Below are 72,089 nucleotides of genomic sequence, written 5' to 3'. Positions count from 1 at the left end.
ATATCGGCAGAGAGGAGACTGGTGGTGAAGGAGTTTTACAAGCTCATTGATGAAGGTCTACAGCTTGAGTTGTCTGGTACAGGTGCTTTGATAGCCCAGTTGAGAGTGACACCTGTGTTTCTGGAGCAGGTGGCTCAGAAACAGCACGAGGACCCAGAGTTAGTGAAGATTGCCAGGACTGTTCAGTCAGGCAAAGATAGTAAATTCAGATTTGACAGCAAGGGGATCCTCCGCTATGGGAGCAGATTATGTGTACCAGATGACATCAGTCTAAAGGGAGACATTATGAGAGAGGCTCATAATGCAAGATACAACGTTCACCCTGGAGCCACCAAGATGTATCAAGATTTGAAGAAAGTTTATTGGTGGCTAGCTATGAAGAGGGAAGTGGCACAGTTCGTGTCAGCCTGCGAAGTATGTCAGAGGGTGAAGCTGGAACATCAGAAGCCGGCTGGAATGCTTAACCCACTACCTATTCCAGAGTGGAAATGGGAAAATATAGCTATGGACTTCGTGGTGGGGTTATCGGCAGCATCCAATAGAGTAGACTCCATATGGGTGATTGTGGACAGACTCACCAAATCTGCTCACTTCATCCCTGTCAGGAGCAACTACTCTGTGGACAAATTAGCGCAGGTGTATGTTGATGAAGTGGTAAGGCTGCATGGGGTTCCTGTTTCGATAGTGTCTGATAGAGGGCCCCAGTTCACCTCCAGGTTTTGGCGGAGTCTGCAGAATGCCATGGGTACCAGGTTGGATTTTAGCACTGCTTTCCATCCACAGACGGATGGACAATCAGAAAGGACCATCCAGACAATAGAGGATATGCTCAGAATGTGTGTGCTGGACTTTGGCGGTTCTTGGAGGCAGCATCTACCTTTGGTGGAGATTGCCTACAATAACAGCCATCATGCCAGCATCGGGATGGCTCCATATGAAGCTTTGTATGGGAGGAAGTGCAGATCACCTGTTTGCTGGGAAGAGGTTGGAGAAAAGGCCTTGGCAGGGCCTGAGCTAGTAGAGATCACCAGCAGGGTGGTGCCCATAATCAGAGAAAGGATCAAGACTGCTGCAAGCAGATAGAAGAGTTATGCAGATATCCGCAGAAGGCAAGTAGAGTTTCAGGAGGGGGATTTGGTATTGCTCAAGGTGTCTCCAATGAAAGGGGTGATTCGGTTCGGGAAGAAAGGTAAGCTGGCTCCACGGTACATCGGACCCTTTGAAGTCTTGCAAAAGATTGGGAATGTATCGTACATGTAATACCCGGCTCGTTCAGACATCGGAATTCTTACCGTCCGGTGGAATTCGAGGTTGTCGGAGCCTTCCCTAAGGGTAAAACAAAGGTTTGAAGATGGTTTTAAGATGGTTTTAAAAGGTTTTATGTTAGAAAGGCTATGAGTTTTGAAGAGAAAAGACTAAGGAGGCAAAATGCAGGTTCGGCCGCCGAAGGTAATGTTCGGCCGCCGAAAGTGCCTTAGGTTTGGCTTCCGAACTCCAAGTTAGGCCGCCGAACGTTGCATGGTTTCGCATGCAGGTTAGGCTGCCGAAGGAGGGGCGGTTGACCACCTATAAAGGGCTCCTTGCTCTGGAAAAAGAGGAGGTTTCTCTCTCTTTTTGGGCTAAGGTGAGTTCATGCTTTCCTTGGGTTGATTTCATGGTTTCTCTTCAAATCTTTTAAGGTTTTCATGAGTTTTCTCCTTGAATTCAAGAGTGGTGAGCTTGGAGCAAGGAGGTGGAGCTTGGAGACTTTTGGAGCTTGGATCTCCATATCTTCAAGTTTGGGATCACACCAGCCTTTGTTCTTCAAGAGGTATGTGTTGATCCTTATGTTTTATGATGTTTTAAGCAAGTTTTATGGAGGGAGAAGGGAGTTATGCATGAGTTTTTGCATGAGTTGTGCATGTGAGGGTTTAGGGACCCTTTGTGCCTTTGTATGTTGTTTGAGTTGTTTTTGGGGTTATAGGCTAGTTTTGGACCCCTTTGTGCATATCTTTGAGTATATGCTTGATATGTGTGTTGAGATGCATGTTGAGTGAGTTTTGGGGGAAGTTGAGTATGAGGTGAGCGAGGTTCTGCCTAACTGGAGAACCCAGCTTCGGCCGCCGAAAGAGGGTTCGGCCGCCGAACGTGATGAGGAGGTGGTTTCGGCTGCCTAATCCTGCCCCCGAAGGATTGGACTTTCGTCTCTGGAGGGGAGGTTCGGCCGCCGAAGGTGCCGCCGAAGGTAGGAGACTTTCGTCTCTGGAGTGTGGTTTGGCCCCCGAACCATGCCCCCGAAAGGGTTCGGCCGCCGAAAGAGGAGATTCGGCCGCCGAAAGTATGTGAGTTTCGGCTCTGTTCAGGACATTCGGCCGCCGAACCTGCCGCCGAAAGTGTCCTGTCCAGCCTTCTTTTGCATGCTTTATGTGATGGTTTTCAGAGGTTCAGAGGGGTTTATAGGGGATTGTTTAAGAGTGATTCTGAGTATGTTTGACACCTCATTCGAGTCCATTTGATTTAGGATTGGACCCGAGAGAGCGAGGAGGTCATCAGTGTTAGAGGTTTCAGAGTCAGTACAGTTCTGCCAGAGGAGCAGAGGTGAGTAGAACTAAACTTAATTTTAGTAAAAGATACAGACTGTATGAGCATAGTTCATGCATCATGGATGCTATGATTTATATTAGGGTGATTTGCATTAGAATCACGAAGTTGTTGCATTGCATATTATGTGATCAGAGATTAGGTGGACCCAGGCGACTCCAATAGCCTAAGCTTCGGCTCCTGTCATTGTGTCAGGTCAGTGTTGACAGAGGGTATTTTTGGGGTCATGTCTACCTTAGTGGGGATTGGACCAAGGCGACTTCAATAGCCCGTCAAGGGAGTTTTGGGGTCATGTCTAATCCAAGATATATTGAGATGCTTGAGTTGTGATACATTTTCATAGTAAATGCGTATGAATGAACTGTTTTTCAGTGTTTCTACTCACTGGGCTTTAGAAGCTCATCCCTTTCCCCTAACCCCAGTGTTGCAGGTACAAAGTAGCTGGGAAGTGAGAAGCAGCAGAGTGTCGATTGCAGTATTGCATGTGTAATAGCATAGTGTGGACATGATGTAAATATAAAGAAAGATTTGTCAAGTGATGTAATAAGTCAGTGTGCTTATGAGCTAAGAATGTGCTTTTGCCTATCGTAGTGTATGTTGATCCCTTGAGTATATGCATGTATCCTGTTTTAAGTTTCTTGATGCGTAATGAGTCAACCAGGCTTAATAGATGTTGTGGTTCAAAAACCCAGTGAAGTATAACTGTGAGGGAAGACAGGGATTACTTCCTTTGACCCAAGACCAGTGCAATTGGAAAGACCAGGTTTGATTCTTGTGATCCACAGAGTAGACCACTAGAGAAGACCAGGTTTGATTCCTGTGACTCTATGGTAACCAAGTTAACTTATGATATGCTGACCCTTACAGAGTGGGTTCTATGCTGCAGAGCGCATAGGGTATGGAGGTTACTTGGTAAAGCATCACTGGTGTATTATAGATAGCCAGAGGGCTAGTTCAGATTAGTATATCTGAGCATTTGGTTCATATGGTTGGACCTATAGGACAGTGTTTTAAAGGTTAAGTCTGGTAGTTTTAAAGACAAGTTTTAAAAAGTAATAGTCCAGTCGGATCATGTATGGGATTTTAACAGATACACAGAGTTCAGGATAGGCTTACTACGGGTCTAGGCGGCCTTAAGTCGATCTGGATCCTAGTGCCGAGCAGTTTGGGCCGTTACAAAGAGGGTACCGGTTTCCGGGCTGTTACAGATGGTATCAGAGCATAGGGCCTCTAGAGTACGGTGTGCTGAGCTAAGATGCTCAGGGATTAGAGAGATCTCACATCGGAAAGAGGTTGTCTTAGAGGGCAAGCACAATAAGATAAGATCATGTCCACTAGGATAGGATGTTGAGTCCTGTCTATATGATGATGTGTAATGCCATGTGAGATACATGTGCATTGATGATATGAGATATCTGATGTTATGGATGCCTGTTGGGAAGATCCTCTAGCCCTCAGTATGCATGAGATGAGATGTATGAGATAGAACAGACCAGGTGTGGCTTAGTCGCCACTGGCACAGAGTAAGAGCAGTTCAGGCGAGACTGTAGTGCCCCTGGCATAGTTAGACATAACGATGAGATGGATATGTAGAGGGCTATTGGTGACCAGTTCATCCATGAGATGAGATGCTTTGCATGTGTATGGGGTTCATGTGTTATCACATGGATCATATCATGATGATATGCCCATATGATGTTATGTTTATGTGGTGCCATGGTTGAGGTGGACTCGTGTGTAACTGCATGGGCCAGATGCTGCTATGGTTTCTGTGTGTGTGCTCTTTTTCCGCAGGCAGAATGAGAGGTATTCGTTGATCCATGAGATTGACAGGAGTTTCTCTTGAGAGGAAAGGTATAGATACTTTCCCCTTGTTCTGCCAAGAGTGCAATAGTGTAGCATCAGCCGAGAGGGTACATCAAAGGACCTAGGAGGTCTTTGATGCAGTCAGAGGAGGACTGGACCCTAGAGGATGTCAGTTGATGAGCGAGGTTAGCAGAGAGAGATGTTCAGAGAAGAGATAGTAGCTAGAGGTTAGTGTGCCAGAGAGGGTACTGAGAGAGGTGCTAGGAGATGCTATGGTCTCGGGTTTTATAACCCCAGGTATAGTGAGAGTGATCTCTCATCTCTAAGTGCAACCCCTAAGAGAAGAGAAGAGCAAGAAGAGTAAGAAAAGTAAGAGCAAAAAGAAGAGTAAGTTCAGGAGAGGTTAGAGTCCGGTCTGGGATTAGACCAGTAGTCGAGGCAGAGGAAGGGGGTCAGCCTCTTATTCCTCAGGTTTCCATAGAGAAGGTCCGTCAGCTTCGGCTAGGATCTTCACCCAGGCTCAACAGGAGGCAGTCGCATCAAACACAGTGGTGCCAGGTATGCTCACTCTAGAGTGTTTTGATGGGCATGTTTTTGTGAACCCTATTGTTTTTCTACTCCTGTTGCTGTGAGAGCCAGATAGGATGGGTTTGATGACTTCTAGGCTTAGAGTGAGAGTTACCTCTTTGGGTTAGCCGACCCGAGTATGATCCATCAGAGGCGGGGCATGTAGCGAGTGGATGCCTTCCAGCTGACCTTTTGGTTCTAGATTGGACTGGTCGATGTCATTCTAGTGATGGAGTGGCTAGCTACTCGTAGTGCTACCGAGTCAGTAGAGCCAAGGTAGTTAGGCTCACAGTAGAGGTAGTCCCTAGGAGGGACAGAGTAGATTGCCTAGAGGTTTGATGTCAGCCCTACAGGCTCAGAGTTTGCTCAGGAGAGGTCGTTAGAGGGTTCTAGCTCCTGTGAGAGAGTTTAGTAGTTGGGTTAGGGAACCAGCCTCTGTGTCTGTGGTTGAGAGAGTTCTTAGACGTCTGCCCAGACGAGCTGTCAGGTTTATCATCTGTCAGGGAGATAGAGTTGGGATAGGAATGGTGTCTGGACCCAGAACCATTTCTTTCTTTCCCTACATGATGGCACCTGCAGAGTTGAGCGAGTAGTAGAGAGCCGTTGTGAGACTTGGTAGATAAGGGTTTTATCCGACCTAGTACCTCACTCTGGAATGATCCAGAATAGTTGCGGGAAACGAAGGATGAATCCTTGAGGCTTGTAGCGACTGTAAGCAGTTGGACAAGGTCACTACCAGGGACAGGTATTCCCATTCAGGATTGATGATCTATTGGATCAGCTAGCAGGAGCTGGTCGTGTTTCCTAGATAGATCTGAGATCCGGGTACTACCTGTAGTGAGTTCAAGTTAGTATGAGTTAGTCGTGAGAAGTTAGAAGAGGAGCAGCTAGTTTAGTACAGATGAAGAGAGAAGGGCAAGGATCAGAGTGTGCAGCGAAAGCTGTTGCTGTGTAAGAGACGTTGTGGTAGTACTGGAGGTGTCTCCTAGAGAGGGGGAGATCTCCGGAGATCTCACCTGCTTAGCTCAGTTGTGTTTACTGTGCTAGGAAGACCGAGAGTTTTCACTCCAGTAATACCGAGTCTCTTTTCTGTATGCATGTTTTAGAGCAAGAACATTCGGGGACGAATGTTTTTGTAAGGGGGGTAGATTGTAATACCCGGCTCGTTCAGACATCGGAATTCTTACCGTCCGGTGGAATTCGAGGTTGTCGGAGCCTTCCCTAAGGGTAAAACAAAGGTTTGAAGATGGTTTTAAGATGGTTTTAAAAGGTTTTATGTTAGAAAGGCTATGAGTTTTGAAGAGAAAAGACTAAGGAGGCAAAATGCAGGTTCGGCCGCCGAAGGTAATGTTCGGCCGCCGAAAGTGCCTTAGGTTTGGCTTCCGAACTCCAAGTTAGGCCGCCGAACGTTGCATGGTTTCGCATGCAGGTTAGGCTGCCGAAGGAGGGGCGGTTGACCACCTATAAAGGGCTCCTTGCTCTGGAAAAAGAGGAGGTTTCTCTCTCTTTTTGGGCTAAGGTGAGTTCATGCTTTCCTTGGGTTGATTTCATGGTTTCTCTTCAAATCTTTTAAGGTTTTCATGAGTTTTCTCCTTGAATTCAAGAGTGGTGAGCTTGGAGCAAGGAGGTGGAGCTTGGAGACTTTTGGAGCTTGGATCTCCATATCTTCAAGTTTGGGATCACACCAGCCTTTGTTCTTCAAGAGGTATGTGTTGATCCTTATGTTTTATGATGTTTTAAGCAAGTTTTATGGAGGGAGAAGGGAGTTATGCATGAGTTTTTGCATGAGTTGTGCATGTGAGGGTTTAGGGACCCTTTGTGCCTTTGTATGTTGTTTGAGTTGTTTTTGGGGTTATAGGCTAGTTTTGGACCCCTTTGTGCATATCTTTGAGTATATGCTTGATATGTGTGTTGAGATGCATGTTGAGTGAGTTTTGGGGGAAGTTGAGTATGAGGTGAGCGAGGTTCTGCCTAACTGGAGAACCCAGCTTCGGCCGCCGAAAGAGGGTTCGGCCGCCGAACGTGATGAGGAGGTGGTTTCGGCTGCCTAATCCTGCCCCCGAAGGATTGGACTTTCGTCTCTGGAGGGGAGGTTCGGCCGCCGAAGGTAGGAGACTTTCGTCTCTGGAGTGTGGTTTGGCCCCCGAACCATGCCCCCGAAAGGGTTCGGCCGCCGAAAGAGGAGATTCGGCCGCCGAAAGTATGTGAGTTTCGGCTCTGTTCAGGACATTCGGCCGCCGAACCTGCCGCCGAAAGTGTCCTGTCCAGCCTTCTTTTGCATGCTTTATGTGATGGTTTTCAGAGGTTCAGAGGGGTTTATAGGGGATTGTTTAAGAGTGATTCTGAGTATGTTTGACACCTCATTCGAGTCCATTTGATTTAGGATTGGACCCGAGAGAGCGAGGAGGTCATCAGTGTTAGAGGTTTCAGAGTCAGTACAGTTCTGCCAGAGGAGCAGAGGTGAGTAGAACTAAACTTAATTTTAGTAAAAGATACAGACTGTATGAGCATAGTTCATGCATCATGGATGCTATGATTTATATTAGGGTGATTTGCATTAGAATCACGAAGTTGTTGCATTGCATATTATGTGATCAGAGATTAGGTGGACCCAGGCGACTCCAATAGCCTAAGCTTCGGCTCCTGTCATTGTGTCAGGTCAGTGTTGACAGAGGGTATTTTTGGGGTCATGTCTACCTTAGTGGGGATTGGACCAAGGCGACTTCAATAGCCCGTCAAGGGAGTTTTGGGGTCATGTCTAATCCAAGATATATTGAGATGCTTGAGTTGTGATACATTTTCATAGTAAATGCGTATGAATGAACTGTTTTTCAGTGTTTCTACTCACTGGGCTTTAGAAGCTCATCCCTTTCCCCTAACCCCAGTGTTGCAGGTACAAAGTAGCTGGGAAGTGAGAAGCAGCAGAGTGTCGATTGCAGTATTGCATGTGTAATAGCATAGTGTGGACATGATGTAAATATAAAGAAAGATTTGTCAAGTGATGTAATAAGTCAGTGTGCTTATGAGCTAAGAATGTGCTTTTGCCTATCGTAGTGTATGTTGATCCCTTGAGTATATGCATGTATCCTGTTTTAAGTTTCTTGATGCGTAATGAGTCAACCAGGCTTAATAGATGTTGTGGTTCAAAAACCCAGTGAAGTATAACTGTGAGGGAAGACAGGGATTACTTCCTTTGACCCAAGACCAGTGCAATTGGAAAGACCAGGTTTGATTCCTGTGATCCACAGAGTAGACCACTAGAGAAGACCAGGTTTGATTCCTGTGACTCTATGGTAACCAAGTTAACTTATGATATGCTGACCCTTACAGAGTGGGTTCTATGCTGCAGAGCGCATAGGGTATGGAGGTTACTTGGTAAAGCATCACTGGTGTATTATAGATAGCCAGAGGGCTAGTTCAGATTAGTATATCTGAGCATTTGGTTCATATGGTTGGACCTATAGGACAGTGTTTTAAAGGTTAAGTCTGGTAGTTTTAAAGACAAGTTTTAAAAAGTAATAGTCCAGTCGGATCATGTATGGGATTTTAACAGATACACAGAGTTCAGGATAGGCTTACTACGGGTCTAGGCGGCCTTAAGTCGATCTGGATCCTAGTGCCGAGCAGTTTGGGCCGTTACAAAGAGGGTACCGGTTTCCGGGCTGTTACAGTACAAGCTGGACTTGCCTGCTTCAATGGAGAGAATCCATCCGGTTTTCCATGTCTCTATGTTGAGGAGATTCGTGTCAGATCCGGGCAAGGTTTTTAGTGAGCCTGATGTGGAGATCCAAGAAGATCTCACCTATATTGAGCAGCTAGTACGGATCCTAGACACCCATATCAGAAAGCTAAGGAACAAGGAAATCCCGATGATGAAAGTCCTTTGGAATCACCACAATATTGAGGAGTGTACCTGGGAGACACGGGAGTCCATGCTCCAGCAATATCCTCATCTTTTCTAAAGTAAGTTTTATGTGCTTTGTATGTATGTTATGTGTATGTCATGCTATGTGTTGTTTGGTGAACATTCGGGGACGAATGTTCTTAAGGGGGGGAGAATGTAATACCCGGCTAGACTCCGGTATCAGAATTCCTACCGTCCGGTGGAATCTCGGGTGTCGGAGACCTCTAGAAGGGTAAAATCATGTTTTTATAAAATGTTTTAATGTATTTTATGTTTTTAAGCTAGAAGGAAAATGAGTTTTTGCATGAAAATAGTCTTGGAGAAAGACCCAGGTTCGGCCGCCGAACTTCAAAGTTCGGCCGCCTAACGTGCATGCGCTTTGGGTGTGCCTTAGGCCCCCGAAGGCATAAGTGAGGGAAGTCCAGGTTCGGCCGCCGAACCTTATGTTCGGCCGCCGAACCTTATGTTCGGCCGCCGAACATGGCATGCATGTGGAGGCACGTTCGGCCCCCGAATGTGGCCTGGCCAGCCACCTATAAAAGGGTCCCTTAGCCGAAACGGGTGAGCTTTTCTCCCCATTTTCGGCCAAGGTGAGCTCTCCGCCGTCCCTCGCCGATTTTGAGTTTCTTCCTTTCATTCTTCATGATTTTTATGAGTTTGCAACCTTGTTTTGAAGATTTTTGAGCATAAAGCAAGTTTTGAAGCTTGGAAGACTCAGGAGCTCTCTCCCTCTGTTCTCCAAGTTTAGGTCGCCTCCCCTCTCGATCTTCAAGAGGTAAGGGTAGATCTTGAACTCTTTTTATGTTTTAAACAAGTTTTAAGTTGATTCTTGGGGAAGGATGCATGTGTTAGAGTTTATGCATGTTGATAGGGTTTTTGTGAGTTTATGACAATGTAGGTTGCTGTGTTGTTTGCTATGTGTTGTAGTTGGGGTTTAGGATAGTTTGAAGCCCCTAGGAGCTGATGTATGTTGCTATGCATGTTTTGGTTGAGTTGTATGCTTGATTGAAAGGTTGGGAGGCGTTTGTGCATGTGTGAGCCGAGTTTCTGCCCTTTTGGCAGAAACCAGGTTCGGCAGCCGAAGGAGTTTCGGCCGCTGAACCTCCCTAGGAGGTAAGCCTTTATGCTGCCGAAGTCTGCCCCCGAAAATGGACTTTCGTCTCTGGAGGGCACTTTCGGCTGCCGAAGGTGCCGCCGAACCTGCCTGACTTTCGGCTCTAGAGGGACTTTCGGCCGCCGAACCTGCCGCCGAAAGTGCCCTGTTTAGCCTTCCTTTGCATGTTTTGCATGATTGTTTTGAGGTGTTTTAGGGGGGTTTTGGGGGATGTTTTTAGAGTCATGTTCTAGTATGTTTGGTCCCTCATTTGAGTCCACCTGTGTAGGTTCGGACCCGAGGAACCGAGGACCCCAGCAGTGAGTCAGCTGCTTCAGTCATTGTCAGAGCTAGCTGAAGTGAGTAGAATAAAACCTTTATGTTTTAAAGCAAATAAATTATAAAGTTTAAGCATGTTCATACATCATGAATGCCATGTGATATCCTAGGTTATTTGCATTAGAATTCACGAATATGCTGCATTGCATAATTCTATGATGGATGTGGGTGGATGTTGGATGATCCTTAGTCCTCGATATGATGCGATGTGATATGATACGGTATGGTATGGTATGGAAGTCCGGTTGATCCATTCTACGTCCCGGCATTATGTAAGAGAAAGACCGGTTGACCCATTCTACGTCCCGGCATCTTGGAATGTTATGCTATGTTATGTTTAAGAGAAAGACCGGTTGACCCATTCTACGTCCCGGCACTTTGGAATGTAGAGGACTATAGGTGACAATACCATTCTTGATGTGATTTGTTGTGATGTGTTGCATTACATGAGAGCATGAGATTTTAAATGTTTTATTATTCTACTCACTGGGCTCTAGTAGCTCACCCCTCTCCCTAATCCCCCAGGTTTGCAGGTACGGGCTAGGCAGAGAAGTCAAGATGAATGAAGTCATGTGTATGTAATAGTTAGAATGTGGACATGATAAATTGTAAAATGATGTAAAGTTATGAATAGTTATGTCATGTAAATGTTGATTTTGAGATTGAGGTTTAGAAATTGTGCTTGACCGAGTTTGTATAGTAATCCCTTTTTGTAAACATGATCTATGTTTTATGATGTTTATGTTCCACCAAGCTTGTGTATGATGAGATCCCCCCCATTGGAGCATTTGGTTAGAGCTCCAGTGTGAGGTTTATGTTTATGTTTATGTATATGCTTATGTGCATGCACAGGTTGAGTTTGGTAAAAGAAAAGAAAAGTTCAAATTTTTATGTATGCTGTTGATCATGTATGGGATTAAACAGGTTTACAGGTTATATGTCAGGCTTGCTACGGGTCCCGGCGGCCTTAAGCCGATCTGAATCCTAGCGCCGGTAGCGGTCCGATTTTCGGGTCGTTACACTGGGGAGCACCCAGCTTCATGTAATTGGTCATCTTGACCTTGCTCCCCCCAGATGTGCTAGGTTTAGGCATTTGGGTTTCTAGGACAGTAGGTGCTGCTGGTGGTGGAGGAGGTGCAGCATCCCCTGGGATAGGGTTTGCTGTCTAGGATGGTAGGGTGGGGGTGGATACATAGGGTACTGTGGGTACGGTGGGTAGAAAGGTGGGTATGGCATCTGAGAGTGATAAGGGTTAAAACTGGGATAATCCGATGTACCTCCCATCGAATACCCGGGATTTTGTGAAAAGGGTGGGTAGTAAGGTGGCTGAACAAATCCCGAGGCCTGAGTGCCTCCTTGGGACTCTCCCATCCCCTCTTCCGGCATACTTACTCCGAGACTGCCATCCCTTCTCTGATCCACATCCATCTGATCCCCCACATCCTCTGACATATCCCCTTGCACTGTTCCCCTCACTGATCTGCTTCTACCCAGATCCAAAGACCTTATAGGGTCTCTTACTGCTCTTTCTCTGCTGGACCTACTTGTCATTGCCCTAGGCAATGCAGGAGGACGGGCGTCAGTGCCCTCGTCCTGGGGTGGTACTCCAATCAATTGTGCTGATCGACGAGTTCCTCTCATCCTGTTTTTCTGAAAAACAGCACACATCACATAAATATTAGCATCAAATGGTTCATGTGCAAACACATGAACCCGCATCACATACATCACATACATAGCATATCATTAATGCACATGCATATAATCATAGCATTTCACATCATCATTCAAGACAGGACTCTTCATCCTATCCTAGTGGACATGGTTTTCCTATTGTGCTTGACCTTCTAGAACATCTATGAGCCCAACACTCTAGGTCCGACCATATGAACCTAGGTCTCTGATACTAATCTGTAATGACCCGAAAATCGGACCGCCACCGGCGCTAGAATCCAGATCGGCTTAAGGCCGCCGGGACCCGTAGCAAGCCAAACATTCATCCTGTAAACCTGTTTAATCCCATACATGATCAACAACATTCATAAAAATTTTGAACTTTTCTTTCCATTCATTCACCAAACTCAACCTGTGCATGCACTATACATAATCATAATCATTAACCCCACCTTGGAGTCCTCATCAATACTCCAATGGGGTGACATAACATAAATTAAGTTTGGTTTTCAATAATCATCATTAGACATTAAGATCATGTACTAAAAAGGGATTAACATCATACTATGGTCAAGCACAACTCTAAACTTTCATAAGCATTATTACATAACATTACAATACTTTACTTTTACATTACAATATATTCATGTCCACAGCTAGCTATTACATCATACAAAACTCTACTCCTGCTGACCTCCTGGTCTACCCTGTACCTGCAAATCCTGGGGGTTAAGGGAGAGGGGTGAGCTATAAAGCCCAGTGAGCAGAATAACTAATCATTCAATTTAAAATTCATGCTTTCATGAAGTACAACATATCACAAACAATTCACATCAAGGATGAACTTGTCACCATTTAGCCCTCTACATATTCAAATCATGCCAAGGGCGTAGTGCAGGCCACACCTGGTCTTTCTCTTATACATAATATATCATACATAACCAATTGTGCCGGAGGCGTAGTGCAGACCACATCCGGTCTTTCTCTTATATAGTGCCAGGGGCGTAGTGCAGGCACGCCTGGACTTCCATATCATATCATCATGTCATAACATATGAGGGCTAATGGATCATTCAACATTCATCCACATCAACAACATATTATGCAATGCAACATATTCGTGAATTCTAATGCAAACACCATAATATATCTCATGGCATTCATGATGCGTGAATCATGCTAAAACTTTCATTAATTTACAACATAAGATTTATTCTACTCACCTCTGGCTGAAGCTCTAATAGACACTGAAGCAGCTGAACTCACTGTTGGGGTCCTCGGTTCCTCGGATCCGAACCTACACAGGTGGACTCAAATGAGGGACCTAACATACATAAACATGACTCTAAAATTGTAACGACCCGAAAATCGGACCGCTACCGGCGCTAGGATCCAGATCGGCTTAAGGCCGCCGGGACCCGTAGCAAGCCTGACATAAAACCTGTAAACCTGTATAATCCCATACATGATCAACAACATGCATAAAAATTAAAACTTTTCTTTCCATGAACATCAACCAAACTCAACCTGTGCATGAACATTAACATAACATTGATCCCTCTGTGGAATCTCATCAGTGCCCCCCAAAAGGGGTGGCATAGCATATGTTGAGTTGGTTTACATAAACATCGAAAAAAATTCTCCAAGATCATGTATTAAAGGGATAGCACAATCTATGGTCAAGCACACATCTAACATCCATATACATCATCTCATTACATGACTATACTGATTAAGACTTTACATTACAATTTGATCATGTCCATTGCTAGCTATTACAGAAACAGAACTTCTTTACTCTATCCGGACTCCTGCTCTATACTGTACCTGCAAGCCTGGGGGTAAAGGGAGAGGGGTGAGCTAAAAGCCCAGTGAGTAGAACCATAAAATATATTATCAAACATGCTCTTATGAAATGCATCATAACACAGACAATTCACATAAGGGTTGGGTGAACTTGTCACCAATTAGTCCAAGCTAACATTGTGCCATGCCGTAGCATGGGGTCCTGGTCTTCCTGTCATACATACATTACTTACCATTATCCCAGGGCCTCCTCTGGGCTCCTGGTCTTCGAGTCCCACAATCGTGCCAGGCCGTAGAATGGGGTCCTGGTCTTTCTTTACAATCGTGCCAGGCCGTAGAATGGGGTCCTGGTCTTCCTGTCATGGGCTAATTGGGTCATCCAACATTCACCCACATCAACAACAATCGATGCAATGCGGCATATTCGTGAATACTAATGCAATCATCCTATTGCATAATCATGATGCATGTAACATGATAAAACATTTAATTTAAAAGATTAAGTTTAGTTCCACTCACCTCTGGCTGACTCTGACAACACCGAAGCAGCTGAACTCACTGCTGGGGTCCTCGGTTCCTCGGGTCCGAACCTACACAGGTGGACTCAAATGAGGGACCAAACACACCTGAACATAACTATAAACTACTCCCCAAAACCCCCCCTAAAACATCATGAAACAACAATGGAAAAACATGCAAAGAAGGCCTGGACAGGGCACTTTCGGCGGCAGGTTCGACGGCCGAAAGTCTCTCCAGAGCCGAAAGTCAGGCAAGTTCGGCGGCACCTTCGGCGGCCGAAACTGCCCGACAGAGACGAAAGTCTCCCTTTCGGGGGCAAGATTCGGCAGCCGAAAGGCTGCCTTCCCAGCCATGTTCGGCGGCCGAAAGTCCTTCGGCTGCCGAACCTGGTTTCTGCCAAAGGGCAGAAACTTGGCTCCCAATGCACATTTCGCCTCCAAACTTATCAAACATGCATCAAACCTATTCTACAACACAGAAACACAAGCATACATGTTCCTAGGGGTCTCAAACCATCATAAACCCCATCTACAACACATCAAGCAACTCACATTGTTCAAAAACACACATTTATACCCATAAACATAACCATAACCTAAACATGCATTCTAACCCATAGATCTTGCATAAAACTTATTTAAAACATAAAACGAGCTTAAGATCGGCTCTTACCTCTTGAAGATTGAGAGAGACGACCAAAAACTCGGAGTTGGGAGAGATTTGGTTCTTGAACCTCCAAGCTCCAAAACTTTGCTCAAAAGCTTAAATCTTCAAAACCCAGTTAAAACAAGTGAAAAACTTGAAAGATCTAGAGGAAAGACGTCAAAAATGGGTGAGGGATGGCGGAGAGCTCACCTTGGCCGAAAATGGGGAAAAGCTCGCCCGTTTTCGGCTAAGGGACCCTTTTATAGTGGCTGGCCAGACCACGTTCGGGGGCCGAATGTGCCTCCATATGCATGCCATGTTCGGCGGCCGAACATGAGGTTCAGCGGCCGAACCTGGACTTCCCTCACTTATGCTTTCGGGGGCCTAAAGCACACCCGAAACGCATGCATGTTCGGCGGCCGAACCTGAGTTTTCCTCCAATGCTATTTTCATGCAAAAACTCATTTTCTTTCATGCTTAAAACATAAAACACATTAAAACCTTTCATAAAAACATGATTTTACCCTACTAGAGCATTCCGACATCCGAGATTCCACCGGACGGTAGGAATTCCGATACCGGAGTCTAGCCGGGTATTACATTCTCCCCCCCTCAAGAACATTCATCCCCGAATGTTCCTCAACTAGCACATGCAAGGTATACAACATATCATACACATAAAACACATAGAGACTAACCTTAAAAGAGATGAGGATATTGCCGGAGCATAGACTCCCGTGTCTCCCAAGTGCATTCTTCCATATTGTGGTGGTTCCACAGGACTTTCACCATCGGGATTTCCTTGTTTCTCAGCTTCCTGATTTGAGTGTGCAGAATCCGTACCGGCTGCTCAACATAGGTGAGATCCTCTTGGATCTCCACATCAGGCTCACTAAGAACCTTGCCCGGATCTGACACGAACTTTCTCAACATAGAAACATGGAAAACCGGATGGATTCTCTCCATTGAAGCAGGTAAATCCAGCTTGTACGATACATTCCCAATCTTTTGCAAGACTTCAAAGGGTCCGAAGTACCGCGGAGCCAGCTTACCCTTCTTCCCGAACCGAACCACTCCTTTCATAGGAGACACCTTGAGCAATACCAGATCCCCCTCCTGAAACTCTACTAGTCTTCTGCGGATGTCTGCATAACTCTTCTGTCTGCTTGCAGCCGTCTTGATTCTCTCTCTGATTAAGGGTACCACCCTGCTGGTGATCTCTACTAGCTCAGGCCCTGCCAAGGCCTTTTCTCCAACTTCTTCCCAGCAAACAGGTGACCTGCACTTCCTTCCATATAAAGCTTCATATGGAGCCATCCCGATGCTAGCATGATGACTGTTATTGTAGGCAAACTCCACCAAAGGTAGATGCTGCCTCCAAGAACCGCCAAAGTCCAGCACACACATCCTTAGCATATCTTCTATGGTCTGGATGGTCCTCTCTGACTGTCCGTCTGTCTGTGGATGGAAGGCAGTGCTAAAATCTAACCTGGTACCCATGGCATCCTGCAGACTCCGCCAAAACCTGGAGGTGAACTGGGGCCCTCTATCTGACACTATAGAAACGGGAACCCCATGCAGTTTGACTATCTCATCAACATACACCTGCGCCAACTTATCCACTGAATAGCCACTCCTAACAGGGATGAAGTGAGCAGATTTGGTGAGTCTGTCCACAATCACCCATATGGAGTCCAATCTGTTGGACGTCGCCGGTAACCCCACTACGAAGTCCATAGCTATATTCTCCCATTTCCACTCTGGAATAGGTAGCGGGTTAAGCATTCCAGCCGGCTTCTGATGTTCCAACTTCACCCTCTGACATACTTCGCAGGCTGACACAAATTGTGCCACTTCTCTCTTCATAGTTGGCCACCAATAAACTTTCTTCAGATCTTGATACATCTTGGTGGCTCCGGGGTGAATGCTGTATCTTGCATTATGAGCCTCTCTCATAATGTCTCCTTTTAGCCCTATGTCATCTGGTACACACAATCGACTTCCATAGCGGAGGATCCCCCTATTGTCAAATCTGAACTCACTGTCCTTGCCTGACTGAACAGTCCTGGCAATCTTCACTAACTCTGGGTCCTCATGCTGTTTCTGAGCCACCTGCTCCAGAAACACGGGTGTCACTTTCATCTGAGCAACCAAGGCACCTGTACCAGATAACTCCAACTGTAGACCTTCATCAATGAGCTTGTAAAACTCCTTCACTACTGGTCTCCTCTCTGCCGTGATGTGGGATAGACTGCCTAGTGACTTCCGGCTTAGGGCGTCTGCCACGACATTCGCCTTACCCGGATGATACTGAATCTTGCAATCATAGTCACTCAGCAACTCTACCCATCTCCTCTGTCTCAAGTTCAAATCTCTTTGACTCAGGATGTACTGCAGGCTTTTATGATCGGTGAAGATCTCACATTTTACCCCATAGAGGTAGTGCCTCCACATCTTGAGTGCAAGGATTACTGCTGCCATCTCAAGGTCATGTGTGGGGTAATTCAACTCATGCTTCTTTAGCTGCCTAGAAGCATAAGCAATCACCCTCTCATTTTGCATCAGTACACAACCCAGTCCCACACGGGATGCATCACAGAAAACCGTGAAGTCCTCATCACTAGATGGCAGAGCTAACACTGGTGCTGAAGTCAACCTCTTCTTAAGCTCTTCAAAACTCTCTTCGCACTGGTCGGTCCACAGAAACTTCTGATTCTTCCTGGTCAGTCTGGTCAGAGGAGCTGCTATTTTCGAGAAGTCCTAAACGAACCTCCTGTAGTAACCTGCCAAACCCAAGAAACTTCTAATCTCTGTCACTGAAGTGGGTCTAGGCCAGTTAGCCACAACTTCTACCTTCTTGGGGTCTACCTCTATACCATTTTCTGACACCACATGCCCCAAGAAGGAAATGCTCCTTAGCCAGAACTCACACTTGGAGAACTTGGCATACAAGCCATGTTCCCTCAAGGTCTGTAGAACCAACCTCAGATGATGGGCATGCTCCTCTGCATTCCTGGAATACACCAAGATATCATCTATGAAGACAATAACGAAGTGATCCAGGTACTGGCTAAACACTCTGTTCATGAGGTCCATGAATGCTGCAGGGGCGTTGGTTAACCCGAACGGCATTACAAGGAACTCAAAATGCCCATATCTGGTCCTGAAAGCTGTCTTTGGTACGTCCTCTTCCCTGATCCTCAACTGATGATACCCGGACCTCAGATCTATTTTGGAGAAACAACCCGCTCCTGCTAGCTGGTCGAATAGATCGTCGATCCTTGGCAATGGGTACTTGTTCTTGGTAGTGACTTTGTTCAACTGCCTGTAGTCGATACAAAGTCTAAGGGATCCATCCTTCTTTCTCACAAACAAAACTGGAGCACCCCAGGGTGAGGTACTCGGTCGGATGAAGCCCTTGTCTACCAGCTCCTGCAACTGCTCCTTCAACTCTTTCAATTCTGCTGGCGCCATCCTGTAGGGAGGGATAGAGATCGGTCGGGTTCCAGGCATCAGTTCTATCTCGAACTCTATCTCCCTAGCAGGTGGTAAACCTGGCAGTTCGTCTGGGAACACATCTAAGAACTCTCTAACCACTGGCACCGAGGCGGGCTCTCTAACCTGACTGCTAAGCTCTCTCACATGAGCCAAATACCCCTGACATCCCCTCCTGAGCAGCCTACGAGCCTGAAGAGCTGATATCAGACCTCTAGGTGTACCCCTCCTGTCTCCTCTGAAGACAACCTCAGACCCATCCTGACCTCTGAACCTGACTACCTTGTCCCTGCAGTCCAAGGTAGCACCATGGGTAGATAACCAGTCCATCCCTAGAATGACATCAAAATCTGTCAAATCTAGAACCACTAGGTCGGCGGATAAGCATCTTCCCTCAACAAACACAGGACTACACTGGCAGACTGACTCTGCCACAGATGGATCACACTTGGGTCCACTGACCCAGAGAGGACACTCTAACCCAGAAGTCATCAGACCCAACCTCCCCACGGCTCTTGGAGCGATAAAAGAATGAGATGCACCAGGGTCCATCAAGGCATACACATCTGAACAACCAATAATTAAGTTACCTGCCACCACGGTGTTAGATGCATCTGCCTCCTGCTGTGTCATTGTGAAGATCCGTGCTGGAGCTGATGGACCTTCACCTCTGAAACCCGCTGAAGAAGAGGCTGCCCCTCTCCCTCTGCCTCTGCCACTGGCCTGAGTCATGGCTGGAGCTGCTGGCTGCGCTACACTGCCTGAAGCTGTCTGCTGGGACTGAGCCATCGGGACTGCTCTTGGACAATCTCGAGCCATATGCCCCTCTTGACCACATCTGAAACAGGCGTTCGTCCCAAACCGACATACTCCCCTGTGTGGCTTACCACACCTCGCACAAACTGCATTATCCGCACCAGAGCTTGAGCCACTCCCAAATCCCAGACTGGACTTGACTTTATTCCAGAACTTGTTCTTCTTACCCTTGGGCTTACCCCATCTCTTACTGCCTGAAGCTGCTGCACTCAGGGTAGAGGGATCTAATCTTCCCCCACCCGGAGTTTTAGAACCGGAAGACTGTGCCACTGACTGCTTAACTGTCCCCTGAACGATGGCACTGGCCTCCATTTTCCTGGCCATATCTACTATGGCATGGAAGCTCTCCCTGTCCACTGACTGAATCAAGGAGGAATACCTGGAATGGAGTTTCATGACATACCTCCTTGACCTCTTCGAATCTGTATCCAGACTCTGCCCAGCAAAAGGCAACAGCTCCAAAAATCTGTCGGTGTACTCCTCTACACTCATTTCGTCCGTCTGCCTCAACTGTTCGAACTCTATCATCTTCAGCTCCCTTGAACTATCGGGAAAAGCCCATCCTGCAAACTCGTTTGCAAACTCTTCCCAAGTCATGCTGTCCACTCTCGGGTTCACATAATTCTTGAACCACTCCCGTGCCTTCTTGCACTTAAGCGTGAACCCGGCCATCTAAATGGCTCTACTGTCATCAGCCCCAATCTCATTTGTGATTACTTTAACCCTTTCAAGATACACAAATGGGTCATCCCCTTTTTCATACTGAGGAGCACCCAATTTCATGTAGTCGGTCATCTTGACCTTGCTCCCACTGGCTGAGCTAGGTCTAGAAGGCTGAGTAACTGGGGCTGCTGGTTCTGCAGGTGGTGGAGGTGGTGCAACATTTTCTGAGGTAGGGTTTGCTGGATTTGGATAGTAGGGTGGAGGTGAATACATTGGGTACTGAGAGTATGGTGGGTAGTATGGTGGGTATGGCATCTGTGTGGGATAAGGAGTGAAACTAGGGTAATCCGATGTACCTCCCATCGAATACCCGGGATGTTGTGAGAAATGTGGGTAGTGAGGTGGCTGTACAAATCCCGAGGCCTGAGTGCCTCCTTGGGACTCTCCCATACCTTCCTCTGACATGCTAACTCCCAGACTGCCATCCCTCCTCTACTCTACATCCATATCATCCCCCATGCTCTCAGACATTCCTCCCTGAACTGTTCCTCTGACTGATCTGCTTCTACCCAGATCCAAAGACCTTCTAGGGTCTCTTGCTGCTCTTTCTCTGTTAGACCTACTAGACATTGCCCTAGGCAATGCTGGAGGACGGGCGCTCATGCCCTCATCCTCAGGTGGTACTCCAGTCAATCTTGCTGATCGACGAGTTCCTCTCATCCTGTTTTCTGAAAAACAGTGCACAACACATAAACATTAGCATCATATGGTTCATGTGGGCACACATGAACCCGCATCACATACATCACATATCATAAATGCACAAGCATATTATCATGGCAATTCACATCATCATGCAAGACAGGACTCCACATCCTATCCTAGTGGACATGATCTTTTCCTATTGTGCTTGACCTTCTATAACATCTATGAGCCCGACACTCTAGGTCCGACCATATGAACCTAGGGCTCTGTTACCATTCTGTAACGACCCGAAAATCGGACCGCTACCGGCGCTAGGATCCAGATCGGCTTAAGGCCGCCGGGACCCGTAGCAAGCCTGACATAAAACCTGTAAACCTATATAATCCCATACATGATCAACAACATGCATAAAAATTAAAACTTTTCTTTCCATGAACATCAACCAAACTCAACCTGTTCATGAACATTAACATAACATTGATCCCTCTATGGAATCTCATCAGTGCCCCCAAAAGGGGTGGCATAGCATATGTTGAGTTGGTTTACATAAACATCGAAAAAAATTCTCCAAGATCATGTATTAAAGGGATAGCACAATCTATGGTCAAGCACACATCTAACATCCATATACATCATCTCATTACATGACTATACTGATTAAGACTTTACATTACAATTTGATCATGTCCATTGCTAGCTATTATATAAACAGAACTTCTTTACTCTATCCGGACTCCTGCTCTATACTGTACCTGCAAGCCTGGGGGTAAAGGGAGAGGGGTGAGCTAAAAGCCCAGTGAGTAGAACCATAAAACATATTATCAAACATGCTCTTATGAAATGCATCATAACACAGACAATTCACATAAGGGTTGGGTGAACTTGTCACCAATTAGTCCAAGCTAACATTGTGTCATGCCGTAGCATGGGGTCCTGGTCTTCCTGTCATACATACATTACTTACCATTATCCCAGGGCCTCCTCTGGGCTCCTGGTCTTCGAGTCCCACAATCGTGCCAGGCCGTAGAATGGGGTCCTGGTCTTTCTTTACAATCGTGCCAGGCCGTAGAATGGGGTCCTGGTCTTCCTGTCATGGGCTAATTGGGTCATCCAACATTCACCCACATCAACAACAATCGATGCAATGCGGCATATTCGTGAATACTAATGCAATCATCCTATTGCATAATCATGATGCATGTAACATGATAAAACATTTAATTTAAAAGATTAAGTTTAGTTCCACTCACCTCTGGCTGACTCTGACAACACCGAAGCAGTTGAACTCACTACTGGGGTCCTCGGTTCCTCGGGTCCGAACCTACACAGGTGGACTCAAATAAGGGACCAAACACACCTGAACATAACTATAAACTACTCCCCAAAACCCCCCCTAAAACATCATGAAACAACAATGGAAAAACATGCAAAGAAGGCCTGGACAGGGCACTTTCGGCGGCAGGTTCGGCGGCCGAAAGTCCCTCCAGAGCCGAAAGTCAGGCAGGTTCGGCAGCACCTTCGGCGGCCGAAACTCCCAGACAGAGACGAAACTCATGCATTTTCGGGGGCACTTTCGGCAGCCGAAACTGCCCGACAGAGACGAAAGTCTCCCTTTCGGGGGCAAGCTTCGGCAGCCGAAAGGCTGCCTTCCCAGCCATGTTCGGCGGTCGAAAGTCCTTCGGCTGCCGAACCTGGTTTCTGCCAAAGGGCAGAAACTTGGCTCCCAATGCACATTTGCCTCCTAACTTATCAAACATGCATCAAACCTATTCTACAACACAGAAACACAAGCATACATGTTCCTAGGGGTCTCAAACCATCATAAACCCCATCTACAACACATCAAGCAACTCACATTGTTCAAGAACACACATTTATACCCATAAACATAACCATAACCTAAACATGCATTCTAACCCATAGATCTTGCATAAAACTTATTTAAAACATAAAACGAGCTTAAGATCGGCTCTTACCTCTTGAAGATCGAGAGAGACGACCAAAAACTCGGAGTTGGGAGAGATTTGGTTCTTGAACCTCCAAGCTCCAAAACTTTGCTCAAAAGCTTAAATCTTCAAAACCCAGTTAAAACAAGTGAAAAACTTGAAAGATCTAGAGGAAAGATGTCAAAAATGGGTGAGGGACGGCGGAGAGCTCACCTTGGCCGAAAATGGGGAAAAGCTCGCCCGTTTTCGGCTAAGGGACCCTTTTATAGTGGCTGGCCAGACCACGTTCGGGGGCCGAATGTGCCTCCGCATGCATGCCATGTTCGGCGGCCGAACATGAGGTTCGGCGGCCGAACCTGGACTTCCCTCACTTATGCTTTCGGGGGCCTAAAGCACACCCGAAACGCATGCATGTTCGGCGGCCGAACTTGAGGTTCGGCGGCCGAACCTGAGTTTTCCTCCAATGCTATTTTCATGCAAAAACTCATTTTCTTTCATGCTTAAAACATAAAACACATTAAAACCTTTCATAAAAACATGATTTTACCCTACTAGAGGCTTCCGACATCCGAGATTCCACCGGACGGTAGGAATTCCGATACCGGAGTCTAGCGGGTATTACAAAAATACTCCCCAAAAACCCTCTAAAACACCTTAAAACAATCATAGAAAACATACAAAGGAGGGTTGCACAGGGCACTTTCGGCAGATGGTTCGGCGGCCGAAAGTCCCTCCAGAGCCGAAAGTCATGCAGGTTCGGCGGCACCTTCGGCGGCCGAAAGTGCCCTCCAGAGATGAAAGTCCATTTTCGGGGGCAGGCTTCGGCAGCCGAAAGGCTTGCCTCACAGACAGGTTCAGCGGCCGAAAGTCCTTTCGGCTGCCGAACCTGGTTTCTCCCAAAAGGGCAGAAACCAGCTTTTCAATGCACACTTTCCTCCCAAACCCTCCAATCAAGCGTCCAACTCTCTCAAATCATGTATAGACACTTGCATCAATACATAGGGGTCTCAAACTATCCTAAACCCCAACTCAAACACATCAAACATGCATTTCCAACACACATTGTCCATATAATCACATAAAACCTAACAAAGTTCAACTAACCTAAACATGCATTTCTACCCCATAGATCAACTTAAAACTTGTTTAAAACATACAATGAGCTCAAGATCGGCTCTTACTTCTTGAAGATCGAGAGAGAGATGACCTAAACTTGGAAACCAAGAGAAAAGAGCTCCTGAGTCTTCCAAGCCTCAAAACTTGCTCTTTGCTCAAAAATCTTCAAAACAAAGTAAAAACTCATGAAAATCATGAAAGATTTGAAGAAAAGGACTCAAAATCGGTGAGGGACGGCGGAGAACTCACCTTGGTCGAAAATGGGGAGAAAAGCTCGCCCATTCAGACAAGGGGACCCTTTTATAGGTGGCTGGCCAGGCCACTTTCGGGGGCCTAACGTGCCTCCACATGCATGCCATGTTCGGTGGCCGAACCTGGACTTCCCTCACTTATGCCTTCGGGGGCCTAAAGCACTCCCGAAGTGCATGCATATTCGGCGGCCGAACCTGAGGTTCGGCGGCCGAACCTGAGTCTTCTTCTCAAGACTATTTTCATTCAAAACTTAATTTCTTTCTTGTTTAAATACATTAAAACATTTTATAAAAACATGATTTTACCCTTCTAGAGGTTTCCGACATCCGAGATTCCACCGGACGGTAGGAATTCCGATACCGGAGTCTAGCCGGGTATTACAAAAGGGATGTTACAATTATTCATTTATTCTATCTTTTTTCCAATATCTGCAAATAGTATCTGTTTGAATGCGTAGGTTGGAAATTATATTGCAGAATTTGATTTGAATGAGTAGTAATTTAGAAACTAACCTATTTATGAAAAAGTCTCGATACTACTTTTTCTTTTTTTTGCTTTTGGAGTTTTCAATTCTCTTTCCTTTTGTTAGTTTTGTAAAATTAATTCATATTTTTGTTTGTTTTAGATTTATTTTTTAATATTATAGGAGCAAATTATTTTTAATACAATAAGGCCAGTTTATCTTTACCAATATTTTTCAATTCTTGTGATGCCAAGTCAATCAAATTTTTTGAAGGAATAAGATGTTCCCATTTGCTCTGGACTAATTACTGCTTTTGAATATACTTTTTATGGTCAATATGGAAAAAGTTATTATTCACTTATATTTCTAATTTATATTACATTAATTTATTATTATATTAATTTCCTCGGTCAGATTGATTGAGTTGGAAAATAGTCTAGTGGATTTGCCAAGTTGTATACAGTTTGTAAGTTAAATGTCTAATATTTACACATTTGCTTTTATCTTTCACATTCAACAATAGATAATTGATAATGTGTATGAAGCGTTCATTCACTCTGATCAATAATTATCAGTATTTTGGCTAAATATTGCTTATAGAGAAACATCTATATGCTAAATTTATATATTGTCTGAATCTATCAAAGTTTATATTATGCGAGTATTTTTCCTATTTAGATTATATTTACACATTATTATAAATAATAATTTTGTTCTTTGCTTTTATTTTTATAGAAAAACCTCTGAAGACTTTTTAGTTCAAATTTTAAAATTAATTTTTATTTTTTTAGTTTAAATAGTTTAAAATATTGAATAAGTAATATGTTAGCAAATTGATATTTCATATACCACATTTTAGTTATTTTACTAGACTATCAAATTGAATACTTTATGTGGATGTTCTTATAATTTTTCTTTAGTTCTTTTGTCATAGTGATATAATTTTATTGTTATTTTTTTATGTTTAATATTGAAATTAAATATTATTGAGCAGGCTAATTATATTATTTATAATGATAAGTAATCCAAATTTAAATTTACTATTTTTAATATTTTATATTAAAAAATAAAAATATCAGCAAATAAATATTTTAATAACAAAAATCACATCATTTAAAATACATAGATATTGTGATAAATAATATAAATAATGATAATTTATTAGTATGGTTATAATTAACATAAAATTTTTATTATTCATCATTAAATTTTTAATATTTCATGACAAAATAAATAATTTGTAACTAAGAATATAAATTTTTAGTGAGTAAATGAATAATCAATGACAAAAGTTATACTTAGATTGATTCAAAAAAAAAAAAAAAGTTATACTTAGATTATGACAATATGTATATCACTAAAAAGTTATATTATGTGATAATTAATTTTTTTGTCAACAATGATTAATTTTTTAGAAATGAACTTTATAATTTGTAAATAATAATATAAATTTTCATGATGAAATGAATAATTAAATGACAAAATCTATACTAAACTATGATAAAATATACGTTATTAAATATATAAATTTTTATGATAATGAATTTTTTTCATCATAAAAAAATTAATTATTTGATAATGAAATGAATAATTTGTAAGTAAAATATTATATCTTTAATAACGAATGTAAACAATAAATGATGAAAAATGAACGTAAATTGTGATGAATTATACATCACTTAAGACACCTTATTTCATGACAATTAATTTATTTCGTCATAAAAATGACTTTTTCGTGACGATAATAATATTTGTCATAGTATATATTTTATTATGCAGTTACAGTGATATTGTTGTGACAATAATATTTTATCATAATAGACTTTTGATGACAAAAGTAGAATATTTTGTAATGAATTCAATCGTAATAATTTATCTAATTTCTTGTAATGTAAACTCTTAAAAGGTGGAATTAATAAACCTTTAGATGCACAATTAACAAGTAGAGTGAATGCATGTATCAAATAGAGAGTAATAGGTTTTAGTTAATGGTAACACAGAAAGAAAAAAAGAGTAACATGCTACAATTGAATATGCTCGATAATGACCTTGTTAGAGATTAGGGATTTAAGGTAGAATTGATTATGAGATAAACATATTTTCTTAGCTATTTACTATCCCATTCTGATTAACTGTTGCTCGAAGAAATTTGGCCTACTAGAAATGGAAGGCAGTTGTGAGGATTTCACAATTCCCTTTTGTCATTACAGAGAAAGGTGGATGAATATAGATCTTGAGAGGAAGTTCTTTGAGTGCAAAAAATATGGAGTGAGATTTTGATTATTAGCATATTAGATTACAACACTTTGTCATTGTTTGTTATTGTTCATTATTGTTCAAATTTATAGAAATTTGGTGCTTGTGGAATTTTTATGTGGCTTGTGGAATTTTTATGTGGCTTGACCCTCTTAGTATTATATACTAAGCATACCATTATTAGGTTATTGGCAGAAATTAGGATGTATGAAGCTAAAGAAAATAATGCCAATAGGAGAGAAGGTAAATGGAGGTTGATTGTTGCTTGTGTTTTGATTGTAAGCTACCTACTATACTATATTGCTTCAAAATCTAGTTGTTAGGTTTTTATCGAATGTTAAATTTTTCAAGATAGTATATTGAAGCAACATGAAAAATTGTATGAACTGAGTTGTCTACTACTATTTATGTTTTGTAAGCAAATGGTATTGTGATTGTGAGTTGCCTACTACTATTTGTGTTTTATAATGGAATATAAATTATGAATCCAATTTCAAGGTAGGGGTTTTATACTAAAATATTTAGTAATGAAATAAACTTTTAAATTTTTATTTTGTGTCCATTGTGTTATTTTAGTTATTTTCTATTAGAGTAATATATTTATGATTATTGTAATGTGGCAATATTTTCAGGTTAAGTATATAGTATTGAATGTCATTTAACCCTATATAAGCCCTTATTTTTGCAGACAACATGAAACAAATGGATGCTTCTAGTTTGAACAATATTTACTTATGGTTTACATAAATGTTAATCAATATTATTGTTATTTGCTTCCAGATTAAACAATATGAAGACAAATACTTGAAAAAAGCCTTGTTATAATTGTCGACATTCTATCTTGAATTTGGGAAGAAAACTGATTTTATTTTCTTACCACTTATGTAGTAATTTACAGAATTTATATAGTACATAATATGAACAATTAGACTTTTGATTGTGCCCTCAATTATGTCCTAGAATCATGCTATGCTAAATATGGTAAGATTTGATCACTGATTGATTCACAATCATGACAGAGGATCACTGATTGATTTACAATCATGGCAGAGGATTCTTTCCAACACTCCCCCTCAAGTTGGATCATGTGGATCTAGCATACCCAACTTGCCCAAAACCTCATGGAATATTCGTCCAGCTACTGCTTTGGTTAGGATGTCCGCCCATTGGACCTCTGATCGAACAAACGGTAAAGATATCAGACCACTGTCCAACTTTTCTTTGATGAAATGTCGGTCTATTTCAACATGTTTTGTTCGATCATGCTGAACTGGATTTTCAGAAATGCTTATTGCCGCCTTGTTGTCACAACGGAGTTCAGCTGCACCCTTTGATGGGAATCCAAGCTCAAACATCAACTTTCTGATCCATAGGAGTTTTGCCAGTCCTTTTGCTACAAGTCTAGCTTTATATCTGTCCACCGTTCCGTCTGACCTATACTTTATGGTAAACACCCATTTGCATCCCACTGGTCGTTTTCCCTTGGGTAGCCAGCATTTTTCCCAGGTCTTGTTTTTCTCCAGGGCATCCATCTCGGTCTCCATCGTCTCAACCCATCTTTTGTCCTTCTGGGCCTCTGTGGCCTCCTTTGGTACCCATTCTGAGCAAATATTTTTCTGTAAGTTGACCAACTGAGGTGATAGTCTTTCTCCTCTGGTAACGTTTGCCACAGGGTATCTGGACCTGGCTGCCTCGAATTCTGGATCATATCTCCTGGGTGGAATTCCTCTATTATTCCGAGGGGGTAGGACATATTGGCCTGTTTCAGGAACCTCAAGGGAAATGGGTTCAATGGTAAGGTTATTAGAACCAGGGGAAAGTTCAGATTTACATACCTCAGTTGTGTGTTCCTTAGGATATTCTACGGTGTCAGGTTCTGGTTGTGACGTTGAGACCGAGGACTGTACTAGATGGTCAGCGTCTCCCAGTTCTGGTGTAGACTCAGGAAGAGAAGAATGATCAAGTTCTGGCCCCCTCTGACTAAGCCAATTTGGCAGTGGTGGTGATTGTGCCGTTGTCTCCCCCTCACTGCTAGTTGGCGAGGGAAAAAATATTCCTCTTCCAGAAAAGTGCAGTCCATGGTAGTGAAGAGCCGTTTAGAGATTGGGTCAAAACACCGATAGCCCTTTTTATGGACACCATAACCAAAGAAAACACACTTAAGAGCACATGGATCAAGTTTAGTGCGGTGTGTTTTAGGAATGTGAACATAAACTGTGCAACCAAAGATTTTAGGTGGAAGGTTATGGGAAGGGATGGTGTGATGAGAGGACAAGGTATGTAAGGGAGATTGAAAATTAAGGACGCGAGACGGAAGTCGATTGATGAGGTAAATGGATGTGGCAACTGCTTCAGACCAAAACTTAGGAGGAACTTGGGCTTCAAACAATAGGGCTCGGGCAGTCTCAAGGATATGTTGATTTTTCCTTTCAGCAACCCCATTTTGTTGTGGTGTATAAGGACAAGTAGTTTGGTGAAGAATCCCATTATCCCGAAAAAAGGTTTGGAGATGGTTATTGACAAATTCCCCCCCATTGTCAGATCGGAGGACTTGAATGGTTCTGTGAAATTGGGTTTTAATCATGCGAAAAAAATCACAGAATTTTTCAGCCACTTCATTTTTTTGTTTTAACAGGTAAACCCAAGTAACACGAGTGCAATCATCAATAAAAGTCACAAAGTATCTATAATCAGAGGAGACAGTTTCCGGGGCAGGCCCCCATACATCAGAGTGTATTATTGAAAAGGGAGTATCAGATTTATTTGTGGATATATGATAAGTACTCTTATGACTCTTAGCAAGCACGCATGAAGTACAAACTGGAATGTCAATGGATTTAAACTCAGGAAACAAAGTACGAAGATAATCACTTGAGGGATGGCCGTAGCGCCGATGCCAGAGCCATAATTGTCGGGTTGAGGACCCTTGAGCTAAATGAGTTGACCCAGTACTTGAGACCTCCTCCACATAGTACAGTCCATCTTTCTCAGTACCACGGCCCAGTACCGTGCCCGTATGAATATCCTGCAAAACACAAAAATTAGGATACATGAGTACTCTGCAATTTAACTGTTTGGTGATCTGACTGACAGAGAGTAATTTGCAAGATAAGGAAGGTACATAGAGGCTGTTGGAGATATTTAAAGTGGGGGTTATAGAAACGGTACCACCACCGATGACCGGGAAGGAGCCACCGGTAGCGTTTAGAATATTGGATTTTGAGGGTGGTTGTGCTGAATCAAGAGTGAATTGGTTCACTGATTTCTGATTTCCATCTTGGCTATTCTGAATTAACTGGAATAGTTTTTGTGGCAGGTCCGCTATTGGATCAATTATTGCCTGGGATTGGTCAACCGGGCTGGGGAGGTCGGCCATTGTTGTTTTGGTGAGAGAAAAAAGTTGGGAAAGGTATTTGGTAAAGAATTATTGCAGGATGGCTATATTTTTAGACCGAAACCTGCTTTGATACCATCTTGAATTTGGGAAGAAAACTGATTTTATTTTCTTACCACTTGTGTAGTAATTTACAGAATTTATATAGTACATAATATGAACAATTAGACCTTTGATTGTGCCCTCAATTATGTCCTAGAATCATGCTATGCTAAATATGGTAAGATTTGATCACTGATTGATTCACAATCATGACAGAGGATCACTGATTGATTTACAATCATGGCAGAGGATTCTTTCCAACATTCTAACACTAAAATATTTTAAATAATACATGAGGTTAGACATGTGCCAATATAAAATTCCACCAATAAAATGGCTTAAACTGATAAATGCCAATAAATTAAAGTAACTTAAATAGACAAATGCTAATAAAAAATTTCACCAACACCAAAGTGACTTAAATATTGTTCAATATACATTCGCCATCAGATTAAGATACTCTTAAAATAAGTTAGATATATATAAATACAATCAAAACATCAATTTTTATGACCATAATTAATTAAGGGTGACAATATACTAACATAATATTTAATTCCCCTAGTTAATATTAACTTGGCTTGATTGTGCGACTTGTGTTAATTCCCTACTAATAGTTGTCCCTTGCACACTCACTTCAAAAAGGCTCTATGTAATCCAATAATCTTTCTATATCTTGACAACATTTCCTGTTTTAGTATATTGAAATTAACATAAAAGTGTGTGAATTGCAGCTTTTTATCTACAAGCTTTTTGCATCTGACACAATTTATTATGATAGAGTTACTTCTCTTAAGTTCATCATCATAATTTTGTGGCATTGCAAATTCTATTTTATAATCACCAACAATCCTAGAGGTAACATTCATCTTGGCCCTCCTATAAATAATCCTTCCAACATCCACCTTTAATTCATCTCTATATAAGTTTTAAATTTTACAAATCTTGATTCCTGATTGAGAAATAATCCTATTCTTGAAAACTCTTGCAATATACTCTAAATTCACCAACTTATTCTTGTTCGTTTTATAACACTTGTGGCAAGAATTATATACCTTTATTATTAAATTTTGACTTTTTTTGTCAAGCTTTGCAAATAACAATCATGGATAGCCTTCCTTACATTTCGCTCTCACCTTTGTTGGTTGATTAGGTCTTATTATTAGCCGGATACTCCTATCAACCCTATATTTTCTTACTTCCTCTCTATATTGAGTCATATTATCAAATATTAGACCCAACTCTTAATTAAAAACTTCACATTTAGGATCATAATAAGTCTTATTATCTTTTATCTCTTTCTTTGTCTAGAGGATATCTCAGCTTCTAATACTTTCTTACTCACAAACCTATTATTTGAATATGAGTTACCAACATAATTTTCATCACCACCAATTTTCTTAAATTGACTCTGGCCATCTACATCTAGTACATTGTCAGCATCATTATTTACCTCATCAAGTAGAATATCATGCTTCTCACCTTTCTTATTCATCCTTCCTTTTCTTTCTTTTTTTTTGGTACTCCTCATCAACTTCTGCTTCTTTTAATTCCTCATCTCTCTCAACCTTTTCAACATCTCCTTTTAATTCATCAATGCTTCAAGAAAAACTCTCTAAACTACTCTCATTTGATGCTATTACCTCTTCCTCGACATTGTCATCTCTAACTATATTAGGTTTCCTAACTAGTGCTTCGTTGTTTTTTGTAGTAGAACTATCAGTACCACCAAATACTTGAACTTTATCAATAAGCACAACAGGGTCATCTACTACTTGAAACACATAAATCAAAAGCTTCCCCACTCCTCAAACTAGCTGTGATATCTAAAAGAGCCTTATCGCATTAAAGATTCAAGAAGTGCTTTCTATTATGATTAACTTTCCTATAGTATACCCTCAATTGATGTGTACCTTAGGTCTTTAGTGTTTTCCTTCAATTCTATGATATAAAACTTATCTACATCTATCTTCCAAACAAAAGAAGCACTGCCACCAAAATACTTAGGATAAAGGTCATTATGAAAATGCCACCATGGTGCCATCTCAAGCTTATCACTGTATCAGTCGTTCCGTGAATAATAAAAAAATTGCATAAACAAATTAAATAAAGGTGATATAAAAAAATTGCATAAACAAATCAAATAAAGGTGATGTGAGGGACCACACAATACATGTAGATATATCAACACATAACATTATCCATAGTTTGTACTTGTAGGTTAAGATATGCACTATTCACTAAAATAATGCCCTAAAAGCTTGCATTTAGAACGTATCTAAAAGTCTTTTTGCACACTCCCAATAGCTTGTGTTGTTGTCCATTACACCCTTAAAAAGCTTTAGTAATATTATCAATTACACTCTCAATGGCTTCACTCTCCTTACTATTCATCACTCTGACACTAATTGATGCTCCACAATGCTTGTTATTGCACTCTCAATATGCATAAAACCATAGATTCTTTCCCTATCAAGAGATTATTATTCTACCAATTAGGAGTTCATTTTGTAACTTAGGAAATTAGAGATTTGAGGTAATTTGGCTCATTTATTATTTTTATTCTATTAATAAATTATTTAGATTACCACCTTTTAATATGTTAGCACGTGTGTATTCACTCGACAAGTTCATATACATTTGAAGGTTTATTAATTTTATTTTGAAGAGTTTGCAATGGGATGTTTTGAAAGTCGAGGATGCTATGATACTTTTTTTATAAAGTTAAGATATTACATGTATTTGACTTATTATAAATAACCGTATATTTTAATTAATTAATAAAAATTATTAATTATATGATTTAAATAATTTAACTAGTTAGTTATACTTTGTTTCCATTTTATGTTGATTGTTATTTTTATTATTTTAATTATATATTAATATCAATATTATTATTGTTTTAATGTTATTTATTTAGTATTTTAAAATAAATCTAAAAATATTATAATTTTATGTACAACAATTAAAATTAAAAAAATTAAAATAAGAATCGAAACTATATAGAATTCATTTAAAATCATATAAATACTGTATTAAAATTCAATTCTAAATATATTTTTTAAAATAATTTTATTATTTAATTTTTATATTATAAAAAATTTCACTAATTAATTTTTTAATTTCAAAAAAATATAAAAACATTCGTAATATTTTAAAAAATTTATAAATTAATATTTTTTATTAATTTTAATTATTAAATATTTAAAAAATTTAAATTATCTACTATATGCTGGATTAATTAATAAAATTTTTATAAAATTAAAAAATTAATTAAATTTTTTTTAAAAATATAAAAAAATAAATAAAAAAATATTTAATAACTAAATTTTTTATTAAAATTTATAAATAAACACATTAATATAATTGATATGAGATATTTTAATATATTTTTTAAAATTAAAAAATTAATTCCATTTCTAAAAATCAAACAACCTTCGGTCTCTGGCGAAACCGTACCGGAACCTCCCCTCGCATCAGCGTTTTCAGTCGTGTACAGAGGGAGAGAGAGAGAGAGGGGGGGAGGGGGGGGGGATACAACTCCGTAGAGAGAAGAGAGAGAGAGAGAGAGAGAGAGAAGAATGGGGAGGGCTTCAGCAGCTGCAGCATCTTCGTCGTCGAAGAAAAGTTCAGAGCCAGAGGTCTTAGAGCGGAAGAGACTGAAGAAGCTGGCATTCTACAACAACCTCTTATCGGAGACTCCAGCCAAGACCAATTCACCTCTTAACCCATCCAAGCTCGTCTTGAAACACCACGGCAAAGATATTCTTAGGAAATCTCAAAGAAAGAATCGCTTCCTCTTTTCCTTTCCTGGTCTACTTGCTCCAATTGCTGCCGGTGGCAAGATTGGAGACCTCAAAGATTTGGGAACTAGAAATCCCATTCTCTACCTCCATTTTCCCCAGGTGAGTTTTTCATTCATTGATTTTTGTGACACCCTCAAAATTCTTGGGAAAAATGTAGAAACTGACTTTAAATTTCTTACAAAGGGTGACATGAAGCTGTTTGGGACCATTGTCTATCCGAAGAACAGATATTTAACGTTGCAATTCTCTAGAGGAGGCAAGAATGTTTTGTGTGAAGATTACTTTGATAGCATGGTTGGTTTGTTTCTTGGATTGTATTGTGGTTATTTCTGTTTGATGATTTTTATTCAAGTTTGTAGGATTCATTTATCAAAAATCCTTTTGTGAGATTCCCAGATTGTGTTTTCTGAGGCTTGGTGGATTGGAAGGAAAGAAGAGAACCCGGAAGAGGCCCGACTTGATTTTCCCAAGCAAATGTTTGAGGTTTTAATTTGAATTTTTTGTTTTCTTTTGCTTTTATTGTAGTGCACAGAATAAAAAAGGTGGCTGGAAGCTTCAACATATCTTTGCTAAACTTTTTCATAACTGGTTATTTGTATCAGAGACAGGGACAAGAAGATGAATATGACTTTAAGGGTGGGGCAGGAGCAGCATCTGTAAATAAGCAAGTTGTTCACAAAAGTGGCTTTAAATATGTAGAGGATGAGTCCCCTGACACTGAGCTTGAAAATGATTTATCTGATGATAAAAACAATTTGAAAGATATGAAGGAAACTGCACAAATTCGACATTCTGGGAGAACTGCTGGGAAAACTTTCAAGTACTACCTTAACTACCATGATTGCATTCTACTTAGCTTAGATGTAGATGCTAGCAAAACCGGTGGACCTCATTTCATTTATATACTTCAGAAAGTGGTTTCCACTTTCATTATGATGCAAATTACTGGAGGGTTATGAATGGTTCATTACATTGAATTCTCAGGAATTGCTGTTTGCGGAACGTAGAAATGGTCTCCTTGCAGAACATTTGAAAGCACATACTTGATTTTACATCTATCACATAGCCATAGGCCTGAAATTTCAAACTATGATTTGTAGGCCTCCTTAATGTGCCTGTGGATACTATTGTATGCATGATTCGTACCTGAAATCCAGTCATCCACACAAGTGTTCATTTTGTGAATGGGATGTTCTTTTTGTGAATGGGATGTTCTCTAATTTGGACTTGATATTATGCACAAAAGAAAATTAAAAACAGCTGTTTTAAAACATGTTATGGTCTCTTTGCAATTTGCAAACACTTGTTTATTTAGATGCATCATTCACAAAGGAAGGAGAAAAGTAACTGATCATCCAGAATAGTCATACTATTTCTTTTCTCCTGTTATATTTTACTTATTTAAAATTTTCACTTTGCCTGAGAATTTTGCTTGGCTTGATCCTTTAGTTAATTGCTGGTTACCTCTAGTAGCAAGTTCATGACCGACCTTGTCATGAAGCAGGTTTGCAGAAGCTTCCTTTGGAGATGATTCTGTTGAAAGCATTGTGGCTGATGTAGCTAAGGAAGAAGGAGAAGAAGAAAAGAATGTAGGCAAAGAACTTCAGATTTTTTTTTTTCACTGTTGGGATATCCCAGTTCTATATAATTTGAATAATAAATATATTTGTTTTATCCTTATTGGGGTGTGTATCTTATTTTAAGGTTTTCCCCACTCCTTTTGGTTGGACTTAACAAGCCTCCCTTTTTACCAAGTGCTTAATTTTCTGAACTATAGGTAAAATCCAATACTTCTTCCACCATTGTTGACTTTGACAAGGAGGGTGCTATTGAAGGGAATTATGTTTTCCAAAAAGTTCAAGCATGTGCTGTTTCAGACACCAAGTTTAAGAAGCTCCCAGAATCTGCTGTCATAACATTATCTAATAAAGATTCTGATTCACACGCTAATCATGGTTCGCTCGTTCAAGCTACCACATCTACATTATTCAATAAAGTGCATGATAAACGGAAAGTAGAAGAAAAGGTAAGTTATGGGAACCTATAGGCTATTAGTTAAAAGTGTTGCTTCTGTAATCTCTAACACTTCGTTGCAGATTTTGGAATAATATGATGGAAATATGTTTGTGTTGGTTTTATATATTTACTAAAATTCGCTGTTCTTTGTATGTAAGGTAGATACATTTTTAGGCATACCTTTTTCATGCACGGAGCTTGCATCTAGCATTATGCTTATATGATATAGCATCATGGGTGGACTTTATATGTGCAGCTCTTTTTTATTGTTTTACATCCATTTGTACATCTTGATATTTCTAGGTACCATATTTCCAATAATTAATTCTTTCCAATTCTTTCAAAAATAAATTCTTTCCATAATTCAAGGAGGTTCCTCCATTCCAGTCTTGAGAAACTGACACAGTTTCCATCACTGGGAACTATAAGAGCAAATGCATATTTTCCATTATTTGGGAACTTCGGAGGAAAACAAATGGATTTTAAATTTTGGATTACCGTGGTTGTAGGTAATGGAAACGGGCCTTCAACGGCTGTAAAATAACTGCAAGGACCTGTTGCTAACCAAATCTATTTTTGAAAAATTGCAAAGTTTAAGAAATTAATAGATGTTTGCAAATATAATTAAAAATAATATGTATTACTATATAAAAACCAAATACATCAAATAAAGATATTACATTGATTATTCTTAGACATCATTAGCATTGATCTATATAAAACTAAAATAACTAAGCTCCTAAATGGGCATATGGAATGTGGTTCATTGTAGTAGAATCGTCAATCAGTTCCTTAAATGCATAATTTTTTTTCTTGACACAGTTACAGTTGTCTTATACTTGCTTTCTATAACCAGAATGAGCCAAGAAGTTCAAGGAAATCTCCATCATCAAAAGGTTTCTACTTTACTAATTGCTTCTCTTACAATGAGAAAAAAAGGGAGAGTAATATTCAGAAAAATAAATTAATTTTGTGATGTATACCAGCTTCTGGTCGGAAAGTGCAGCTTGCTGGAAGGAAAAGGAAGATAGATCAGGTGAGATCTATCTATGAGTTCTTAACATCTTATTACTCCTTTATTTCCTGTTTCTAGATCTAACCATCTTTTCTAGTCATAGTTATAGCTGCTTATTTTCCACTTGGGATTCGGACTTGATACAAACATGGTTGTCTGGCTGAATAATGTTTGTTATTGCAGGCTGGAGGACCTAGAAAAAGAGGGAAAGTGACTGAAGGGAAAAAATCTGGTTATTCTCTCTCTCTCTCTCTCATGACCTTTTATCAATTTGTTACTTCTGAAACTACAAGCTCTATATGAAATTTTTGGATTAATTACTTTGCTTTTTTTGCCTCTAAAAAAATAAAAACAAAAAGGGAAAAGAAGAAGAAGAAGAAGTTGGGGCCTTGGGAATTAATTGGGGAATTTTTTGTTTCCTTTCACTGAATTTTATTGTTTACTGAGTTGGTTATGGCATTTTACATACTGTTAAGGTGCGTTTGTAGAAAATGTTTCTCTAAATGCCCAAAGATTACTAATATTAGTTCTTGAAGTCTACAAATACCTTCCGGGATTAATAATTAGAGCGGCTGTATATACCTAATAAGTAGTTAATTTTGACGCTTGCCATGTGCCTGCTTTCTCATACATCTTTTCTTTCTTCTTTTCCTTCTTGCCCTAAGGTTATTTTTTATGCTTGCCATGTGCCTGGTTTTTCATACCTCTTTTCTTTCTTCTTTTCCTTCTTCCCTTCTGCTGTGGCTTTCACATTATTGTTCATAGCCCCAACAATCTCCAATTTCTTGTCTTCTTTCCTTCCAACTAAGTTCTAATTCAATTTCCTAAACATAAATTCCCATTCTTGCTTAAATCAAAATTTTCGAACTTGTAAATTGCATGAATTTACCCACTGCAAACCCCACCCATTAGTAAACAGGCATGTGGCATAGTTATGGAAGGCTCAAAGTGCACAAAGGCGTAAAGGGGTCTTGAGGCCAAGGCGCAAGGCAGGTGCATGCCCGAATGAACTGAGGTGCAAAACATAAAATATTAATGAAAAAGCAATTTTAGATGACCAAGAAGCATAAGACCTAAAATAGCATGTTAATATTTCATTTTTTAGACATATATGACATATAATCAAGAAATATATTACTTTAATAGCATGTTAATGTCTTTTTTGAAAGAAAAATAAAGAAGCAATATTACAATACCGTAATAAATTCCTCATCCTTGTCAATGGTATTTAAGGATCATTTCCAATAAACTAGAAATAAAGGAGTACAAAAAGTAGTTAAAATAAGAAGATAATAAGAGAATATTGAGAACAACGTATGAGAAGAGAGATTACAAGTGATTGGTTATCACTATTCATTGGTGATACCGATTCTAAAACTTTTTAGTCATCAATGTTGGATTCTGGATTCTGGTAGATTGGCAAATGTCAAGTCAAGAAGGTTTTTTGGTCAATGGAAGTACTTGCCGAAGGTGGAAGTAAAGGCGCACCTTCCTAGAGCCTTGAGCTTGGAACAAGATGCATGGCTAGGCACTTAAGGCATTAGGATTAGAGCTTGGTGAGCCATGAACCTGAAGCATGCCTGAGGCGCACCTTTAATAACTTTGCATATATCATTGAAACTAGAGAATGTTTATTATAGAATTTGATGATAGATGTTGAGGACGTTTGTCATTTTGCTATGTGGTATTTGTGATTGTAATATTGCTATCTATTTATTTATTTTTTGAACATAAAAAAAATCAAGTCACCATAGTTTTAAATTGTGGGCATAGCTGTGTCTGCGGCCACGGTCACGAGCAATTAAACATAATGGTAACGAGCATGCGTTATGCAAATTTTTTAAAATTATTTGCAAAGTTCATGAAATAGGTAGATTTTAGTAGATACAAGTAGAACTAAGATATACAACTACATAATAAGCATAAATACATCAAATAAATATATTAAATATATTAGCTTTAAACATCATTAGCATTAACTAATTTATATTCAAACTAATTATGTAGATAGTGATAACCAACTATATTACAAACATAAGAAATTAATCTTTTAATTCTTAAAAATGGATTTCTATTAGAAAAAATTACAGAATACCTTTTCAATCATTTTCAAGTTAACTATTCAAAAAATGTGGTATTATACCTAAGATAAGTATTAATTTTACGATTTATGTTTTAAACTTACTGTTAATTTAAAAGTTTTAAATTTATTATTTAATTTACTTTCCCAAGTTTAGAATTATAATTAGTATTAGCAAATAATAATGAAGCTTAAATGCTTATGTGATGTTATTTTATAATCAATAATGTATTTCAATAACAATAACAAATAATGAAAAGAAATAGCAAAAATAGAAAAAGGACTCGCTTTTTATGACAAGAAGCTGTGCAAGGGAGACTTGTAGAACTAGAAAGACAATTTTGAGTATAATTTTGAGAAACATATGATAGAAACCATTACTTTGAATGGCTGAAAACTTGGAAATGTAAAGGAAGATAACAGTGTGAGCGTGTCACTTTTGGCAAATGCATTATAATGGCCGTTACCATTAGCAAACTACAGCTGTTATTGTTATGTAATGGTGGTAGCAGTCGTTACTCATATAACTCACAAGAGGCCTTTAAATAACGGGGTAACAGGTAATGAACCCCTCAAAAACCTATAAATAATGACTGTTACGTAATGTAATGTCCGTTTATTAAAACCATGCTTGCCACATAGGTATAGTTTGAAAAAAAAAAATCCCATTTGACTTGCTTCATTAGATTGGATATACTCTTTAATTGATCTAAATTTTCAATGAAATTTCCTTAATTTCAAAATTCTATATAATTGTGCCATGATTTAACATTTGGATGCAGAAGTGCAAAAAATGCTTGGATTCCTATTATCATTTTGCCTAAAAGTTGAAAAAATAAATTGAGGACTGGAATATAATTGAGGTGTGCTTTGCGCATGGTACAAGGTGTGCCCCTAGGCAAGCAGGTGTATGTTTCAGTGATGTCGCTTGTCTTTGCCTTTAGAGGTATTGAGGATTGCATCTGGTGTGCTTTTAACAACAATAAACTTTTACTCGCCCACCAGTTTTGGACTCTAGCAACTATAAATATCGTCATGACTACAGATATATGTGTTAAGATCACGAGCTAATGATCTAGTCATAGGACAATTGACAGAGTAATCACTTTCTTCGGTAGTCCCCTTACCCTTGTTCTAATTACGTCATCGCCTTGCTGAACCTATGACATTGAAATAAATGGAAATAGGAGCTCGTTGGAGGGAGCTCTTAACACCTCAAGACTCTTTAGGAGGAATCTCAACTCACAAGTGATTTGTAAATAATTTAGCTGATGCCTTTATTGACTTAAGAACCTCATATATATAGTGGAGGTTCCATGAATACATCTTAAGTCTAAATTAAGGGAAAGTGTTGACTGATGTAGAGGATATTATAGGGATTTTATTTCCTACTTCTATTGTAAGTATTCCTAACTAGGTGTATTGTAAATATTCCTAATTAGGTTGATTCTTTGTGTATAAATAGCCAAACCTTGTAAAAATCAATTCAATTAAAAGATAATAAAAATTCTCAAAATTCTTCATAGTATCATAGTCTTAAACCTGATTTTAGGGTTTCAATTTGGGTCAGTTTCAATTTTAGGGAGCCTTAACTCAATTGGTACTGCCACACCTAGGGTCTCCTCTTGCCTCATCGCCACCACCAGCAGGATCATTGGAGTGTCGCCGGCCTGTTCCCAACTTTCAGCACTGGATCTCCGAGCGCGTGAGCCTCATGCGCTGGCATAGTGGTGCAAAAACTTTTATTTCCGTCGGATCTTTCTCCCTAGGCGTTGTCGGAGTTTTTCCTGGCCTATTTCCGACCACTTCTTGCTACTTTTTCGTCGTCTTGGTGTTGGGTTAGGTCTTTTTGGTGTTTGCAGCTTCTATTGGATTGTTTTACAGGTTCTTTATTTGGGCAGTCTCTTTTGCTTAGAACTGTTGTTTTGTTGCTCTTTTATAGTCTGAGCATAGTAGACATGAAAGCGACTAGTGAGGGTAATGTAAGTGCTTCTCATAATGCTTCCATTTCGTTTCTTTGTAATGATGCTTCATGGATTATTGATTCCGATGCTTCCATTTCGTCTCTTTGTAATGATGCTCCATGAATTATTGATTTTGACGCAAATAGATACGTGATAGGCTCTTCTAAAAACTTCTTTAATTGCCTTCCATATCTAAATAAGGATACTATCAGAATAATCAATGGCTCTTTCACTACTATCTCTAAAACTGGTTCTATCGGTTATACTCTAAATATTAAGTTATCATCTGTTCTCCATGTTCCTCATTTTCATGTTAATCTTCTATTCCTTAACTGTAAAATTGAATTTTTTTTTTGATTAGTGTTATTCAGGATCTTCAAATCGAGAATAGAATTGACAATGGTAGATTGCATGATTTTCTTATATATACTGGAAGGGAATCCAAATTCTAGTTCATCTCAGACCTTTTTTGGAGAAAATATAGATGTCAACTAAGAAATCATAAAGTGGCATAGACGGTTGGGACATCCATCCTTTTATGCTTTAGAAAAACTTTATCCTGACTTATTTTTTAAAACTCGGTTTGATTCTTTATTTTGTAATGCTTGTGAATATGCTAAGTATACAAGAACCTCTTAACCCTCAAGTAACAATAGGAGTATGATTCCTTTTATGACTATCCATTCTGATGTTTAAGGACCTACTTAGGCTGTCTCACTATCTGGTAATCGTTGGTTTGTTACTTTAATTAATTGTTACACTCGCATGACTTGGGTTTTTTTGATAAAGATAAAAAGTGAAGCGTTTTCTTGCTTTCAATCATTTTACAAGATGATTTGTACTCAATTTAATGCTAAGATAAAAATTTTGAGAAATGATAATGGCACAAAGTACATGGATAGTCGTTTTTATGCCTATCTGGAATCTAATGAGATACTATATCAAACTAGTTATCTTTACACTAGTGCTCAGAATGGTATTGCTGAAAGGAAAAATAGGTAAAAATAGGTAAAAATAGATACTTGTTGAAAGTAGTTAGATTTTTTTTTTTCACAATGAATCTTTCCAAAATCTATTTGCCTCAAAGTTCTTACCTTTAATAGTCCTTTAGAGGTGCTATAAGGAAATAATACTTATACTGTTTCACAAAGAATGTTTGGGTACACGTGTTTTGTTCATTCTAAGACAGCTGGGAAACTAGATTTAAGGGCTCTTAAATGTGTGTTTGTTAAGTACTCTCCCACCAGAAAGGTTACAAGTGTTACCATCCCCCACCTAGAAAATATTTTATCAATATGAATGTTACGTTCCGAGGAGAGCAATGAGAGAGAAGTCCTAGTTCTGTGACTCTAGAGATTTCTAGTTCTGTAACTCTAGAGACTTTAACTCGGGAGAGACTATTGTTGATTAGAGAGATATAATTGGGCATTTGGATAAACTAGATTTAAGAGATACTTAAGAAGAGACAAAACAGAATCAGAAAAAAGCTATTGTGCAGCCTACACAGTGTCATGAATCTTCCTTTTCTCCGTCTGGTGAGTCATCTCTAGCCCTTGAGTCCATTGATGATCTAAACAAACCAATTACTTAAAGAAAAAGGAGATAGGTCTTGCACGAAACATATTATATGGGTTTGAATATGTGTAAATTGACTAACTTGTGTAAATGCACATGGGTTGCTTGATCGCATGGGTTGACCCCATATAATTCCCAGTAGACCCATGCAACCTTCTGAGCTCTCTTGATTCTTTCTTTCAGCATTACATGGGTCACTCTCAATTGCATGGGTCTAACCTGTTTAAATCCCAATGGACTTGTGTAACCGTCTGAGTTGATGTGATGTGTGTTTCTTGGTTACACGGGGTGCTCTAATTACATGGGTACGCCCGTTGTATTATATGGGGTTGTTGGGTACTATATTTTCTCTATTTCCAGCTTGGTTTTCCTTTGAAAAGTAGATCTCCTAAGTATTCTAAAGTTCCTGATAAAGGGAAATTTGACAAAATAGAACAAAATAAATAGATAAAACAATAAAACAAGATGAATTCAATACTAAAACACTTAAAATGAAGATCATAGATTCTATTAAATATAATTACATCAATCACGATGTCCTTTATCATTATAAGTTTTCATTCAGGCTTGTGCTTGTTCTAATTTAACCCGAATATCCTTCAGAACTAGATCACGTTCATGCAATGCCTGATCTAGAGCTGCTACCTGCGCACTCCATGCTGCATAGGATAGTAAACGAGGAGAATCTCGGCGATATACTATTCAAAAAGGGGTGGATTTGAGGGCTGAGTGAAAAGGCATATTATACCAATATTCTGTCCATGGAATCCATTGAATTTAACTCTTCGGTTTGTCACCTACAAAACACTTGAGATACATTTCAACAGTACGATTAATTACTTCGGTTTGCCTATCTGATTGGGGATGATAAGCAGAAGAGAAAGCTAATTTTATACCACTCAGGTGAAACAATTCTTTCTAGAAGGTGCTAGTAAAAATGGTGTCTGTCACTGACAATCGATTTCAGCAACCCATGTAAACAAAAAATATGTTGAAAGAAAGCATGTGCAACACTTACAGTTGTATAAGGATGTGAGAGGGGAATGAAGTGTGCGTATTTTAAAAAACGATCCACCACCACAAACAGAATAGATTTGCCATGTACTTTGGAAAGTCCTTCAATAAAATCTATAGAAATGTCAGCCTAAATTTGAGTTGGAAATTGTAGCGGCTGTAACAAACCAGCAGAAAGTATGCCTTATGTTGTTGAAAAAATCATTGCGGAGCCTTTGCAACATTTTCTGAGTGCCTTCATGAGTGCTCTCATGAATCGCAATGATAATAGAAGGAAGTAATAGAGAAGTGGGCATTAAATAAATTTTGTTGCGAAAGAAAATAATGCCATCGCTTACCGGCTAATCTTTCCCAAGCTTGCTATGTTCTATCTGCTGTTGTAACTTAATAAGAGCTTGATTGGATGCATGTTCAGTTTTGATGGCGTCAAATAGTAGTGTCGGTTGTGAAATGGCCATCAAGGTGGCATCAACTTCATCTCGCCGAGACAATGCATCAACCATTTTGTTTAAAGTGCCAACCTTATATTCCACTCGGAAATTAAATCCAAGGAGCTTGCTAATCTAATGTTGTTGGGGAGAGGTAGTTACGCATTGTTCCAGCAAAAATTTTAAACTAAAATGATCAGTTTTGATGACGAAAACTCTACCCCATAGATATGGATGCCAGTGTTGAATTGCTTTAGTCAAGCCAATTAATTCCGTTTCATAGGTTGCCAATTTTAAATGTCGGTATGCCAGCTTCCGACTAAAAAAAAAGCAATAGGATGGCCTTGTTGTTGAAGAACAGCACCAATCCTATTCCCTCCTCCAGATGCATCACATTCCACCACAAATTCTAGGTCAAAATTCGGAAGTTGCAAAACAGGGGCTGAGGCAAGGGCAGCCTTTAATTGGCAGAAGGGAGCTGAATCTTCATCGGTCCAACGAAAATTATTCTTTTTCAACAAAGAGGTGAGAGGCACAACAATGAGCCTATAATCTTTAATAAACTTCCTCTAGTATCCGGCCAATCTAAGAAATCTGCGGAGAGCCTTGGCAGTGGTTGCTATCGGGCAATCAGTTACTGCAGCAACTTTACTGTCATTGACATACACTCCATCTCCAATAATAATGTGGCCGAGATAAGTCACTTTTGATGCACCAAAGGAACATTTGGATCGTTTCAGAAAAAGATGGTGGGCATGTAACAAGGTGAAAACCAATCGAAAGCGACTGGGATGGTCCTCCCATGAGCTGCTAAAAATTAAAATACTGTCAAAGAAGACGAACACAAATTTGCATAAATATGGTTGAAAAACTTCATTCATGAGTGCCTGAAAAGTAGCAGGAGCGATAGTAAAGCCAAAGGCATGACTAAAAATTCAAAATGTTTGTAGTGGGTGCGAAAAGCTGTTATTTGTACATCTGATGCATCCATCCAAATTTAGTGATAACCAGATCACATGTTTAGCTTAGTGAAGTATTTCTATTGCGCTGGTACCTCTTTCCCTTGAAGGCATCCATAACATATGTCTCCTGGTCGGGGCATATGGAAAATGAGAAAGAACTGACCTTCAAAAGTCATCATTTGATAATATCAGTATTATAATCTGAATTTACATAAATACTGTTCGAGTCCCATTTGCTAATCTTTCTGCACTTTTTTGGTTCCTGTAATATATATGTTGGAAATATATATATCAAGAAGGTTTGAATTGTAATCTGTCTTCATGAACATATATGTTTACTCCCACATGCATATTTCTGGTAGGTTTAGATTCCAAAATAGGTGTACAGCTACATCTAGTTTGCTAAAAATTGATTTTAATGTGACTGCAGGGACAGTAACGGAGGCAAAGATGAAAGTATATGAGGTACCAACCTGTATATTTTAAGAAATTTGGTGCTTATGATACTGCAATAAGAATTACTGGTGGCTTTTCCTATATTTTTAATAATTTTTCTCTGGTCATAATGTCCGAGATTCCAAGTTGTATTGTTCTATGTTTTAGGTGCTCAAGAAAAGAGAAGAAACAATTTTATAGGAGTAACTATTTAGTTTTTCTTTTTTTTATTACTCTGCATTTTGTATCTATATACTTGGGCTCCTGGGAATCCCAGGTGGAAATGTTCATGCTGGTTAATGATAAGCGGTGCTGGGCAAACTTTGCCTCTTCGACAAAGGTTATTCCAAGTGTACTAGTTTTGTCCCATTGCTTTTGTTATTTTTCCTTGTGGGTGCAGTGACATTTTTTACAAAAACACAGATAAATGATATGGTGAGATACGAATTGTGAACAGAAGGAGAAAACCCCTTTGAGCTTCAAAATGTGGCACAATTTATTCTTTGAATCACTTGTTGCCATTTAACTTTATAACGCCTGCTCCATTTTTTTTTTTTGGGCCGTGCATTGGGGCAATGTGAATAGCCCTTGCCCTTTGAACTCCTCTTTGTAATTTTACTTATTGTTTATATCTTTGTTATATTGATAGAATCAATGGTCTCTTATTCCCATGGAAATCCATTACTAACTGAACATGATGATGGAAACTTGAAGAAATGGTTGCTTTTCCTGTGACTTATAACGTTATAGGAGAATATGAATTGGTGTTTAGTTGTGTGGAATGAAGAAACCGAAGGGACTCTACTTAAATTTCCCTAGCTCTTGGAAACGCTTAATTTTATGAGTAGCGAGTAGACTCCTAGGCAGATTATTGGTGAAGAGTTTTTTAGAGTTCTAAGACATGCAAATACATTTCAAGTTCTTTACTTTAGTCAAATGTGCAAATGAATGCCATATTCCTTTCTTCTAATTTCTTTTTCAACTGAGATATTACTTTTTTCCCCCTCCAATTGGCCTATGGCTTCAATTAGCATTGTTTCAATATTTTACTAGACAATTGTGTTAGAGCAAGACTCTAACAGTAAGAGAAATTACGGAAATGGAATAGAATTAGAGAAGGAAAAGAGTGTTTGGGAAGAGAATAGAGAAGAGAAATGAGATAAATAGGCTGTAATTGTATTGATAATTTTCAATGCCTTTACATGTGAGTATCCCTGCTATTATATACGTGTACCAGTTGTCATAACAGAAACAACGGAGTCATCAATTAGTTATAACAACATTATAGAGAAGAGAAATGAGAGAAATAGGTTGTAATTGTATTGATAATTCTCAATGCCTTTACATGTTAGTATCCTGCTATTATATAAGTCTACCAGCTGTCATAACAGAAACAGCTGAGTCATCAATTAGTTATAACAATATTCCAGACACTTCTTTTTGCTCTCTTATTCAGCCTATATTTCTTCCTATAATACATGACAATACCCCTGCATTAGAACTTTCTTGACCCTAAGAAAGGGAGTCGAAGAAATTGAGCAGTAATAAATGTCCTATTTTCCCAAGTAGCATCTTCCATAGGTAAATTATACCATTTAATGAGAACCTGTTCCACCTGTTCTGTTCTCCTCATGATGAACCTGGTCTGCAAAATTGATTCAGGGACAACAATTGCTTGGTTGTCCTGTAGCTTTGGCAAATCTGTAGTGACACTCACCTTATCTTTCACCTTCTTTTTGAGCTTAGAGATATGAAAAACAGGGTGAATAGAAAAACATGTAGGTAGTTCCAATCTGTATGCTACCTTCCCAATCTTGGCAGTGATCTTATAGGGTCCATAGTACTTAGCAGACAGTTTCAGAGAGTGTCTTAAAGCCAAGGATGTCTGTCTATAAGGTTGCAGCTTCAAGTACACTAAATTCCCCACGGAAAATTCTCTTTCTGTCCTCTTTTTGTCAGTTTGTTGTTTCATTCTGTTTTGAGCCTTTTCTAAGTTCTCCTTAAGAAGTTGAGAGAGTAGCTGCCTTTCTTGTAAAAATTGATCCACTACCTCAACAACGATTTCATTAGGCAACTGAATAGGAAAATTAGGAGGGGAGTAACCATATAGTGCTCGGAAAGGAGACATTTTGAGGGCACTATGAGGTGAAGAGTTGTACCACCACTTTGCCATGAGGAAGCCAGTGAGTCCAATCTGAGATAATTCTCTAAATATTGATTGACTCTCTTAGTTTGGCCATCATATTGGGGATTATATGCTGACTGAAGGCTAATTTAACTCCCAAGCATTTAAATAATTCCTACCAAAACAAGTAGGTGAAAATTTTATGTCGATCAGAAATAATTACTTGAGGAATGCCGTGGAGTTTGTAGATATTGTCTATGAAGAGATGAGCCACTGTGATTGCGGAATAAGGATGAGATAAGGGCAGAAAATGTGCTACTTTAGTGAGTCTGCAAACCACTACTAGTATAGTGTTCTTCCCTTTTGACTTAAAAAGCCCTTCAATGAAATCCATGGAAACCTCTTGCCAAGCATGAGAAGGAATGAATAAAGGTTGTAATAAGCTTGGATAAGCACAGTTTTTTCCTTTGCATCTGGCACACACTTCACATTCCTTGATCTATACTATGATATCTTTTAACATCCTAAGCCAATAAAAATACCTCTTCAGTTTAAGATAGGTAGCATGAATACCAGAATGTCCTCCAATTGGAGAGTTGTGATAAGAATCTAAGAGATTCTGCCTCAATGTGGTGGAAGTGCTGACCAACATTCTGCCCTTGTAAAAGAGAATTCCATTCTTGAATTGATAATTTTTGACAGCAGCTGGATCTACTGATAACTACTAATCAATTCCTCTAACTTGGGATCCCCTTCATAACTAATAGCCAAATATTGCATCCAAGTAGGTACCACTACTGAATGAAGTCCAAATAACTGCTGGTCATCTTTCCTTTGATAACCTCCCAGAAAGGGAATTTGCAACTTTGTTTTCAACTCCCTTTCTGTATAGGATCTTGTAGTCTAGACCCAACAATTTAAAGATACCCTTTTGCTGCAAATTGGTGTGCAATCTTTGCTCAAGCATGTATTTTATGCTTTCATGATCCGTTTTGATAAAAAACTGCCCTTGCTCCAAGTAATGCCTCCATTTGCTGACTGCAAATGTAATGGCTAAAAGAAACATTTAGATAACTTAGCAAAGAGTTGCTATTCTAGCAGGATTTGAAACACTACTTGCAGGTGCTGTAATTGTTCCTCCATAGTCCTACTATACACCAAAATATCATCAAAGAATACTAGAGCAAACTTTCTGAGATAAAACTAAAATAGGTGATTCATTAAGGCCTGAAAGGTGACAGGTGCATTAGTCAGCCCAAAAGGCATTACTTTGAATTTAAAGTGACCATGATGAGTCTTAAATGTAGTTTTACGAACATCCTAGTCCAGCATCCTGATTTGATGATATCCAGCCTTCAAATCGATCTTGGAAAATGCCTTAGCTTCTCTCAATTCATCCAATAGATCATCTATCATAGGTACAGGAAATTTATCCTTAATAGTCACTTCATTCAATTTTCGATAATCCACACAAAATCTCCATGTCCCATCCTTCTTTTTGACGGACAAAACTGGGGAAGAATATGGGCTATTGCTGGGCTGGATGATAGAGGCTGCAAGCATGTCAGTTACTAGTTTCTCTATTTTGGTTTTTGAGGGTATCTATAAGGTCTGATATTTACTAGTTGGGCATTGGAATGGAGGGGAATAACATGGTTATGGCTTCTTATAGGAGGCAGGCCTTGGGGTTCCTCAAAAATTTTATGGTTCTATTGCAACAGTTGTTGTAATTCTCTATCTTCTACGGCTGCAATGGTAACAGTAGCTAGGACATCAGCCATTAACTGCTCCTCAGTTTGCCAAATACAGAAAATAGGGGTCTGGAAGTCCACCCCCTTTCTTTGCAAGAGATTTTTAGAGCACCTTAATCCAGATTGTAATGCTACGTCTCCGATCCCTTTCAACAACATGGGCTTCTGCTGACTAGTAATTGTAATGGATGAGGTTTCAAAATCGAACAAAACAGGGTTATGAACCTTAAGCCAATCAACTCCCAAGATCATGTCAAAGCCTCCTAGCTCCAATATTTTCAAATTAAACTGGAACTCTATCCCTTGTATCTTCCACTTAAACTCAAGACATATATAATTACATCTCAATTTCCTTCCATCTGCTATTGTAATGGCAGTGTGAGGTATTTCTACTAACCCCAACTTTAACTTCTGAGATATCCTTTTGTCAAGGAAACTAGTAGTGCTCCCACTACCCACCAAAATAACCAGTTGTCTGTTTTTGTGAATTCCCAATATCCTGATAGTATCGATCCCATGACTCCTTCCAAGGCATGCACAGATAATGTAGCATCTCCTGCATCCTCTTCTACTTCAACACCCTTCACCTCATACCACTCCTCAATCCCTTCTCTTTTTCTTCTCTGCAAATAGCAGTGTTTTGGTTTTGCACTGGTGTCCTGAAAAATATTTATCTCCATACCTGAAACAAGGTTTGGATTGGTGTTTGGCAGGTAGGTTTAAGGTGAAAAGTATTTATCTCCACACCTGAAACAAGGTTTGGATTGGTGTTTGGCAGGTAGTTTTAAGGTCTTAGGGGTTGGGTTTGTAACGTTTGGATGTGAGGTAGAAGAATTACTGCTAACTGACTGTTTAGTAGCAGTAGGGTTAGAGTTACTCTTCTGGTCAATGTTTGGTGGTCTTGAAGAATACTGGTATGTTTGGTATGGCTTGGAGTAAGTGTTTGCACGGTTTACTTGGGCTGTTTGGCTAATATTTGAGGGTTTAAAAGGTTTAAAGGAACTAGTATTGCCTTTGAGTTTATTTTTATCTACTAATTGCTCCTGTAAACTTACTATTTCCACTGCTTGAGCAAGAGAAACAAGTTTCATCGTCTTTACCATCAATCTAATTTCATTTTTTAAGTCCCCCAATAAATCCAGAGAGAAAATACGACTCTCCTAATTCAGGCATTACCCTCTCCATTCTTATTCTCATGTCCTCAAACTCCTCTTGATATTCTTCCACATTATTCTCTTGCCTCAACTTCATAAACCCCTATACTATATCATCTAATCCCTCATCTCCAAATCTATTGCAAATCCCTCTCTCAAATTCTTCCCAATTGTGTTCTCCGCTCCTATTCCAGTTATGGAACCTAGCATCAGCCTTATCTATTAGGAATAGGCTAGCTAATGGTACTTTCTGTTCCGCAGGAACTCTGTATATCTTAAAATATTTCACACACTTTCTTAGCCAAGCTCTTGGTTCCTTCCCTTCAAAAGAGACTAACTCAATCTTGGGCAGCATTTGAGTCATTTTATTATAGCAAAAGGAATTAGGAAGAGTACCTAAGATGCCTTTATCCTTAGCTGGCATGGGCTAATTCTCTTTTTGATTCCAGAGCATTCCCTTACTGTCCATAGAATATGATCGGAGAATTCTATTTTCTGATCTGCTTCCTCCTTCACTAGAACTTACGGTTTCCTTGCCCTTTCCAGCCACATGTTTGATCATTAAGGCTCACAAATCGTCCAGTACTGTATTAGTCTGGGAATTCTTCCTCACCTCCTCCTTGAATTCCTCTCCATTTTTTGTCGATTCCTGCAACATTCGCACTTGTTCTTCCAACTCAGCGATTCGTACCAGTATTTCTGAGTATTCACGTGCTCTAACACCAATTATTTGAGCAAGACTAACAATAAGAGAAATTACGGAAATGGAATAGAATTAGTGTTTGGGAAGAGAATAGAGAAGAGAAATGAGAGAAATAGGCTGTAATTGTATTGATAATTCTCAATGCCTTTACATGTGAGTATCACTGCTATTATGTAAGTCTACTAGCTGTCATAACAAAAACAGCTGAGTCATCAATTAGTTATAACAACGTTCTTGACACTTCTATTCTCTCTTTTATTCGGCCTATATTTCTTCCTATAATACGTGACAAATTGCTTATTCTGTCTATATTAGCAATTTGAATTGGTTAGATAAAGTAGCTTTGTGGTTGGTTGAGAACTTGAAATTGTCTTCTTGGTTCATCTGTGGTTTATTTATTTATTTATTGTTTACATGTTAATCAATAATAGTAAAATTATTATTATTATTTTCCTATTGTTCTACCAACAAGCAATTAACGTTGAATCAACTTGTAGGTTGAAGATGACGATATTGAAGAATTCTCAAGCTCAACACAGGTTTGACAAGAACTATGCTCCATTAACTTTTATATTGTAGAGTGATACCATCAGTATAATATCATAACTTTTATTTGAAGCCGGATTCAGACTTTTTCTCACAATTTTATTTAGCTAAAACATTTAAATTATCGGGTTAATCAACTTTTGCATTTTTTTCAATTGTAGCAATCAAGTTATATTTAATAGGTAAAAGTACATGAAATTGTTAACACGGGCATGGTGATTAGGAAATATATATAATCAATGAGCTCTGTAATTTTCATTAAAATAATGTGTCTATGAAAAAACCAGTACAAATGACCAATTACTAAAATTTAAACTAATGTCAAATTTTGATTAAATTTAGAAAACGAAATTATTTGGGCTTAGTTGAATTGTACATGAATATTTGAATTTTCTTAATCATTTGGCTTTTGAAGAATTGTCATAATTTCCCTGCATTTGTGCGCGTGTGTTGGAAGTAAGCCTCAACCATTGTTATTACATTATGGTGATGACGTTCCGATAATATTGAAGATGCCCTGCAGTAGTATTTATATAATTGACCTGTTGGTTTTCTTCATTTTATTGTCATGCAGTCTCCGGATACCGATGAAAGCGATGAAGATTGGACAGCTTAAGATTAGAGTTCAACTGAAGGACGAAAATCCCAATCCAAACCTCAACATTATATCCTATCTGAATCTAAAATCCAATGGTTTGTGTACGAAGGCTTGATGAACTTCAGATTTTTTTTTCTTAAATTTTTTAATTTTTTTTCTCCAAATGAAATTGTGGAACGCATTTTTGTTTTGGGAGAATCTAATTTTTGTATTCATCATAATTTTAGAGATATATACAAGAGCTCCTCTTTATATACAAAAGTAGAATAGGAAACTAGATATAATAGGAAGCGAATTGAAATAGGAATTCACTGATTATTCTCTGAACCATGTATTGCATTTATCATGGAATTCATTCAATTATGGGATTCCCATACTTTTTCTCAAAGTCGGTTTATGGATATTACACATGTTAAACTTGCAAATCAAAGTGTGGAATGTGTGGAATATTATAGTACTGATAGGATTTCTTGCAATGGATCTGGTTATGGATCTTTGGGGTAGAGGTGTGGAATCTGTGGAGGAAGGTGGATTGGTGATTTCTTCTTTCTATCTATTGTGAAATAAATATAAATTCGTTAGAGAGAATTTAAAAATCTCTTGAGTTCAGTACTCAGATACTTTTTTGGAAAATTTTATTCATGTCTTCTTTATTGGTCTGCTGAACTTAGATATACAATGGAATAACCATCTCCTACAAATGGGGAAAACATAGAGGATCACTTTCCTACAATTGTGGAATTTAAATAATTGAAAGATACTGCTAACACCACTATTTATGTCATGAGTAACAATTAAAACACGGAGAACATGGCAGTAACATGATTATTGCAGCACTCAGTTTATGGCAGTAGTATCTCAATTGTCATTGATTTGGCTGAGTCATTGATCTTGCTGACCTGGTTGTAACATGGAGGATCACTCTCCTACAATTGTGGAATTCAAATAATTTGAAAGACATCGCTAACACCACGGTTTACATGATGACTAATTATTAAAATATGGAGAACATGGCAGTAACATGATTATTGCAGCACTAGGTTCATGACGGTAGCACTAGGTTCATGACGGTAGCATCTCAACTGTTGTTGATCTTGCTGACCTAGTTGTCTTGCATCCTTTTCTTCTTTTTATGAGTGAACTGTTTGTATATAATCAAAGAGCCAGATAACATTACTCCCCCTTGCTCCATGTGCTTGTCTGCAAGAACAAGATTAGGGAATTGCCATTGTAATTGAGAGGCATTTTCCAACGAAGCATACCCCAGTGAAGAGTGTTGCCAATGGACAAGAACTTCTAAATGACCTGATTTCACAACCTAGAATGGCTAATGGTTGCTTTGGAAGGGGCTCCGGAACATCATGTGGCAGTGGCAAGGTACTAGCAGATTGGCCTTCAAAGTATTTCTTAAGTTTGGACACATGAAATACTGGATGGAGGTGTGATTCGGATGGCAAATTTAATTGGTAAGCCAAGGGACCAATGCGTTTGACGATGGTAAATGACCCAAAAATTTTGGAACTGAGCTTTTGATTTCACCGAGCACTCAAAGAATGTTGGCAGTAAGGTTGCAATTGTAAAAGAACTTGATCACCTTCACTGAATTGAACATCACGATGATGGACATCTTATTGAGCTTTCATTTTGTGCTGTGTGGTTATGAGATTTTGCTTTAAAGAAGATAGAATGACATCACGGTGTTGAAGAGCAATATCAACTGCATATATGTTGGAGTCTCTGGACAATAAAGACAATAGGCGAGGGGGTGACCGACCCTAAATAACTTCAAAAGGAGTGGTTTTCAAGAATGAATGGTAACTTGTATTGTAACAATATTCTGCCCATGCTAACTAATCCATCCATTTGGTAGGCTATTCACTTGTGAAGCATCAGAGGTACATCTTTATTGTACGATTGACAATCTCTGTTTTCCCATCTGTTTGAGGATGATAAACAGAACTAAACAGAACAATTTCGTCCAAAATGCACTTGTGAAGGTGACATCCCGACTGCTAATCATTAGTTTTGGCAACTCATACAATTTAAACACATAATAAAAAAAGAGGCAAGCAACACTTTATGTATGGGTGTGCAAGAGCTTGAGCAAATTTTGAAAATCGATCCACTACCACCAATATGGCATTTTTTCCTCGAGACGTGGGCAAGCCTTCAACAAAATCTAAAGCAATATCTCTCCAAATTTGAGATGGAACATGTAAAGGTTGAAGAAGGCCAGCTAGTTGTAATGTTTATACTTTGTAGCGTTGGCAAATATTGCATGCTCTAACAAAGTCCTTCAACTGACTTTTAATTCCAGACCAATGAAAATCACGAGTGATGCGCCGAGATTGTGCAAGGTAGTGAGAACCATATGAATGGAAGGTGAATTCTCTGGCAGAAAAACTCTATTCTTGTAAAAGAGAAAGCCTTATTTAAAACTCCATTGTGGGGCTGTTATACCTTCATTAATTGCCTGCAACAGTTGTTGATTGTCGGGGATTGTTGTTATTCACTCCTGATTGTATCAAACAAGCTAGGTTGGAGCATAGAGATTGCCATCAAGAAGGAAGTATCCTCATCGCGGCGGGAAAGAGAATTAGCTACTGTATTATGCCTACCAGGTCTGTATTCCACGAAAAAGGAAAACCCATCAGTTTGCTAACCCAATGTTCTTGAGTAGAGGATAATACCTTTTATTCCAATAAAAATTTCAAACTATAGTGATCTATGCAAACTAAAAACTTGTGCCCCCATAAATAACACTTCCAATGTTTAATTGCTTTGACACAACTGATTAATTCTTTTTCATAAGTGGGAATTCTGCGGTGCCGTACTGCCATGGCTTGATTGAAGTAAGCCACAGGTTTGTTATGTTGAAGGACTGCCCCGACACCTGAATCTGATGCATCACACTCAATCACAAATAATTGCTCAAAATCAGGAAGAACCAACATCGTAGTGGTAGTCATGGCCTGTTTTAATGCGTTAAAAGCATGAAGAGATGCATCCATACATTGAAACAAGTTTTTCTTTAACATAACTGTGAGAGGGGTAGCAATGATGCCATAATTAGAAACAAACTTACGATAATAGCTTGTGAGTCCTAGAAAACCACAAAGATCACGAATGGTGTTTGGTTGTGGCCAATCCAACGTTGCAACAATCTTGGATCTATCAACTTGGACTCCTTTTGATGTAATTACATGACATAGGTAGGTGATTTGAGGTTCAGCAAATGAGCACTTTGATAGTTTGAGAAACAAGTGATGTGTAGTAAGAAGTTGAAATAATATCCACAGATGTTGTAGGTGTTCAATCCACATGCTGCTAAAGACAAGTCAAAAAAATACTTGGATAAACTTTCTCAAGTAGGAGCTAAATACCTCATTCATTAGTGATGGAAAAGTTGAAGGAGCATTTGTGAGACCCAATGGCAAGACCAAAAACTCAACGTGGCCGTGATGCGTGTGGAAGGCAGTCTTGGCAATGTCAGGTGAAAACATACGTATCTGGTGATACCCATACCATAAATACAACTTCGTAAAAAATCTAGCTCCTCCCAAATTCTTCTAACAATTCATCAATCACATGTATTGAAAATTTATCTTTGATCGTCCTATAATTGTGTTCCCGATAGTTGAAACAGAGCCGCCATGAGCCGTCTAATTTGGGAACCAAAATTGCTGGAGAAGAGAATGGGGGTTGGATGATCCCTTATTGTAACATGGCAGCACGCTGCTTTTCAATCTCTTCCTTTTGTGCATGCGGATAGCGATATTTGGCTCCAATTGGATTCAATGATCACAACATCTAAAAGGTGGAAGTGTAACTGGTTCTAAAAAGAGGCTTGCATACTCAGCCAACAATTTTTGTAATTGAACATTCTGATCTTGGAGAAAGTAGATGGCCTTTGGTTGTTCCGGTTCAGGGGACTGAATGCCTTGGAGTTCAACCTGTCTTCCTTACTTAGAAAAGATCATCTTCATATGAGAAAAATCTAGAGGATCGGTCCCATTGTTTTAAGCTAATTGATCCCCAAAATAATATCAAATCCACTTAGGGGCAAAATAAAAAGGTCAGTAGAAAAAAAAAAGAGACAAGTGTAAAAATACATTTCGGCATGTACCAGGGCTACTGAGTGTTTCTGCATTGGCTACCATCACCCTTAACCCATCCCTTCTATCAATTTCAACCTTCAATTGGTGAAGAAGATGTGAATCGACGAAGTTATGGGTACTACCAGAATCAATCAAAACAAATACCTTCTTTACGTACAGGTCCCTTTAAGCTTTATTGTTCGTGGTGTTTGAATTTCAGTGATGGCATTCAAAAAGATTTATGGCGAGGGATTAAGCTCTCCTAGTGTTTTTGGATCTACGGGTTTCTTATCATCTTCTACTAAATCGAGTCAAAATAATTTTTTATGCCCACGAATGAATGGCTCATCACAATTGAAATAGAGCCCCCGTTGACATCGTTCTTCCATGTCAGCTAGGGAAAGGCGCCTCACTGCTCGTGATGGTGACTACATTGGAAGTGATGAAGGTGGATTAGGAGGTCGTCTATTTTGCATTGGTAGAATGGTGGTTCTAGCAGATAAATGCTTGCTTTCGTACAAGCGAGACATGCTCATAGTAGTGGCAAGGTCCATTGGATGGTGCAATTCTACTTCCATGGCGATGTACTCTTGTAAGGCACTAGCTAAAGTTGAATATTTTGTGTTTGGGTGAGAGACCCAGCCTTAGAAGAGAGAGATTCAAATAGAGTTTGGTAATCTGCTACGGTCCCTATTTGTTTAAGTTTTACCAATTATCTTAATTTGCTGCGAATGGGTGGACTAGAGCGCATGTGCCATTATTGCTTAAAATCATCCCATGTTAGATCTAGATAGTCATTCAACAATTGAATGAACCATAATTGAGCATTTTCCTCCAAACGGAATGAAGCCAAACTCATTTTTTGTCTTTTGTCGTTTGTTGATGACAAAAAAAAAATGTTCATAGTGATTTGACTGGCCCAACAAGTCTTCTTGGCCATTGAATTAAAACATAAAGAATATGGCAGTAACGTGATTGTTTCAGCACTAAGTTCATGGTAGTAGCATCTCAACTGTCATTGATCTTGCTGATTTGGCTGTCTTGCATCCCTTTCTTCTTTCCATGAGTGAACCATTTGTATATAATCAAAGGCCTGCTAACAAGTAACCATTCCCTTTGTAAACACATTTGCCAATTGCTCCTTCAAAGGCATATAAGAGATGGTTAATGAGCCATTTATGAAGCCTCGGTCAATCTTTATACGATTGGTTTCATCATATTAAATTGGATTGTGGATGACCTTAGTAGCAGCCTTGTTGTCATAGAGCAAGGATAGACAATTTGTTTTTGGCAATTTCAAACTCTTCCATCAACGTCCGCAACTGTAACAGTTCATAGAAGCCCTATGCCATAGCTCTACACTTTAGCACTTGATTTTGCTGTTACATATTGCTCTTTTATTTATTTATTTTTATTTTTTTATCTTTAAGTAACTAGATTCCACCAATAAATGTGCAGTAAATCCATGTTGACATTCTAGCATCAAAAGATTTAGTGTAATCCGAAACCTTTAATGAAAAAAAAAAAGCAAAAGATTTGAGAGAAAATACTTGATTATTCCCCTTAAGCCAATTGGGGTATATATAATACTTACAAGAGTACATATAATAAATTAATTTTTTAATTATAGTCTAATCATATTTCAATCATATGACACAATTATATCCCTAATTATCACTACAAATCTAGGCTATTTACAGAAATAATCTCAACACTCCTCTTCAAGCTATAGCGTACATATCATATGCTCCAAGCTTGTTACAAATATACTTGATTCGTGGTCCTCGAAGTGATTTTGTGAAAACATCAGCTAGCTGATCATTTGAGTTGACAAAGCTAGTAGAAATGCATCCGGACTCAATCTTTTGTCTAATAAAATAGCAATCCACCTCTATATGCTTCGTCCTCTCATGAAAAATGGAGTTGATGCAATATGAAAGGCAGCTTGATTATCACATATCAACTTCATTTGGCCAGTGTTGCTATATTTCAATTCCTGAAGGAGTTGTTTCAACCAGATGAGTTCGCATGTTGCTAAAGCTATAGCTCGATATTCCACTTCTGCACTTAATCTTGTAACCACACTCTGTTTTTTACTTTTCCAGGATATGAGATTCCCTCCAATCATAATACAATATCCTGAAGTAGATCGTCTATCTGAAGGGGAACCTGCCCAATCTACATCAGAATAGCCAACAATTTGTGAGTGACCCTTGTCCTCATAGAGTATACCCTGTCCTGTAGCTCCTTTGTTATATCAAAGAATATGAATGACTGCATCCCAGTGACTACTGTATGGAGCTTGAAGAAATTGACTAACCACACTTATAGCAAAGGAAATAACTGGTTGTGTGATAGTGAGATAATTAAGCTTGCCGACTAATCTTCTATATCTAGCAGGATCTTTAAGTGACTCCCCCTGTTCAGGAACAAGCTTAACATTTGGATCCATGGGAGTGTCCACATGTCTACAGTCTAACACACCTGTTTCTTTCAATATATCCAAAGCATATTTGCGTTGAGAAATTGCAATACCTAGTTTAGACTGTGCCACTTCAATTCCCAAGTGATCGTTTAGGATCCAGAAAAATAGGGTTTTACAATGGTTCTGTAAACTTAGAAAAAGCCCCCTTAGAGGAAGGCAATCCTCCTTTTTATCTGTTTTCTTTTGTCCACTAGTGACATATAACAAACGGTCTGTCATTGGGCCACCTGTCCTTGCCATGTTGATTCGGACGTACGAGAATATCAGATCCCTGCCTCATGCGTAACGGCCTCTGATTCCCCCCGGGCGCATATGCGGATGGACCCAGAGGCGAATGGGCTGAACTCCTTCCTGGTTTCGAGCCGAGTCGGGAGATAAGGTTAAAACTGAGCCCAGAGAGGATCCACTCGATGGACCGTGAGGGTTGGACCGGTCTGGTTAAGAAATTCAGATAAAGCCTGGTCGCGAGGCTGAGCGAACAGGACCCAGTTTGCACGAGTGACTTGGGGACCTCTAAATAATGGGCTATTGTCATGGGCCTGGCTCTAGACCGGGGTGAATAAATCCAGCGGTCATCAATTGCCCCTTTACCTTATCGTCAGTTATTGTCCGACTGACGAGGGGGTAAATACAGAGAGTAATAATGACCGCGCCGCCCTAGGACAAAACAGTTCAAAACATGTTTTCGGCTCTTCATTATTTTAAATTTCATCCTTTGTCAGTATTCTCAAAACGCTTGCTTTCTTTCGCTCTTCTGTTCTCTTGGCTTTCCTCTGCTCATCTGCCTTAACCGTTTTCCAGGTACGCCTCTTCTTCCGCTATGGATAGCTCTGATCTTCCCGATGTTGTCAACCTAGAGTCTAGCATCACCTCGTCCAACATTAGGAATTTCATCTCCAGGGAATACCTGGATACCCCTTTTTTTCACATCCGGGCTCCTTACCGGAATGAGAGGATTGTTCTTCCTGATCCTTCTCCCCCTGGCTTAGTCGACCCTCAAAGACACGTCAGTCTAGTCTTCTTCATCAAGCAGAGGGAGTATGGTTTGTCTTTCCCCTTTTCTCCGTTCTTCAACGACGTCTTCCAGTATTTCGAGATCACCCCTCGAATGCTAACCCCTAACTCTATTCTTTTCATGTCTTGCTTTGAATCCGTGTGCCTGAGTTGGGGGTTCAATCCCTCGGTGCACCTATTCATTTCCTTCTTTAGGCTGGTCAAGGTGAGCCAGAAATTTTACTACTTTGCCCCTCGCGGAGGGTTATCCATTTTTACGGGTTATAAAGATCTATCAAGGGCTAGGTAGAGGGGTTTCTGGTGGTAGAATTGAAGAAGCAGATGGGGTTGGCTTGGGAGCTCGATCTCCCCTGGGAGGATGTCTCTCTGGGTTGCAACGACCTGCCCCAGCTGAGCCTCACCGACCAGGTTAGATTTCTTCGACTGACTTCTGTGGAGAAGAAGTATGACGTCGAAAAATGCTTGTTCGCGTCCAATCTTCGGGATATTAAGGATGCGGGTATCCTATCCCATTTGCCTGCTTTAGTTTTTGCTTACGCGATCTTTGCTGAGAACTGTTCTGACTTGCTTTGATTTTTAATTTTGCAGCCTCCGAGGTGAAGATGGATCGGATCAAGCCTCCTAAGAATCTCATACTGTCCCGGGAGAGCATGGACGCAGCTCTAGATGCCCTCCTGGCTGGGCAATCAGTGGGAGAGGCTACTCAAAGGGTGGCCGAAGTTATCTCTTCCAGGTCGACAATCCGATCTCCTCCTCCTCCAGTCTCCTCTCAGGCTCCTAGACCGAGCTCTCGATGTAGCAAGTCATCTCGCCCCTCCAGCCGCAGCAGGTCGGGCTCAGCTCATCAGTCCTCTCAAGCCCCCCGGCCTCGACGTGCTTCTACTGAGAGGACGGAAGAGACTCCAAGAGTTATTTCTGAAGTGGTTGAGGACATCAGACTGACGAGGACAGGTCCTGTCCTTCCTCCTGTGGAGATTCCTGAGGTCTCCGCTATTGAAGAGAGGGCTCTGGAAGGAGGAGTGGAGGTCATCCACGTGGATGAAGATGATCAGGGAGTTGCTACTGAGGGCACTCCTGTCATCGAGAGGGCTGAGTTTGAGCCCGCGGGTGAAGTCCTCCCTCTGGGGAAGTCGTTGGTTGCCTCGGAGGGCATGGCAAAGGGGGCTGGGAGCAAGCGTCCTTCTCTCTCCAACGCTTTAGCCCCAGTTCCAAAGAGACCTTGGGCCTCCAGACATACTGCCCCAGCTTTGCCTCCGCTCGAGAAGAAGAAGACCTCGGTGGTACCTCTGCTCTCTGCCCCCGATAATGACATTCTTAACGTAGAGGACATCACCCATCAATCACCCGCGAGCGTGGTCGAGAAATAATTCAAGAGTGGATGTTTGGTGGGGTCACGGAGGCTTCAGATCCTCACCTGCTGGCTCTCTCTGGCTTCTTGGCTAGCTCTACTCGAGAACAAGTGGCCTTCCGGGCTCAGTCCAGAGATTGGCTTGGGGACACTGCCCGGGAGCTGCTCTTGATGGTATTTCGCCCTCCTTTCTTTTTTGTTTTAATTGGTTTCTTCCTATGTTCTCTTTCTGATTATATTTGTTTTTCTCTTTGGCCAGGCAACGGGCATTTTTATAGAGATGGATGCCCGGGATCGTGCTCTCAGGGACTCAGTGGACCGCCGTATTGAGGAGGCACGTCTCGAGGAGAACTTGTCGACAACTAGCGATGCCCGGAGCAACCTAGCCGCGGCTCGGGAGCATGCCAAGTCGCTGGAAGCGGAGTTGTCTCACACCTGGAGGGTTCTTAAAGAATCTGACGAGAGGGCAGCTGCAGCTGAGGTCCGCTGCGAAGAAGTCTTAAAGCAGCTGTCCTCCATGGCTGAGACCTTTTGTGAAAGGGATGAGGCTGTGAGCCAGAGGGACGAGGTCCAGCGTTAGTACGAGGCCTTGAAGGCTGATTTCGAAGGAACTCAGGCTCATCTTGACAAGGTGAAGGTCCAGCAGGAGGGAGCGCTAGCTCGGGTTGAGGTTCTCGAGCAGGAGCTGAGTAAGAGTTCTGATCGCATTAGAGAACTGGCCTCAGCGGCAGAGGAGTCTAAACTTCACAATCAAAAGCTCCGCCATGAGGTCCAGGCTTTGGAGCACAGGTGCTCAGCCCTGCTCGAGGACGCTAGACTTGTTGAAGATAGGATTCAACTGGAGTGTGAGAGGCGTCTGATGGAGTATAAAGAGTCCCCCGAGCTGAAAAAAGAGATCGAGTAAGCCTGTGAAGCTCGCCTCCAAGATTACAAGAGTTCTTCTGAATTTAAAGCCATGGTAGCTGAGGCCTGCGAGGAGCGACTTGCGGAGTTTAAAGCTTCTGACGAGATGAAGACAGCCATATGGAATAAAAGCTTCCGCATGTTCATCTCGGGGTACAACCGGGGCTTAAGGACAGCCAGATACGCTCCCTCCACCCCATTGGCTGAACTTCGAGCTACAGAGGAAGACTCTGATGGCGAGGCGGTGCTTTACGGGGAGGACGACAGGCCTTTTCCCAAAGGGGCTCCTCGTACTGCAGCTTGGCCTTCTGAGGCAGGCGCCGAGCTGGGAGATGGAGATGCTGGGTCTCGGGGGCAGGAGGTCGTGCCTTTTGTGGGCACTGAGGGGTTTGAGCTAGAAGGTGCTGGGCCTCCCATAAACAGTAATGTAAATAATGTAAGTGTAGATAGTACAGGGGATAATGTAGATGCTAGTGTAGATGATAATGCCCCTAGGCATGTAAGTCCTTTAAGGATTGTTTTTCCTTCAGTAGAGTAGACTGTAAAGTAGGTTGTAATTACTTTTTTCTTTAATGAAATTTAATTTTCGAACTGTGTTGGTATTTTGAGTCATTTTGATTGTTATTTATTTCTCTGGCTTCATTCATACTTGAGCTGTTCTTACCTCTGCTTGTTCTTCCCTCCTCATCGGGCTACTTATTCTGTTTAAACAGTCTAACTCGTTTAATTTTAAAGATTTGAGAATAAAACACTTAAGTTGTGCCTAATAAACTTTGTAAGGAATTGACTACATCGCCCTTCATTTCTTGCCCCTCAGTTAATCAGGGCTGAAAACTTAGCAAGAGACTTAGTTTCTGACTTATAATCTTTTCTAATTTCACAAGGGCATTCTTATCTGTAAATTTTCTCCGAGCTGGATTTGCCTTAAGGCTAAGATTGTAACAGCCCGGAAACCGAACTGCTACCGGCACTAGGATCCAGATCGACATAAGGTCGCCGGGACCCGTAGTAAGCCTGCTATGACCTCTGTGTACCTGTAAAATCCCATATATGATCAAACATTGTCTGTAAAAAGAAAACTTTTCTCATACCAAGGCTTAACCTGTGCACATACTGTCACTGTACTACACAACGCCAGCCAGAGCTCTCCTCTAGGCTCAAGGCGGCTAAACTCATCTATGTTAAGCCTGGTTCCTCCATATATACAACATAAAACATTTACATTAAAAGCTCATGTAAAAAGAACAAGGGATTACAACTCTTATAGTCAAGCACCATTCGATACACTATACATAAACCTTATCTCTTTCCATTTACATGTCCACACTAGCTATTACAATACACTGTACTCTTTCTGTACCCTGTTGACTTCTCTCTGACCTCTGAACCTGCACAACTGGAGTTAGGGGAGAGGGATGAGCTACTATAGCCCAGTGAGTGAATAGTAAGAAAATAACAGGTGATAAAACATGCATGATTGAAATGCATCACATCACAAGTAATCACATCACCTCGGCCGGACGGATCAAAACTCCCTCTATTTATGTCCAGCCCACAAAGGAGCTCACAATCTGGGGTACCGGAGTACCATGTGCCTGGTCCCCGTAGGGCTATTCCAGGTCTTTGTGCCTGGTCCCCGTAGGGCTGTTCCAGGTCTTTCCTTTGAGGGCTAATGAATCCTCACAAAGTCCGAGCCGTCTCACAGAAGCAATGTACAAGGAGCCATGCCAAGTACAAGGATAGATGCAATGCGTCATATTCGTGTGTATACTAATGCACTCACCCTATAGCATATTCATGATGCATGAAGTATGATAAAATATTCAGTGCTCATATTAAAACATTAAGTTAAGTTCCACTCACCTCTGGCTATCTCTGAACTGACTCTGCAGGTTCTGACACTGGACTCACTGCTGACCTCCCTGATTCCTCTGGTCCGTACCTACACAGGTGGACTCAAATGAGGGACCAAACTAGCTCAAGAACATCTCAAAGAAACTCCCCAAAACCCCTCTAAAAGATCCTAAAACAAGCACATAAACATGCAAAAGAAGGCTGGACAGGGTACTTTCGGAGGCAGGTTCAGCGGCCGAAACCCCACTCCAGAGACGAAACTCATGCATGTTCGGCGGCACCTTCGGCGGCCGAAGGTCTCGTCCAGAGACGAAACTCACACACTTTCGGCGGCCGAACTCCCTCTTCGGCGGCCGAAAGTCTCTTCCTAAACCGAAAGCCTAGCTTTCGGGGGCAACCTTTGGCAGCCGAAACTGCCTCCACAAGGGGTTCGGCGGCCGAACCTTCCTTCGGCGGCCGAACCTGGTTTTGCCCGAAGGGCAGAACCCTGCTCTGTTTCATGCAAACGTTGCCCAAACAAACTACAATATGCATATCAACTACTCCCAACTAGCATATACACATATATATGCACAAAGGGGTCTAAAACTACCCTAAAACCCCAAACAAACATAGCACAGAACACCTAAACATGCTTGAACACCACAAATCACCAAAAACCTCACCTAAACCTAAACATGCATACTACCCATACAAACTTCATAAAACCTTTCAAACTCATCAAAGAAGCTCAGGATCTTCCCTTACCTCTTCAAGAATTTGAGGATGAAGGATCCTAACGTGGAGATATGGAGAAAAGCTCTTCCAAAGCTCCAAGCTTCAAAACTTGGTTCTTTTGCTTAAAACCTTCAAAACACACCAAAACTCGTAAAACCTTGGAAAGATTTGAAGAAAATCATGAAAACCATGAAAGTCAACATGGGAGAGGCTGGAACTCACCTCTGGCTGCAAGTGGAGGAGAAATAACCTCCTTCCACCGACCCTTGGCCCTTAAATAGGTGGCTGGCCAGACCACCTTCGGCAGCCGAACGTGAAGCCGAAACCATGCAATGTTCGGCGGCCGAAAGTGACCTTCGGCGGCCGAACCTTTGCATTTCTCCCTTGTTGCTTTTCTTTCAAAACTCAATGCTTTTAACACTTCAAAACATGAAAACAAATGAAAATACCTTAGAAAACATATGTATTACCCTTCTCGAGGGTTCCGACACCCGAGATTCCACCGGACTACAGGAATTCCGATGCCGGACTCGAGCCGGGTATTACATTCTCCCCCCTTAAGAACATTCGTCCTCGAATGTCCCTCACAACATAAAACACAAAGAAAAGGGGAAACACTAACCTCAAAACAGATATGGGTATTGCTGGAGCATGGACTCCCGAGTCTCCCAGGTGCACTCTTCTAGGTTGTGGTGGTTCCACAGAACTTTCACTATTGGTATCTCCTTGTTTCTCAGTTTCCTGATCTGTGTGTCAAGGATTCGCACTGGCTGTTCCACATAGGTGAGATCACTTAAGATTTCCACCTCAGGTTCACTAAGAACCTTCTCTGGATCTGACACAAACTTCCTCAACATAGACACATGGAATACTGGGTGAATTCTGTCCATAGAAGCAGGTAAATCTAGCTTATACGACACAGGCCCGATCTTCTGCAAGATCTCAAAGGGACCTATGTACCGTGGAGCTAATTTACCCTTCTTTCCAAAACGAACCACTCCCTTCATTGGAGACACTTTTAGCAATACCATATCCCCCTCCTGGAACTCTATCTGCTTCCTACGGATGTCTGCATAGCTTTTCTGTCTGCTTACAGCTGTTATGATCCTCTCTCTGATGATAGGCACTAGCCTGCTGGTAATCTCTACAATCTCTGGCCCCGCAAGAGCCTTCTCTCCTACCTCTTCCCAGCAAACAGGTGTTCGGCACTTCCTCCCATACAAAGCTTCATAAGGGGCCATCCCTATGCTAGCATGATGGCTGTTGTTGTAGGCAAACTCCACCAGAGGTAGATGCTGCCTCCAAGAACCGCCAAAGTCTAACATACACATTCTCAGCATATCTTCGATGGTCTGGATGGTCCTCTCTGACTGACCGTCTGTCTGTGGATGGAAAGCAGTGCTGAAATCCAACCTTGTGCCCATTTCACTCTGCAGACTCCGCCAAAACCTGGAGGTGAATTGAGGTCCTCTATCTGATACTATCGACACTAGCACTCCATGCAACCTTACTATCTCGTCTACATACACCTGCGCCAACTTGTCCACAGAGTAGTTACTCCTGACTGGAATGAAGTGAGCAGATTTAGTCAGTCGGTCCACAATCACCCAAATGGAGTCTAGTCTGTTGGACGTCGCCGGTAACCCCACTACAAAATCCATAGCTATGTTCTCCCATTTCCACTCTGGAATTGGCAGTGGGTTAAGCATTCCAGCTGGCTTTTGGTGCTCTAGCTTCACCCTTTGACATGTCTCGCAGGCTGACACAAACTATGCCACTTCTCTCTTCATTGCTGGCCACCAATACACCCTTCTCAGATCTTGATACATTTTGGTGGCTCCAGGGTGAATGCTATATCTCGCATTATGAGCTTCCCTCATAATGTCTTCCTTCAAACTATGGTCATCTGGTACACATAATCTCTTACCATGACGAAGAATCCCCTCACTGTCAAATCTGAACTCTGCACTGTTGCCAGACTGAACAGTCCTGGCAATCTTCACTAACTCGGGGTCTTCGTGCTGTTTCAGAGCCACTTGCTCTAGAAACACTGGTGTCACTCTCATCTGTGCAATCAAAGCACCTGTACCAGATAACTGCAACTGTAGCCCTTCTTCCACGAGCTTGTAGAAATCCTTCATCACCGGTCTTCTCTCTACTGCAATATGGGATAAACTGCCAAGTGACTTTCGGCTTAAGGCATCAGCTACAACATTAGCCTTACCCGGATGATACTGGATTTTACAATCATAATCACTGAGCAATTCGACCCACCGTCTCTGCCTCAAGTTTAACTCTCTCTGACTTAAGATGTGCTGCAGGCTCTTATGATCCGTATAGATCTCACACTTTACCCCATAGAGGTAATGCCTCCACATCTTAAGTGCAAAGATAACAGCTGCCATCTCAAGATCGTGTGTCGGGTAGTTCAGATCGTGCTTCTTCAGCTGTCTTGTAATACCCGGCTAGACTCCGGTATCGGAATTCCTACCGTCCGGTGGAATCTCGGATGTCGGAAGCCTCTAGTAGGGTAGAATCATGTTTTCATAAAATGTTTTAAGGTATTTCTTGGTTTTAAGTAAAATGGAAATGAGTTTTTGCATAAAAACAACCTTGGAGGAAAACTCAGGTTCGGCCGCCGAACCTCAAGTTCGGCCGCCGAACCTCAAGTTCGGCCGCCGAACATGCATGCCTTCGGGAGCGCCTTTAGGCCCCCGAAGGCATAAGTGAGGAAAGTCCAGGTTTGGCCGCCGAACCTCAAGTTCGGCCGCCGAACATGGCATGCATGCGGAGGCACATTCGGCCCCCGAACGTGGCCTGGCCAGCCACTATAAAAGGGTCCCTTAGCCGAAAACGGGCGAGCTTTTCCCCATTTTCGGCCAAGGTGAGCTTTCCGTCGCCCCTCACCGATCTTTGATGTTTTTCCTCTAGATCTTTCAAGTTTTTCACTTGTTTTAACTTCGTTTTGAAGATTTGAGCTTTTGAGCAAAGTTTTGGAGCTTTGAGGTTCAAGAACTCAAATCTCTCCCAACTCCAAGTTTGGTCGCCTCTACTCTCGATCTTCAAGAGGTAAGAGTCGATCTCTAGCTTATATTATGTTTTAAGTAAGTTTTATGCAAGTTCATGGGGTAGAAACTGCATGAGTAGCTTAGGTTGAGCTTAAGGGTTTTTGATGCGATTTTGAACAATGTGGCTTGCAAATGTATGTTTGATGTGTTGTAGATGGGGTTGTAGTTAGTTGATGCCCCTAGGAACTTGTATGCTTGTGTATGAATGTTGTAGAATAGGTTTATGCATGTTTGGATGAGTTTGGAGGCAAAAATGCATAAGGGAGTTGAGTTTCTGCCATTCTGGGAGAAACCAGGTTCGGCAGCCGAAGGGACTTTCGGCAGCCGAAGGGACTTTCGGCCGCCGAACCCTCTTGTGGAAGCAGCCTTCGGCTTCTGAAGCTTGCCCCCGAAAGGAGACTTTCGTCTCTGTCCGGCACTTTCGGCCGCCGAAGGTGCCGCCGAACATGCATGAGTTTCGCCTCTGTCTGGGAGTTTCGGCCGCCGAACCTGCCTGACTTTCGGCTCTGGAGGGACTTTCGGCCGCCGAAACTGCCTCCGAAAGTGCCCTGTCCAGCCCTTTCTTGCATGTTTTTCTATGATTATTCCATGATGTTTTAGGGGGTTTTTGGGGAATAGTTTAGAGTTATGTTCACATATGTTTGGTCCCTCATTTGAGTCCACCTGTGTAGGTTCGGACCCGAGGAACCGAGGACCCCAGCAGTGAGTCTGTTGCCCCAGTGTCTGGTCAGAGCTATCCAGAGGTGAGTGGAATAAACCTTTATGTTTTAAGCAAATTAATCGTATAGTTTTGAGCATGTTCATGCATCATGAATGCCATGTGATGAATTAGGTTGCTTGCATTAGAATTCACGAATATGTTGCATTGCACATTTTAAATGTTGATGTGGATGAATGCTGGATGATCCATAGCCCTTGATCTATGATATGACGATGTGATATGTACGGTACGGAATGTAAGACCAGTGGGACCCATTCTACGTTCGCTGGCACTATGTAAGGGAAAGACCAGGACCCATTCTACGTTCTGGCACAGTTGGACACTGTTATGTTATGATATGTAAGGGAAAGACCAGGACCCATTCTACGTTCTGGCACAGTTGGACCATGTAGAGGGCTATTGGTGACAGGTTCATCCTTGATGTGATTTAGCTGTGATGTGATGCATTCCATGTTATCATATGATTTTAAATGTTTTATTATTCTGCTCACTGGGCTCTAGTAGCTCACCCCTCTCCCATTTCCCCAGGATTGCAGGTACAGGGTAGACCAGGAGGTTTACAAGAGTAATGAAGTCTGGTATATGTAATAGATAGTGTGGACATGATAAATGTATATTTGTTATGTAAAAGTACAGTTTCAGTCATGTAATGATATTGAGGATTAGATATTGTGCTTGACATTGTGTATGAGGTATCCCTTTTGTTACATGATCATAAATGTTTTATAATGTTCATGAAAGCCAACTCATCTTATGATGTATCGCCCAATGGGGCATTGATGAGATCCCACAGAGGGATCACGATTATGATTATGACTATGTACAGTGTACGTTCAGGTTGAGTTGGATGTTTGAAGGAAAAGTTTTAAATTTTTAAGTATGTTGTTGATCATGTATGGGATTAAACAGGTTTTCAGGTTGTATGTTAGGCTTGCTACGGGTCTTGGCGGCCTTAAGCCGACCCGGATCCTAGCGCCGGTAGCGGTCCGATTTTCGGGTCGTTACATGTCTAGAAGCATAAGCTATCACTCTGTCATTCTGCATCAACACATAACCTAATCCCACTCGGGATGCATCACAGAACACTGTGAAATCTTCATCACTGATCGGCAGAGCTAACACCGGTGCTGAAGTCAACCGTCTCTTCAACTCTTCAAAACTCTCCTCACATTGCTCTGACCATACAAACTTCTGATTCTTTCTGGTCAGTTTGGTCATAGGAGCCGCTATCTTCGAGAAGTCCTGAACGAACCTCCGATAGTAGCCTGCCAAACCCAGAAAACTCTTGATCTCTGTCACTGTAGTGGGTGTAGGCCAGTTGGCTACTGCCTCTACCTTTTTGGGATCTACTGCTATACCTTCCGCTGATACAACATGTCCCAAAAAGGAAATGCTCCTTAGCCAGAATTCGCACTTGGAGAACTTGGCATACAAGCCATGCTCTCTCAAGGTTTGCAACACTATCCGCAGATGCTGGGCATGCTCCTCTGCATTCCTGGAGTACACCAAGATATCATCAATAAAGACGATCACAAAACGATCCAAGTACTCCCTAAAAACCCTGTTCATGAGATCCATGAATGCTGCAGGGGCGTTAGTCAACCCGAACGGCATTACTAGGAACTCATAATGCCCATATCTGGTTCTGAAAGCAGTCTTGGATACATCTCCTTCCCTGATCTTCAACTGGTGGTATCCGGATCTGAGATCTATTTTAGAAAAACAACCTGCTCCTGCCAGCTGGTCGAATAGATCATCGATCCTGGGTAAAGGATACTTGTTTTTGATAGTGACTTTGTTCAACTGTCTGTAGTCGACACAAAGTCTAAGAGGTCCATCCTTCTTTCTGACAAATAATACGGGAGCACCCCAGGGTGAGGTACTCGGGCGGATGAAACCCTTAGCTACCAAATCCTGCAACTGCTCAAACTCCACAACCTTTAGTTCCCTGGAACTGTCAGGAAAATCCCACCCAGCAAATTCGTTGGCGAACTCTTCCCATGTCATACTCTCCAGTCTCGAGTCCACATAGTTCTTGAACCATTCTTTTGCTTTCTTGCACTTTAAAGTGAACCCTGCCATCTCAATGGCTCTACCGTCATCTGCTCCCAACTCACTTGTTATCATTCTGACTGCACTGAGTATAAGTGACCTTCGGCGGCCGAACCTTTGCATTTCTCCCTTGTTGCTTTTCTTTCAAAACTCAATGCTTTTAACACTTCAAAACATGAAAACAAATGAAAATACCTTAGAAAACATATGTATTACCCTTCTCGAGGGTTCCGACACCCGAGATTCCACCGGACTACAGGAATTCCGATGCCGGACTCGAGCCGGGTATTACAAAGATCTTCAAGCTGGGTCTTCACTCTGAGCTCGGTTTTTAACAGCTGACTTAATATCTTCAAATTTCTTTCCATTATTTCATATGTACGAGCTCGGACGTGTAGCCTTTATATGACCGAAGTAAAAAGGATTATGTACCTCTTTAAAGCAACGAGCAGGGTTGATCTTCTTGTTTTCAGTTCTGTTTCTTATCTGCTCACGCCGTTGATCTTCCTTTTTTATTTTTTTATTATTTTTTTTGAGCTTTCTGAGCTTGGTTCTTCTTCTTGCTTGGTTTTCTGGGTTGTTTATGTTCGCGTGTTTTCAGGCCGGCACTTTTGGCCTCTAATTGCCTTCGTTTTCTCAGCTCGGCTTCGCGCACTGGGATATCTTGGGGATCCTAGTCTTGTTGTGCCAGGAGATCTTGGGGATCCTGGTCTTCCACCTCCCTGAGGTCTCTGTGTCTCAGTTCAGTTTATGTTGGTGCCGAGAGATCTTGGGGATCCCGGTCTTCTACCTCCCTGAGGTCTCTATGTCTCAGGTCAGTTTGTTGATGCCGGGAGATCTTGGAGATCCCGGTCTTCTACCTCCCTGAGGTCTTTATGTCTCAGGTCGGTTTGTTCTTGTATCCGGGAGATCTTGGGGATCCCGGTCTTCTACCTCCCTGAGGTCTCTATGTCTCAGTTTGGTTTATGTTGGTGCCGGGAGATCTGGAGATCCCAGTCTTCTACCTCCCTGAGGTCTCTATGTCTCAGGTCGGTTTGTTCTTGTATCCGAGAGATCTTGGGGATCCCGATCTTCTACCTCCCTGAGGTCTCTATGTCTCAGTTTGGTTTATTCTTGTATCCAGGAGATCTTGGGGATCCCGGTCTTCTACCTCCCTAAGGTCTCTATGTCTCAGGTCGGTTTATTCTTATATCCGGGAGATCTTGGGGATCCCGGTCTTCTACCTCCCTGAGGTCTCTATGTCTCAGGTCGGTTTATTCTTGTATCCGGGAGATCTTGGGGATCCCGGTCTTCTACCTCCCTGAGGTCTCTATGTCTCAGGTCGGTTTATTCTTGTATCCGAGAGATCTTGGGGATCCCGGTCTTCTACCTCCCTGAGGTCTCTATGTCTCAGGTCGGTTTGTGTTTGTTTTATTTTTCTTTTTGCCGCTTTCATGAAAGCAAGGTAAGTAATAACAAATCAAGAAGTTGTACGATAATCGACGTCTAACTTTATTATCATGCCTTAAGATACATTTGGTTTTTACATTTGATAATGTCTCAGGGGAAGTACCTTTTCAAGTGCTGAATATTCCAGG

The 72,089-nt window shown here is 40.8% G+C and overlaps 1 protein-coding gene and 1 pseudogene across 6 annotated transcripts; one reads left to right on the top strand and one right to left on the bottom strand.

Moving 5' to 3' along the window:
• The first annotated feature begins 33,601 nt into the window (after positions 1-33,601).
• Positions 33,602-52,641, top strand: LOC110609425 (DNA-binding protein RHL1). 6 transcript variants are annotated; one of them, XM_021748988.2, is made up of 12 exons: positions 33,602-33,986; positions 34,071-34,181; positions 34,284-34,370; positions 34,490-34,707; positions 35,389-35,476; positions 35,665-35,913; positions 36,760-36,799; positions 36,890-36,939; positions 37,102-37,150; positions 45,372-45,406; positions 51,607-51,648; positions 52,230-52,641. In XM_021748988.2, exons 1-12 carry the CDS (start codon positions 33,663-33,665, stop codon positions 52,269-52,271), a joined length of 1,335 nt encoding a protein of 444 aa, XP_021604680.1. In that variant the 5' UTR covers positions 33,602-33,662; the 3' UTR covers positions 52,272-52,641. The 6 variants fall into 6 exon arrangements, 4 of the variants coding, with proteins under 4 accessions (XP_021604680.1, XP_043807873.1, XP_043807871.1 ...); XM_021748989.2 differs by having other exon boundaries at positions 33,603-33,986; positions 35,392-35,476; XM_043951938.1 differs by lacking the exon at positions 35,665-35,913 and having other exon boundaries at positions 35,392-35,476.
• A 5,430-nt stretch (positions 52,642-58,071) lies between these two features.
• LOC122723090 lies at positions 58,072-59,089 on the bottom strand (annotated as a pseudogene).
• Between the last annotated feature and the right edge of the window lie 13,000 nt (positions 59,090-72,089).

This window comes from Manihot esculenta, chromosome 2 (assembly GCF_001659605.2).
Source record: "Manihot esculenta cultivar AM560-2 chromosome 2, M.esculenta_v8, whole genome shotgun sequence".
Lineage (NCBI taxonomy): Eukaryota > Viridiplantae > Streptophyta > Magnoliopsida > Malpighiales > Euphorbiaceae > Manihot > Manihot esculenta.
Note: the sequence above shows the minus strand (reverse complement) of the source record. Positions and strands in the feature narration are given on the sequence as shown.

Excerpts from the sequence above, each read along its gene's own strand:
- LOC110609425 (XM_021748988.2), top strand. The coding sequence starts at position 33,663 with ATGGGGAGGGCTTCAGCAGCTGCAGCATCTTCGTCGTCGAAGAAAAGT. Across the intron at positions 34,182-34,283 it reads AAGATTACTTTGATAGCATG|ATTGTGTTTTCTGAGGCTTG; the intron begins GTTGGTTTGTTT and ends TGAGATTCCCAG. Across the intron at positions 45,407-51,606 it reads CAAAGATGAAAGTATATGAG|GTTGAAGATGACGATATTGA; the intron begins GTACCAACCTGT and ends ATCAACTTGTAG.